Below are 72089 nucleotides of genomic sequence, written 5' to 3'. Positions count from 1 at the left end.
AGACTTTCAAGTCTCTGGTGATTGGTAGTAGTTATATTGAAAAATCATGGTTTATCCCTGGTTGATGTAAAAAAAAACTATTTATTAGATTAGTTTACTAGATTAGTTTTTTTAACAAGTCAAGTTTTGTTTTTTTTTTTTTTTTTTGATGTTATTTCCCCCCATAATACTTCAATGTCACTTGGAGTTTTATTTGGGATGGATCATAGGTTTAACTTCCTTTTATCATCTATTGATAAAGGCATGTATTTATCAAATTTCTATTATTTTTATTTAAAATGTCACATCAATACTTATAGAAAAAAATAAATTCTTAGTTTGATATTTTGTTATGCTTATAATATTTTGGTAATGTACTGCTTTATTTTTTTTCTAATTTTATCTCTTTATTAGTCCTGAAATAATATAAATATCATTTGAATTATAAATTCTTTTAAGATTACATTGATCTCACCCTTACATCCTTTGCTTTTGATAAATATTTTTATGTAAATATCTAGCCTGCTTTCAATGTCTGTTTTAATTAGTATCTTCTACATTTCCACTGGATTTAGGTCAAGTTAGGTAGTTTCTCATTTTCTAAGAAATCATGTATTATCTGTGATGAAGATTAAAGGAATTTGTGGCTGTATACAGTTCATTTTAGCATTAAACACAAACATTTTAAATAAAATGTTAAAAACCTTTGTTAACTTTAAAAACCTTTATATGCATTAGACTTTTCATATTTCTGGAAATTCTTATTAAATTTGCAGTCATAAATATGTTACTGTCCTGTTTTTCAAAGTAGATACAAACAAATTCGTATCACATACAACAAATTATGAGAAACCAATACTATTTATACTATATACCTGTCAATTCAACACCGTGTTTTAACTCATTCTATATTGTTTTGTTGTTGTTATTGTTGTTGTTTTGAGCCAGGGATTGAACTCAGAAATACTTGAACACTGAGTCACATTCTCAGCCCAATTTTGCATTTTATTTAGAGACAGGGTCTCACTGATTTGCTTAGCGCCTACCATTTGCTAAGGCAGGATTTGAGCTTGAGATTCTCCTGAGTCTCTGGAGCTGCTGGGATTACAGAGAGTGCCACCATGCTCAGTTTATATTATTTTAATACAGTTGTCATTACTGTTTTTTTGAGTTTTCTAGAATTATTTTTCATAAAAATTTTGGAACACTTAAAATAACAAAATTTAATGTGTAAATTATATCAAAATTTTCATAGATTTCTGCTGTTCTTTTATCTCTTTGATTTGGAGATTTTGTCTGTAATTCTTTTGTGTGTATGTTTTTTAATCACTCTCCTAGCATCACAATGATATTTTTAAAATTCGAATTAAAAACTTTTCAGTTGAGAGGAATTCTTCTAGTTATTGAAAAATAAGTTTCTCTCTATTGATTTTTTAAATGTTCTGATTTGAAACTCATGCTGTTCACCTTTATTCTATTTTATATATTCTATAATTCTCTCATTTTCTATCAAGATTTACATCTTATTTTGTTCAGGTTCATGCTCTAGCATAATTGTTCTTGATCTTCCTGGTTGCTTGTTTGAGATACAGTGAGCAAGCATACTTGACTTTGTTTTATGTATTGATTAAAAATTTTTAAAAAATGTTTTGGATTCAGACAAAAAATATTTTATTTAAATCTTCTTACAAAGTTATGTCTTCTCTAGTTTATTTTGTTCCCTCTTCTTAAGGATTGATTAAATCTTAATCTCTGTGGGCTTTGACCTAAATGTTAGTTTTGTTTTTTTTTCCTGAACAATCCAGTTTTTAGATTGCTTTATTACAAGTTCCAGTTCTTCCCACTTAGGTTTTGGTATCATGGCCACTGTTACACTGGGATTCAGGAAGAAACTTACCTGTTCCATGATTTAACCTGACAGATGACCCTCAGAAGTGACACATTTGGTTTAACTAATTTAAGTGATATCTGCTTTTATTCATGATGCCAGATTAATCAGGCAAAATTATTATTTCAGACTGAAGAATATCTGATGACCTAATCTTATATGATTCTGCCTCTTCTTCTTTATGACTCTTCTCCATGAAGTCTTTGACACTGTTTTTCGGTTGCCAGTTCATCCATAGAGAATAAACTAAATTAGTCTGTGTGTGTTCAGATCAATACAGAATACTGTGTCCCATTCTCAATAAGCTTCCTACAAGATCCAGAAAGATGTGGCTCAGGAATGAGCATATAATATAGAATAGGAAGTGGGTGAAAAAATCAGTACCTTCTCAAAAGCCCTCCCATGAAACTTTAGCCATTTATAATTTTTAGTTTCCTTTTGTACATTGTCATTTACTCAAGGCTTTTATTTTATTTTGTCTCAATAATAATTATCTCCCTGTGTCTCTTACTATTCACTTTGAATTTCAAAAAAGCAGTATTAATATATAGTCTATTATTAAAAAGCAGTGCATTTACCTAAGTGTCAATATTAAACATTTAATTTTATATATGCTTAAATTCTTATGAAGACTTTATTGATATAAAAATACATGTTTATAGCAGGCACAGTGGCACATACCTGTAATCCTGGTGACTAGGAAGGCTGAAACAGGAGGATTGCAATATCAAAGTCAGCCTCAGCAACTTAGGCCCCAAGCAACTTAGCAAGATCCCGTCTCAAAAGAAAAAAAAAAGGAACCAAATTTTTGTTCTGTCAATTTTTTCAATTGTTTCTTTTGTTTCAATTTCATTGATTTCAGCTCTGATTTTAATTATTTCCTATCTTCCACTGTTTTTGTTGTAGATTTGTACTCCTTTTTCTAGGGCTTTGAGATGTAATGTTAAGTCAATTATTTATTTACTTTTTCTTCTTTTAAGGGATGAACTCCATGCAATGAACTTTCCTCTTAGAACTGCCTTCATAGTGTCCCAGAGATTTCTATAAGTTGTATCTGTGTCCTCATACAGCAAACTTGAACAAAAGACATGTAAATTTTCCATATGACCCCTAACTACTTGCATCTTTCCTCACTATCAACACCCTGCTCATGAATATAGCACTATCACCCAAAGTCCACAGTTAATATTAGAGTTCACCCTAGGTGCTATATATTCTGTAGGTTTAGACAGATAAAAAATGATAAAAATGATAAAACATGGTAGTTTTATTGCCCTCAAAATTCTGAGTGCTCTGCCTCTTCATCCTTCCTTCTACTCTAACCTTTGAAAACACATGATCTTTTTACTGTCTCCATAGTTTTTTATTTCCTGAAATATCATATTGTTGGAATCTTATAGTGTAGCCTTTTTTGATTGGGTCTTTTTACAGAGTAAAATATATTTAAGGTTCCTTCATGTCTTTTAGTGGCTTCACAGTGCATTTCTTTGTATCTCAGTGAATAATATTCACTTTCATAGATATACCACCATTTATTTTATATATTGATCTACTGAAGAACATCTTGGTTGCCTCCAACTTTTGGTAATTGTGAATAAACCTTCTGTAAACATATGTATGAGTACTTTTGTGTGAGCATGACTTTCAATTAATTCAGTAAATATCAAGAATCATGATGGGTGACTGAATTGTATGGAAAGAATATATTTAGTTTTGTATGAAACTGACAAACTAACTTCCAAGGCTATGAACCATTTTGTATTGCCAATAGCAGTAAATGCAAGCTCTTTTTATTTTGTTCCACATTCTCTTCAGCATTTGGTATTTTCATTAGTTTGAATATGTGCCACTGTAATCCATGTGTAATAGTATCACCTGGTTTAATCTGCAATTCTCTAATGACATATGATGTTGAATATCTTTCGTATTCTTATTTGCTATCTGTGTATCTTCTTTGATGAGATGTGTATTCAGGTCTTTTGCCCATTTTAAAATAAAGTTCTTTGTGTTTATAATGTTAAATTTTAAGAGTTCTTATAGTTTTAAAAATGGACTTTTATTAGATAAATTTTATCATATTTTTAAAAAAGGAAAAAAGGGCTGGGAATGTGGCTCAGTGGTTAAGTGACACTGGGTTTAATTCTTTGTCCAAAATAAATAAATAAAAATAAAAATACATGTTCATTTGGAAGGCTATGTTTAATGTGAATGCTGCTTGTTCTAATAAAACAAGTATTTCATATGTTAATCATGCAAATATTTTAATTTTTTGGTACACATTTTGCTAAAGATTAAAAGAGAAAATATATCTTTTATTTTATTGAAACATGAAAATATGTTTTTGAATTATTTCATATTGATCTTATTCTAAGTATAAATAAATTTTTATTAGACATATTTAATACTTTTCCATTGCAGTGTTTAAATAGAAATTTAAACTAGTTCTTTAGATTTGTTTTCATTTTTTCATATATTAGATACTTTATATTTTATGTCACCATCTTTCTAATTTTTAAGATATTCTCATGACTTGGAAAGGGTTACTCATTTTTAGGACCCATGATTATATTGAACCACAAAATCTAAATTAATCTATAATAATCTCACAAACTCAAAGTTATCAGTTTAATTGCTCGGGTGCTGTATAAAATATAATATTTGTGCTAGTTCTATGATTAGGAAGTAAAATCATTGGGAGTCCTCTCTGTGGTCCGCATCAGATTCCAATTTAAATGTATTACTGCCACTAATGAACTATTTTATGTGGCTGCATTTATTTCTAATACACTGTTTTTTCAACCCCTTAATAAAAAAGGTCAAATTTTATTTTATTCTTTCATGGCAGAACATGAAATTCTCTTTATTCACATAGGGATATTTATTTCTTGGTAAATACTTCAGAAAAATTAATGCTAATGTATCTGTCTTTGGGATTTGAACATTTAAGCATAATTGTGACATTTTAATGGTAGAACTCTTGAAGAAAATTTCTTTATTGTACTATATCACATTCAGTCTTACTTGACAAGATGGTCATGTCATGAAACTGTCCAGTTTATTGAACTTAAGTATTCTTTCTTTCTTCTGCTGAAAAGTACATATGTTTCATTTATTAACTTTGTTTCTTGAGTTTAGTGAAAACATATTACCTCACCAGAGGAAAAAAAGGTTTCTTTCATCCAAAATTTCAGCATTGACAGGGATATTTTTCAAGCAAAAATCCCTTAAGGTAGGATAAACTCTGGAAAACTCATTATAAGATAAAAATCTTATATCCAATTGAAAAATTTATTTCCTGAAGCTTGAAATGGCTCTATAAACACATGTACAGTTACTGTATAGAAATAGAGATGGTCTGTGGATATTCTTCACTTAGACATAAAGAGGTTCTGAATTAAAGGAATTTTCACATACAGGATTTAGTATCTGAAAAGGTTCCAAGGTTCAGTAATGGTACATATTTACAAATGTTGGGGGGAAATTCAGCAGAGTGTTTAAAAATTCTTCAAAAGAGTGGTAAATCATTGACAGTGTACTATATTGATAAATTTGTGTGCAGAATTCCATTCATAGCAAGCCACCATGGGTTGGCTACATTTTGCCTCAACCAGAGGCTACTGGCAATGACCTAATGGTATGGTCAGATTCTAGGTCATCTATAATAGGACTATTTTAAACACTATCATATGGCATGTATCCTTATGAAAGAAAATGCAATGACCATATTACAAAGTGTTTAATGTCACATATGCAATTACTGTGAAACTAGACTATCAGAGAATAATGTCTGGGATATACCCATTGTAAAGTCATTATATTGTACATTGTATTATATTGACAAACCAGGGTCAAGTTTAAACTCACTATGGTTATAAAGTAACATGAAATTATTGAATACTCAGAAAAAAATTATTTATACACAAAGAGTATCTAATGATACTCACAATGTTTTACCTTTTGCCATATACATGTGTATGTATCTGAAGGTGAGTTGTGCCATATAATTCTAGGCCAGCTTACAATTTATTCAGCCTCTACCACTTCTATGATGAGATGGTTTCAATATAATCAAGTGCAGCTGGTAGATAGCATTGAAGGCATGAATGACAATCCCTGTCACATGAGCTACATGTGCTATAAACAGAATTGATGCAATATAAAAATTGAACTCTCTTCCTACTACTACCATACCCAATAAAATATTTTCTAGCTAACCATGCTAATTACAGCAAATGTGGTAGCCACCTAAAGTCCACAAATGGCTAACCTAAAAGCTTTTCAACAAAACCCATAAAAGATAAACGATCTTACTGTGCAAGTGCTTCACTACCTAGTAGAACTCATCAACACATAGAATTTAAGAATGGAAAATAATAAAGTGATAAAATAGAATTGACAACATTAAATTCAGCATTTATACACTGAAAATTTTCTCTTTTTCTTTCCCACCCTGATGCTGGCTACAACTGGGATACTAGCAAGGATAACTGATGTATGCAAATTTGTAATCTTCAATTTTCCCCACAATCATATCTCATAAACATTAAAGGATAAATTTTTTATTGACACCAATGAATCAATCCTGTTATATATCCAATTCACAGTAGAAGATGTCATCATGGCTCTTTGACAGTACAAAATACTCCTCTTTTTAAAAATTACCTCCCTATTTTCAGAGGTCATCTTGAGTGAGGGAAATACTTTTATTTCCAAAGTTAAAGCTTATCCTCCAAGAACATGATAATCTGACTCCTCCTGGAAGTCGATAACAGATTTGGTAAGATGGAGCACACTTCTGGTCTTGACCATAAATATACAAACAGGCAGCCCCAAATAACCTCCTATAATTTTTTCCATCTGTAGCAGAGAATGCTACCATTCTACTGTATATGCATTCATTAGGTGAAAGTAGTAGTGAAGAATCTTATAGTCACCCCAGCCTTTGAATTGGACTCATGAACTGATGTCATCTTGTAAGCAGTTTTCATTACTCCTGTCAGAACTAAATATGCTCAACATAATGTACAAGTTTAACAGCATTATTGATGTTATCTGATCTGGGATGAGCACAAGTGTAGAAATATCTTAAGTCTTTATTGGCAGCACTCTATCTTTTGTTTATATCAAATGTCCTCATTCTTTCAAAAACCATTAAATTCAGTGTTTGCCACGGAGCTATATCCTTTTTTTTTTCTTTTTTGAGATATTGTTTTGCTAAATTGCTGAGGCTGACCTTGAACCTGCAATTCTCCTGTTTCAGCTAACCAATTCGCAGGACTACAGGTATGTACCATGACGCCCAGATTAGTTTGCTTACTTCAAATTGAATCTACAACCTCTCCCCCTCTTTAGAAAGGATTCCCACTGAGAACTTTTAGGCTTTTATTCTTATTTGAAGCTATTCTATTTAGAAAAATAAATCATTCATTGTTATCAACAAATGCTAGATTCCTTCCAAGTCCACATAATACATATCCCTGAGGAGAATTTCCAGAGTTTGCAGATCAGAAGAACTGAAATGAGATAAATATCAGTGAATACCCATGTTACCCTTGAAAACCCTCATTATTTCCTTCAAGGAGTCCGATAATAAGAAAATTTAGCATTGCTCTCAAGTATTCAAATGAAACTTCTAGATACCCATCTCATCAGAAGAATTTCTACAAAAACAAATGGTCCTCACTTCAAGAAGAGCAAACGTTCATTCCATGTCTTGTGAATTTACCAGTGTCAAGTATACATTAGAAAAAAAATGTGTTGGTCAAGTAAAGTTAATAAAACAAAGGAAAATACTCCCTTCATAGCATTGTAGTATTCCATCAAAATAGAGAAACTAGAAAGGGCTATTCAGGACTGGAATGAATGATTTTCAAGAAAGGCATCAGTTTTATATTTTTTGCTATTCTCTAATTGTAATTTTCTGGGTTTACAGCCTTCATTTTCAGATGCAAATTTATGGGGCTAAACAAAGCAATATAAGTGATGTTCACTTGCCACAGATGAAGTTAAGCCAGTATTATGGTTTAGCTGTGGTGTCCCTGAAAAGCTCAAGTGTGAGACAATGCAAGGTTCACAGGAGAAATGATTGGGTTGTAAGATTCTTGACCCAATCAGAGATTTAATCACCTAATGGGAATTAACTGAGTGGTAACTGAAGTGGTAGGGTGTGGCTGGAGGAGAGGGGAATTGGGGCGTGGCTTTGGGTACATATTTGTATCTGGAGCTTGGTGTCTCTCTCTCCTGGTCATCATAATGTGAGCTGCTTCCCTCCACCATGTTCTCCCACCATGATGTGCAGGCTCACCTCGAGCCCTGAGGAATGGAACCAGCCTTGGACTAAGACCTCTGAAACCGTAAGCCCTCAAATAAACTTCCCCCCTCTATAGTTGTTCTGGTCAGATCCTTTAGTTACAGTAGCAAAAAAAAAAAAGCTGACTAAAACAGCCAGTCTTAGTTCCTTTTCTACAATATGAAAAATTTTACTCAAAGTCTTTATTTGATCATTTTTTCTCTTGCACAAAATGTATGAATTATCTTTACCATATTAAAATATATTTGCCATAACTCTTTTCATCAAAGAGTTGACACACAGGCTTCCCTAAGGATATTTCTTTAGGCTAACCAGACCTTGCTTTTTCCTGAATTGTCCTAAAGGTTATGTTAAGGATGGAATACCCATAGACACCTGATACAGTGGTTGCAAAGGTGTGTTCACAAAATTTTAATAATGTGAATATGATGTGATTGGGATAATATTTTAATAATGTGAAAATTGAGGGTGTAAGAAAATTGAGAAAATGGTTTTTAGACACCTACTTTGTATGATGCATTTTTACCAACACTGGAAACTGAGAGAAAAAAAATAGAAATGGAAGATTAGTTTCTTAGCAGAATACTATCTTCTATTCATGCAGAAGCACCAAAAATATAGAACAGCAGCAGAAGAAATAGAGAACTAATATGTTATCTCAGCAGATTGTCCATAAGTTACATTTTTCTACTAGCATTTAATGTGGAACATCAGCAGCTTTTTAAGTGTCCTGTAATAACTGCCAAAAAATGAGCAAAACTAAAGATAAAACAAATCAAAAACAACAAGAAAAAGTACCAGTTTAAAGTTAGGATGAAAGTTTATCGTATTATGGTGGACAATAAAGAAAAGAAAACATCACATTTTATTTATCACAACATCTTGGCTTCTAGGGATGATTTGTGGAGCACAAATGCCCACTCCTGTGTCCATGCACAACCTGAGTTGCCCAATCAATCAGTTGATCATAAACTGGTGATGCTGCTGCTTTGTAGCAGAGAAAAAATTGCTAATTTGGCAATTATGCTACTGCAAAGCAGCTGTGATCACAACCTCCTGAGCACTGAAAATACTTCCTTCCAGACTTGTGTAAAACTTTCATGTGGAAAACTTTTTAAAAAGCTAAATATGCATATTTCATAATTTACTGGGATACATTTTGCATCACACTGTTATATTCTGCAAATCAGCAAGAATAAATATCATATCCTGGGACTTTTCCCCTCATAAACCATGTTACAACAGTCAAGTACACAATATACCTTTTTATAATCAATACAGTTCATTTGAGCCTAAGTGGAAATCCTGGAGAGAAAAGGGAACAAAGTAAAAGCAGAGTTAATTGCAGACATCCATAAATGTCATCTCGCCATCCCCACAGATTTTCAACATTTTATTTTAATTCCATAGAATATTCATATTCTCAGTGAAGTTACAAAAATCCCCTAGTTTTATTTTTAATGTGGAGCATTAAAATATTGTTTATATTTGAAATATAGCTCAAGGATATTAAAAATATTGATGCAATATTATAGTTTGAGGAAACTAATTTTGGAAATAACTACTACTTATATAAATTGCCATGTGGGGAAAAACTAAGCTTAATTATAGTCAATGATAAGCAAGGACACTTATCTAAATTTTAAAGTTGAGATGTTAGTAAAAATAGTGTGGTCTTCAAAAGGAGACACTCTGCTGATTAATTGAACCATATGATTTTTTAAAATACTTCTTTAGCTTTAAAAATATTTTCCTACATAAAAACTATAGATACATTTAAAAAACATCTATAAGTGGGTTACATCTACTTTTGCATTTTTCCTGCCTCATACTACTATGAAAATAAGAAAGTCAAGCTTATCTGTATTAATAGTTGCAGCAAGGTGAATATTGAGAAAGAAAGGTCTCAGCATCAAAGTGATTGAGAATGTCAGCTGACCTCTTTTCAGAAGACCATGCATTGGGGAGTCTCTGTAAACCTATTAAGCATCAGAAAACATGATTAAGTTAAAGGATGCAAAGACTTTGAGGTGTTGCAAATGTTTAAATCACTAAATGAGCTGCCTAATGATGGCCATTTTCTAAAAACTTAGTCCAGACTCAAACAGAATCTTCTCAATTTTCCCTTTATCCTTAGTATTTATCATATACACAGACAATCATGAATAAAAACAACTCAGAAAAACTTCCCATAATATAAGTTCCAGATACATCACAAAAGCAGGACATAAATGTATCCAATCTATGCCATGTAAGTGTCCAGTGTTCTGTACCTGAATGTATTCTAAGGTCCTGTCCCCACCACTACCCTAGTCATATGGTACACAAGACACATTATTCATCATAGGAGTCTTTAAAGGCATGGATACTGCCATTTAGACCTAGAAAAAAATTCAGAGATGAAACTCTCATTGAAGTAACTTAAATAACTTTCTTTTTTTGTATTTTCTTCAAAAAGCTGTATATGCCTTTTTAAAAAATAAAAATTGTATTTTTTTAGATATACATGACAGTAAAATGTACTTTGGTATATTATATATATGTGAGACATAATTTATTTTAATTAAGATCCTATTTTAATGGTTGTATATGGTGAGGAGTAAACCAGGTTTTGTATTCAAATACAAGGCTATGAGAGTTATATGAGGTTTATTCTACTTTATTCTACTTTTTTTTCCTATTTCCATCCCCTTGCCCTTCCCTTCATTCACCTTTATCTAATCCAATGAACTTCTGTTCTCCTTCACCCACCCTTATTATGTGTTAGCACACACATATCAGAGAGAACATTTGGTCTTTTTTTGGGGGGGGGTGTGACTGGCTTTTTTCCATTAATGTGATATTCTCCAGTTCCATCCACTTACTAGCAAATTTAATAATCTCATTATTCATTATGGCTGATAATATTTCATTGTGTATATATACTACATTTTCTTTATCCATTAATCTGTTAAAGATACCTAGGTTGGTTCCATAGCTTGGTTTTTGTGAATTCAGCTGCTATAAACATTGATGTGCTGCATCACTGTGGTATGCTGACCTTTCATCCAATCAAGCATCATGCAGTTATCCAGGATTATGTCCCTTCATTGCAGCATCTTCCTCCTGCATTCTGAATCTATATTTGCAGTCCTCTCTGTATAGTAGATATGTACAATTCCTCTATATATTGAAAAGAATCCCCATGTAAAAACTCTTCTACTTACTTATTAAATTATTTATTTTATTCAAATTTATTCAAATTTTTAAATGGCCATTTCTTTATGGTGAATAAATTATTTCACTTTTAAAAAATAATTCTGCCTGGAACAAAATTCAATTCTTACATTTCTTTCTAGTACCAGTTCTTGTTCCTTATTCAGTATCCTGTACTTTAGTGAGATCCATACCTAGTACTTCAATTTAGAGACTCTTCATTTAATCTCCAGACTGTCTACTATGTACTCAGTGTATTTCAAACATAACACATTCAAAATTCAACTCATCTTCTCTCAACCTTTATCATTTAATATTCTTCTACACCCTTCATAATCATATGTGGGATTCCCAATGAAAAAATTATTTTGACCAGAAAAATACAGTTTTGTTTTTCCATAAAAGCTGTTATTATTACCTTTTTGATGAAATATTAGAATTTTCTAATTTCCATGAAAAATAATTCATCTTTATGTATATAATAGGTGCTAATTTTAGACATTTATTTTTGACACAAATCACTGCAATTTTCATTCAACTAACTTCTTCTTTGACTTTTTCAACTTTATCCCTCACCAAGTCCATTAAAGAAATAGTTGAAATTATAGTCTTAACATGCTTTATTTACTCCCCATCAACTACAGAATATGTGCAATTCTCTTTATGCTAATGGATAAGGTCCTCCATTGCATGTCTCTTTCCAACTAAGAGCACCAGATCTAGAAATTTTCGTCTTCATGTTCTACACTACAGCAATGAGGAAAACTGGCCTTGCTATTTTCAACATGGAGCCTCAACTCACCCATGCTTTCTCTGTTAGAAACATCTGTCTCTCCTCACCCTTCTCTCTGTTTGTTTTATTCTCTTTATTATCCAATTTTCAATTCCTTTAAGTTTCCTGATGTTAATTCTAGTGTTTTATTGCAGATTGATAGGGTCTTACTTTGGTACTTTCACTGTACCTATTTGTATATGTATATGGAAATTAGATTTTAATTAAATGTTTACCTAAATTTTAATTAAATTGTCCCTCTCTCTGTGTTATAAGCTACTTTCAGAAATCTCTGAGACCCACCAGTGTTGTGATTTTTTTCTTCTTCAGAGGGCATACAAAATATAATATTCAGTCTTTAGCTTTGGAAAGCATCTTTTAATTTCACTGGATACTTCTTTATAAGTTTCTTGATGATTCAGGTTCTCTGAAATGTCATAGCATTTATATATCACATATTTGAGAGCAAGAATGCTAGATACCACTTTCTAAACTTGCTAGTCAGTGTATCATCAAAATATTGAACCTATTTCATATTTTTCAGGATGTACAGATAATCCAAATACTCAAGGCCGATATTTGGAAAAATTAGCATAACCCTTAGATAAAGCAGTACATGTAGGGTTAGGGGTATAACTTAGTGGTAGACTACATATTTGGCATATATGAGATCCTGGGTTTAATTCCCAGCATAAATAAATAATTAAAATAAAGGAAGAAAAGGAAGAAGGAAAGGAAAAAGGAAGGAAGGGAGAAAGAAAGAGAAATCACAAATATACATTTCCTAAACAACATAAAAGTGAACTATTTATGTTTTCAGTTAGAAAGCAAACTAAAATATTTTTTAAATTAATGACTATATACATGTATCTGAGGTCAAATAATAAGGTCTAACAAAGTTACCTCATCCAGTATGACAGCTAAGATTACTCTTACCATTTTGTTGATCTGGACTCACTTTATGATTGCCTATTAAATTTCTTTAGGTTTTGTAAGTCAGACTAGAGAGGCATATGATGATAGGGATCACTGTATCTTATTTGATTTTTAGAATCTTAAAAATGATACTAATCTTTATATCTCTCTGGGATGCCATGTGTGTGTGTGTGTGTGTGTTTTAATTAATATCTGGAGTATGTGTGGAAGACAGACAGATTCAGGAGCTTCCACGTGTTCTTTCCTATTATGATTACTTACATTACAGGTCAGGGACCACATGGGGGAGTTGTGTGAATAACCAAACATGTCATCTCCAAATCTGTGTTTATAATCCAGGGAAAGGTTTACTATCTGTAGTAGCTTTCAGCCAAGAACTCATTTATCACCATGTTGCCAGATAACCCCATTCTAACAGTGTGAGTGGGGCATATGATGTTTTGTGTCTCTAGATATCAAGATCACATTTGGCATTCTAAAGTCCTTAAAATCTGAGTATTTCCCTCCATTTTATGTAAAATTACCCACGTAAATGATTTAGTATTTAGTTATCTCTATCTATATAAGAGACTTCTTTAAAACCTAGTTGACAAAACAAAAATCAGCATTTGTGACCTCCACATTTGTTTGCATTAATAGTGCATTTATCTACCAAAGTAGCCCATTTTACAACGGAAATTATAGAATTCATAATTTGTCAATTTAAAAGGGAAGTAAAACATAAAAGAGTTCAGGAATGTCTTAGTTGAATAGTTACTGCTCAGAGTTACTTATTAGATTGAATTTGATGTCTCTCAATACAAGGGAATTAACAGTCTGCTTTATTTCCTAAGAAAATGCTAGCATCCTTACCCCAGCAACAGTGATATAAATACCAAAGAGAACACATTTGACCTTTGACTTTCTGTGTCTGGCTTACTTCATTTAGCATGATGGTCCCCCAGTTGCATTAATTTCCTGGCAAATGCCATAATTTCATTCTTCTTTAGGGCTAAGTGAAACCCCTTTGTGTGTGCATGCCACATTTTTTTATTCATTCATCTGTTAATGGGTATCTGGATTGGTTCCATAACTTAGCTAATGTGACTTGCACTGCTGTAGACATTAATGTGAGTGCATCCCTATTGCATACTGATTTTAGATCTTTTAGATATATACAGAAGAGTAAGATAGCTGAGTCATAGGTGGTTGCATTCCTTATTATTTTTAGGAATCTCCATACTGCTTTCCAGAGCAGTTGCAATAATTTCAGTTCTGCTGAAAATGTATAAATGCACCTTCCCCCACACATCCTTGCCAACATATATTGTTATCTGTTTTCCTGATAACTAATTATATGCAGAAGCTAGACCAAACTAGAAAAGAAGAAAGAAAGAGAGAAAGAAAGAAAGGAAGGAAGGAAGGAAGGAAGGAAGGAAGGAAGGAAGGAAGGAAGGAAGGAAGGAAGAAAGGAAGGAAGGAAGGAAGGAAGGAAGGAAGGAAGGAAGGAAGGAAGGAAGGGGGCAGGGTCCTGAAAATAGCAGAGAGATCAGTAGAGTATAGGAAGGGGATTGAGGTGGAGGGAACAGGGATGAGAAAAAGGAAGAATGATAGAATGAATCTGACCTAACTTTTATAAGTACATATATGAATATACCACAATGAGTCTCACCTTTGTATATATCCACAAAACACTAATTAAAAAAAACTATAAATAAATAAAGGAAACATCTGTAGAGTTAAAACAAAAAAAAAGCAACAGGAAGAGAAAGAGGAAGGTGGGTAGGGAAAAGAAAAATACTAAGGACTGATTTATAGCAAAGTATATTTCATGCTTGTATAATTATGTCAAAATGAACCCTAATGATATGTATAAGTAAAATTGACTAATAAAATTTAAAAAAATAAAAGACAGGTGGTTCTGTTTATGATCTAGTTTTTAAAACAATGCCCCTCATTTCTACTTATTCTATTCATTAGAATTTACCCACTTCCTTTGAATCATATTGAAGCATAATAATTAGTTCCATTTTTGAAGAATACCAAAATACAGTGAATGTGTTTTAAAATCCCATTACTTCTTTTATTGACTACAAATTATTTGTTTCCCCTATCAAAAATGCACTCATTCTCAATACTCCCTTAAGTGCCTTTTGCATTCTTTTTCAAAAATTTAATTTTTATTGGTGTGTTATAATTATATATAATAATGAAATTCATTTTGCTATGTTCATACATGTACATAACATAATTTTATCAATCTCATTCCTTAGTACCTTCTCTTTCTGTCCCTTCCTCCCTCCCTTACTCTGCTTTCTCTACTGTATTGATCTCTCTCCTAGTATTACTCTTTTAGTTAATCCATTATAATTGCATATATTAGCAGAATTCATTATAGTATATTCACTCATGAACATAGCATAATTTGGTGGATTTTGTTCTCCAGTATTGCCCCAATCCCTCCTATCTTCCTCCCTCTCACTGTATCCCCTTCCTCTATTAGTTTCACTTCTATTTTCATGGGATCCTTTTCCTCATTTCTTCCTTCACTCACTAATACTGGCTTCCACATATAAAAGACAATATTGAAACTTTAACTAACCCTGGCTTATTTCATTTAGTATGATGCTCTCCAATTCCATCCATTTGTCTAGAGATTATATAATTCATTCTTGTTTGTGGCTGAATGAAACTCCATTGTGAGTAATATTCCATTGTGTATATATGTCACTTTTTTTTAATTTGTTCATCTATTGAAGGGCAGGCATCTAGGTTGGTTTCGTAGTTTAGCTATTGTGAATTGTGCTGCTGTAAACATCGACTTGGCTCTGTCCTTTTAGTATGCTGTTTTTAAGTCCTTTGGGTGTAGAAGGAGGAGAGAGATAGCTGGATCAAATGGTGGTTCCATTCCCAGATTTCTAAGGAATCTCCATAGTGCTTTCCATATTGGCTGCACCAATTTGCAGCCCTACTAACAGTGTATGAGTATACCTTTTCCCCCACATCCTAGCAAAAACTTATTGTTGTTTATATTCATAATAGCTGCCATTCTGTCTGGACTCAGCAATAAAAGAGAATAAAATCATGGATTTTGCAGGTAAATGGACGAAGTTAAAGAAGATAATGTTAAGTGAAGTTAGCCAATCCCAATAAACCAAATGCTGAATGTTTTCTCTGATATAAGGAGGCTGATCCATAGTGGGGTAGGGAGGGGAGTAAAGGAGGAATAGTCAAATCTAGATAAGGCAGAGGGGTGGAAGGGGAAGGAAGGGTGTATGATGTTAGTAATGATGGTGGCATGTAATGGACATTACTATCCAAATTACATGTATAAAGACACAAATTGGTGTGAATATACTTTTTATACAACCAGAAATATGAAAATTGTGCTCTATTTGTGTAATAAGAAATATAATGCATTCTGTTGTCATATATAATAATAAATAAATAAATAAACTTAATTGTGTATATATACCCATGTTTTTTTAATCATTCATGTGGTGATAGCTTCCTAGGCAGGTTCCATTTTGGCTATTATGAATTGCATGTCGATAAACATTGGTATGCATGTATCACTGTTATATGCTCATTTTAGGGCTTTTGGATAAATACCAAGGATTGGAAGAGTTAGGTCATATGGTGGTTCTATTCCTAATCTTATGAGATATCTCCATGTTCCATCTACTTTCTAAGATTTTTTTTTAGTTTAACTTAACTTTTTCATTTTATTAGCATATTAGTAGGTCAGTTTTGTAAAGCACATGTTTAAAGTCCAGCATTCTGCCATGTAAATCAGGTGCAACTTTAAGATAAAGCAATTTAACAATAATTTCTCAAGTATAGATCCTTGAGTATAATTCCTCTTAATAGAATGACATGTGATCTACAAGAAAATAGTTATCTCTCTTTCTAAACCTACATAAAATGATGGTACATAAGATAACTGCTATTGACATCTCCACCCCAAATAATTGGAAGACAGTAGCATAAAGAAGTTTACATGAATCTTGAAGTGTATCCTGGCACAAATGATTTTTTGATTAGGACAAAAGGCCTTCAGAATGTTTTTCCCCCCCATGGCCTTTGACTTTATTCTCTGATCCCTTTATTCTACCCTCTATATTTTCCAAGGCCATTAAATTTCACCCTTGTATTTCTCAGTATGTTTTCCACAAAAAGTTAGAGGTTTAAATGTCTTGTTTTGGGTTTGTTTATTTTTCTTCTCCACATATTTGCTGTATCTTTTCTTCCTGCCATTGAATTTTTAAGTGACTAGAATTTCTGCCTATATTATTACCCTAAAATATCTTAGTATCCTGTGACTCTTACTTGGGTTCACTAATTTAACTAAATCTACAGGTACACATTTCTTAAATATATGTCTCTTTATCTCTTGAAATTTAATAAAGTCTGTCAACATGCATATCCTTAAAGATATCCTTAAATGAGAGTATCATATTTTTCACTAGTCCCTCCTCTAATTTAATGTCTTACAATTACTTTTTCTCATGTGTCTTAGGAATGGATTTGTCTGTTACACTCTTAGCTTTATCTTTACACCATATTTTTATGACATTGTCCTGGATTTAGCCTTCATCTGAAAATGACTTCTTAATTATTGCATTATTGACATCCTGGAGAGGCTTCAAATTCTCACCCCACACAATTCCCTTAAGCAAGGCCTAAAGATAGTTAGTTACATGAGCAATCTTAAGTAAACAAGTCATCAAAGGGGAAAAATGCCCAAGCTAGTTTTTCATTCATTACAGTTGGTCCTTTGATGATGCAAGCAACCTAGAGATGGTAGCAACATTGAAACCTCCAACAGAGTAGTTTTGAAAAACTGAAGTGAGTAAAATAAATTATTTTCATGAACAGACATTTAGGCAGTTAATTTAATTGTGCAGTTTCTATTGAAGGACAAATGAACTAAGGTTAGATTAGCAGGCAGTGAAATCTGGAACATTGGCATATATTATAGTCAACACAGAGTACTAAATCTGTGTATAATATTTTAACACTCACTAGATAGTATAAGTCATTTTGAAAAGGTGCTATTGACTCAAAATATTCAAAGAGCTATACAGACTAAATTGGACCATTTTTATAGATGTAGACTTTTTTGTTACATCTTTAAACACTTATTCTAGATATAAGTTTATCTTTATTTTCCACAATGTATCATCCAGCATCACTCTCTTGAGATATATGATGGAGTTTCCTAGTATAATGTTGAAGACCAAGTAAACCACTTTACTGCCAAGGTACGAAAATAAGCACATGAACACAGGTTCCAGGTTGTATCACATACCACACCAGCCAGAAGCAGCCATGTAATACAGCAGTGGGAAAACTTGTTGAAGGCACAGGAGACACACTAGCTCAGAATAAACAATACATGAACACAGGGTGTCATTCTCTAGAAAAACAATAATAATATTTACACATGCATTCAAGTTAGTAACATATTTGATTCCATGACCCTAGTAAGAAGACTGACTGAAAAACAAAGAATAATAACAGGGAGATAGATATACGAGTTCACTCTCTGAATGAGACAAGTGGGTGTTTCCTGTTATTGCAATTGTGGGCTCTAAATTTAGAGTTGGAACTTATCATTCTGAGAAGGAGTAGACTACCACCATTGCAGAGAACAACAAGTGAGCTTTAAGCTGAGGCTATCACCTGTCCATTTTGTATTCCTTTCATACAGGACATAGATCACAAGAGTCATTATCTTGGGAGACCTGATCTGCTGTGCTGAGCAGGAGGAATTACAGATGCTCTTACGTGTCATAAGAAATATGTGGGGAACTCTGGTGATCAATATGGGTTCTCTCTGTGGAAAGAAGCTTGTAGAAAACCTTTCATAAATGGGAATGGTTTTCAAGAGCTAGAAATATCAATAATAAGACAAGCAATAAGTGTTGGCGAGGATGTGGGGAAAAAGGTACACTCATACATTGCTGGTGGGACTGCAAATTGGTGCAGCCAAATTGGAAAGCAGTATGGAGATTCCTTGGAAATCTGGGAATGGAACCACCATTTGGTCCAGCTATCCCTCTCCTCGGTCTATACCCAAAGGACTTAAAAACAGCATACTACAGGGACATAGCCACATCAATGTTTATAGCAGCACAATTCACAATAGCTAAACTGTGGAGCCAACCTAGATGCTCTTCAGTGGATGAACAGATTAAAAAAATGTGGCATATATACACAATAGAATTTTACTCAGCAATAAAAAAGAATAAAATCATGGCATTTTCAGGTAAATGGATGGCATTGGAGAAGATAATGCTAAGTGAAGTTAGCCAATCCCCCAAAAAACAAATGCCGAATGTTTTCTCTGATGTAAGGAGGCTGACTCATAGTGAGGTAGAGAGGGGGAGTATGGGAGAAATAGATGAATTTTAGATGGGAAAGAGGACTTGGAGGGAAATGGAGGGGTCAGGGGATTAATAAGGATGGTAGAATGTGATGGACATCATTATCCAAATTACAGGAATGAAGACACAAATTGGTGTCACCATACCTTATATACAACCAGAGATATGAAAAGTTGTGCTGTATATGTATAATAAGAATTGTAATGCATTCTGCTGTCATTTATTTTTAAAAAAATCAATAAAAAAGAATTTAAATAACATCATAAATAAGCTACAAAGAATAATGATAGTAGAAGCAAAATGTGAAGAGTTTCTAGTATACATAGAATAGGAATGAGATAATCAGTATGTGCTGCTATCTCAAGGCCAACTGCAAGGACAGGGACCTGAGTACAACAAATTAGCCTCCATTTTCAAAATCCTCCCTCTGGAATGGAGGCCACTACAATCCCAGGAGTGCTGCTCCCCTGAATCATGTCAATGAAGAGATCTCCTCATCATAAATAGCAGTCTGGGTCAAGTATTGCAATGTCATTCAAATTTTCCATATCCAAGTTACTAGCTGCTCAGATGGTCCCTTAAAGTACTTGGTTTTTGAGATCCAGCAACACTTATTGAAGAATTTATAATTCTCAAGAGACTTAAATTGTATGTCACACACACATACATATATATTAGAAAATGTGAAATAAAAAAGAAAATATGAAATAAAGTTTAGTCCTAAATACTTAAATATTATAATGCTCAATAATTTAAAAACACATAAATATGTTTTGCTTATATGAATATTAAAATAATTATAAAATCTTAGAGCTTTCAGTTATTTAACAAATTATTTCATTGCTAAGAGGAATGGCATATTATCATTTAAGGAATGAGAAATGGAAAATTAAAACTGAGTACATTGACTATTGCTTTTCAGATAGAAAATAGCCTATTTATTCTAATATGCAGTGTGTTAATACCACCCAAATTGTAGGATCATGATTATTTATAGAACCATTTTGAATAAAGTGAATAAAGTCCTTATTAGATATTAAAATAGCATATTAAAATTCAGCAATCTAATTTATTTTTCTGTATAATATACACATTCATAATGATCTCTTATTATCACTCTCCTTCCATTATTGCTAAAAGCATATTACATTAAGTAAAAAATATCAGCTAATCAAGTAAGTGACAAAAAGGCAGTTCACATATTAGAAAGAATAACATTGTTATAAACAGTAAATATAAATTTTTATAAGAAAATAAAATCACATTAAAATGAGAATTTATTGGTTAAAATATTCTATTGTAAATTGTTATATCAAAAGAAAGTATATGATTAATGAGATTTCTATAAATACTGTTATCTATTCAAAATACATTAATTACCTGTATACTCAGAAAAATGAGATATCCCATCTGATTCAAATGTATGATATGTCAAGGTCATTATACTGCAATGTATAACTAATTAAAACAAATTTAAAAAAAAAATTCATTAATTGATAAATAAAGATTATGTGTAGATAGTACATTTGTTAAATACTTAGTATATTTAGCTCTATAACTATGTTTTAAAATACTACCTGGAAATCTATGCATCAGAGAATTTTAATAACATTTTTTTTCATTTTACTTTGGGTAATTCTGCAACCATGTATTTGGATAGTGTCTACAACAATATTTTTTTATTCTTACCTGTCCCTAACTTGAGTTCCACATTGACCAGAATTGATTATCTTATATATAATTAAATATTTCTCAGTCATATTATATGCTTTATCATTGAAAGAATAAAACAAATATATTTAGAGACAAAACATAGAAGCAGAAATTAAAATTTAAAAATACATTATATATATTTAATTCATGTCAACTTATGCAGATGGGTATAATGGATATGAATGCAGTGTGCACATTTTCAATGTATATGTATTCCAAATAATTGAAAGGGCCTTTAAAGTCTCCCCATCATAATGATTGCCTTTCTTTAAAAATTATGTATCACAACACCATTTCCTTGGGTAATAATGTCCTTTCTATACTTTGTATACAGAAATAAAACATTCTATTCACCTGATATATGGCTTGTGTGCTTGCCAGACCCAGTCTTCCTTGAACAGTTGCTGTTTATGCAGTTGCCCCAACTCAAGTATTTGTAACATTGCTTAGGGTCTCTGGTTTGGGTAACAAAGGGGATCACCTATTCGTGCATCGCAAGACATTGTTGCCTGTCACCTCACTCCATCTCATTCCAGGTATACTGGAAACTTTCCTGAAGGCCACATGTTCTTGCTCAAATGTCACAGTTATTGTCTCTTGTGACCACTCCTTTCTTTCTGAGTCACTGATCCTTCATTCAGAAGCACCATGAATATTTCTGTGTCAAAGCTTTCATCCTCACTCCTGTGGAGATTCTGTCCTTGATGATGAACCTGTTTTCACTTGTCTTTTCAGTGCTCATTGCAATGAACTGCATCTCTCCATCATGTGCTTTTTTCATCTCTGAGACAGAATACATGTCAAGGGCAAAGAACATGACATTCTTTTTTGGCTTTTTATTAATGCCTATCACATTGCTGACACATAATAGTGCTCCATAAATATCTACTGAATAATTAAATACAATGATTTATTTGACTGCCTTGGTATTGTTTAACTATGTAACCATTTTGTACAGCCTGTAAATGGAAAATGAAAGAGGAAAGACATTCAAGAATCTTGCTAACCTTCAAAGGAACTAGAATAGTATATATTGAATTCTCTCACTGAAATAAGAGTTAAGGTAGTTGTAGCAAGTCTTAGCTAAATTCAGCATTATATAAAGAGGATCTGATCCTGGATGATATTTAAAAATTCTATCTTTAATGGAAGAAAAAAAATATTTAACATAATATTCTATGTAACACTTTGAAATTCTAAAGATACTTTTTAAACAAGTTAATAAAAATTATTTGAATAAGCTAAATAGTAAAGTTTCATATATTATGATAATATTAAATATGAAATATATTTGAGAACTCACTGAATGATACTATAGTTGTATCAAAATATTTAAAACAATATACACAGAAACAAATTAGATGATAACAGATACTGATAGTGAAGCAATAAAATAATTAAAAATTTTAGAACACCAAGATGAGTAGAAAGGCATATGTTAAGGAGTTGAAAATAAAAAATTAAATTTACTTCTTTTATTTATTCATTAAATATAAATCACATGGACTCAGTATTGGTGATAAGGCATGAAAAAGTAAAAAATAGATTTTATTCTTATAAAGATAAGTCTTTATTAAGAAAATAAACATATTACCAAAAATCACTCAATATACTATTATCAATAGTAAATGTAGATTTTGAATTGTGAATCCACTATATTCTTAAAATGAAATCTCACCTTAGAACATAGTATATAGAAATAAATATGAAAAATAACTCCCTCACATTGTATAAATTTAAATAAATTGTTCAGAGACACAAAGGTTCTTCATGTAAATGTCATAGATAGTGGCAGAGGTTTGATGTTCTTTTATTTCTTTCTAATTTATTTATTTTTCCTAATCTAATACATTCTTTAGTCCTGTGGGGGGGGAAGATGTGCAAGTTATATTAGCTTTATTAAATTCATTGATTATACTTTTATTAGTGTTTAGCTAATACCAATGCATATGTTTGTTTTAAAATATAGTCTGTTCTAAAATATATCACTTTTTAATTTAGTATATGTCTTAAGGATGCTGGAATTTCTTGCAACTATTAAGAAATATGAGTTTTAGTTTGATACTTTAGTACTTTTCAACAACATAAATGTATTATAATTGGGCAAAAGCTCACTCAATATAGTTTGAAAAATATTAGTGAATACCAATAATTCAAATGAACATACAGTCTCCTGAAACACATATACATTCACTCATTTACCCTCGAAGATATGCAAATACAGAAAGACATATTGTATCAACTTTTATGTTAAATCCACTATGGTCAGATTCATAGAAGCAGAGTGTAGAAGGGTAGGTAGCAGGGCCTGGATGAGAGGGAGATGGAAGTGATGGTAAAATAGTTCAAATTTTCAGGTATACAAAATACATAAATTTTGGATATCTGCTCCACAGCATGTTTCCCAGAGCTAAGAATATTGTACTATATAAGGAAAGTGCATTAGGAAGGTATGTATCATGTACCACATGCACATAGAGCACACAAAATATAATAACATTAATAAAGAAGGTAGGAGGAAACTTTGGGATGTGCTAGATATATTTGTGGCCTTAATGCTGGGAACTGTTTCACTGTGTATATTTATTCCCACACTTACTGGGTTAGGTATATTAAATATGTATAGATTATTATAGGTCAATCATACCTCAATAAAGTAGTTTAATAATTCACCCTGTTAGAATGCATTATTAGCATTTTTTCATTTATTTTTTGCAGGCCTATAGTTCTGTATTAAATATAATTCATGTTAGTTGATAAAATAAATCACTGCCCTCATTAAAATTTAGGCCCTAATGGTGATGAATGATGTTAATTATTTGATAACATTTTTAACAGTTTTTCTTTTACATATTTTTTTAAATTGTCAATTGGAGTCATACCATATAGAGAGTAATGGGATTTTTTTTCCTTAATATAGAATTATGGCACCAAAAGTCTTAATTATGTAATTATTACATTCTAAAATATTGCACTGCTCTTGTATGATATTGATACATAATAATTTCTTTTAACAAACACACTAGTTATTGATACTATGTAAAATAAAGCTGCAATAAGCAATTCATGACATAAACCTTGCTTGTCTTTGACTATTTCCTTAGGACAAATTTTCTTCTCCATACTTAAAAATTCTGTTTACTTATTTAGGAAAATCTTTTGTGCTTTTTAAAACTAGCTCAGTAATCTTCATGTAATTTTTACTTATCTCTCACTCTTCTTTCTTCTTAGTAGCTATTTCAAATCTTCTCTGCAATTCTAAAACTTCCTGCATATTTTATCTCCTTACTTCACCCCCCCTCCAAAAAAAAGCAGTCATAAAAGAATTCCTTCAAATTCTTACCAGTCTTACAATAACTTACATATACCAGGTCTAAAAATAAAAGGAGACTAATTTTTTTAAAATTAACAAACAACAGTATGATTTTCTTTTCTTTACTTCATTTTAAAACTTTCTTTGTTTTAAGGGTATTTGTTTCAAAACTCTGGTACTGGCTCCATAGTATGTAGTGCCAAATACATTCTGAGTTATAATATGTGACCCTAATTTGATAAAATGCAATAGCATTACCGTTATTTTTTAGCACATCAGAGTTCATAACTCTTTGGAAGAAGAATTTCAGTATAGTCTGATAGTGAAAGACAAATTACATAAGTTTGAAGAGTTAATGAAGAGGAGAAGTTGACTTTAGACCATCTTTAAGGAAGAGATTGGCCAGGAGAGGCAAGAAAGAAACTGAAGGAGGGTAATCTGGAACAATGTAAGAAGTTAAAATGAGAGATAATAAATAGACTTTTGTTCATTGAAAAGATGAATATAGAATCTTGAATATAGTAACTATTAGTCTTAGAAATGAGCTCTTCAGTAAAAGAGCCTTAAAAGGAGAAAATTCTAAAAATATAAGTGCTGATATAAAAGTAGACCTTTTATACCATTTCTTTGCTTTCAAGTTTGATGGAGCTCTATGGACAGGTCATGTATCCATTCCTGTGGCTGGTAGTGATGGGCTCTGTGATTAACAACCTCACCAACTGAAAATGTCTTGAGGGAAAATATGTTATACTAAAGGACAGGCTAATAAGCAGACAACTCAACATTTTCTACTCAATACTCATTTAATCTGTTATTGTGTGCTATAGGAGTGTTTGAAGCTTTTGCATGAGCTTTATTTGTTTTGTTAAGAATTTTTAGTCACTTCCAAATATAAGACATCACTATACCAGTCTATTTTCATGGATACTACTCAATATATTATAAATATTCTCTATTCCACTATTCTCTGTTCAGATTCCTTGAGGTAGAATAGTTCTATAGTGCCAAACTTTTATGTACTTACTTCAATACAATGATAAAATAATTCTGTCATTCATAAATTCTGGAACAAAAAGTTAATTACACTACATTGAAAACCAGAATATAGGTGGTATAAACAATGTGTGCACCTTTCACCACATGGTTTATCAAATTTTGATAATTTGATAGTTTAATATATGTGAAAGGACAGTTATAAATCCCACTCTACATTGTACTATCAAAGAGAAAACACCCACAGGCAGACCCTGAAACCTTCTTTTCTCTCATAGATGTGAAAGGTGGGAGAATTTACCTTAAAAACAGATTGATTACAACTCATAACAAATTTGTTTCAACTCTTTAATATTATTCTCATAATATCAAGTTAATAATATTGACAATGTTCCCATAGTATCATAATAATATTCTCTTAACCATCTTCTCCAAATCTTTTCCTTTATATCATGTTGGCAGTAATATTATTTTAATATCTTCCTGAATTATTACCCATCTGTGCCACTTCCACTGTTTCTTACTTTCAGGGTAACTCCAAGTATAAGCAGGGATAATCTCAGCTATGGTGTTGGGTCCTTTTTGTTAATTGATATGGTACAGATTTATGATGAAAAATATTGTATTTTTCACTCAATGAGGAATGGTTAAATGAAAGTACTTCATCTTCATGCATTAACTTACAAATGCATTTTGTATATGTGATAGCACTTAAAATCTACACTACTCGCGATTTTCAAATGTGTAAAATATTGCTATTATCTGTTGTCACTGATGGGAACATTTGAATGAGATCTATTTCATGTTGACTAACTGAAATTTTGAATTTTGACCAACATCTTCCCAATGGCCTCACTCCACTTCTGGTAATCACCATTTTACTCTGTACTTTTGTGACTTTTTCACATTCCACATGTTAGTGAGATTATGTGGTAATTGTCCTTCTGTTCCTGGTTTATTTCACTTAATGTAAATTTCCCTCAGGTTCATCTACATTGTCCCAAATGATGGGAATTCGGATTTTTAAGTCTGAATAGTATTATACTATGTATATATGTATATAGACCACATTTTCTTTATCCATTTTTCCCTTGGTGGACAATTGGATTGATTCTGTATTGCAGAAATTGCAAATAATGCTGCAATGAACATGGGTGTGCATATGTTTTTTTCGTCTACTAATTTCATTCCCTCTAAATATGTACCCAATACTGGGGTTTCTGAATCACATGATATGAAACCTTCTTCGTAAACTAGCTGGAATAATTGAGAATTTTTTTGCTGATACCCCTTAGAACTTTCTTATCACAAGTACTTGTCTTTGGAAGGACAGTTTGAAATTATAACAGTTCAGCTAGGCTGATGCCTCTTCTATTAAGTTGACCAGCTTTGATTTCATATTCAAGAATTAAAAGGTGGGTCTTCTATCCTCTTGACCTAGTAGGGATTTAATTAAATTAGGGAAATATCTATATTTTCACTGGGATGTGTGACCATCTTTTTAAACCTTTCTCAACTGTGGGAAAGTCATTTCATCACATATATTTCTCTGAACAAAACTCAGTGTCATTAAAGGTCCTAATTTTTTTTCAAGAAAAGTCTGTAACATTGTTTCTATGTGTTAGCATATGAAATTAAAATGCCTATGTTGGTTTTTCCATCGAATATGGATGGTATGTTTGTGATGTTCTAACTTTAAATATAGAATGTAAAACTCATGAAAAATTCACTTTCACAAACTCAGTAGGAGATCACCTTTAGCCCAAGGCAGGTACCAGCAAAGAAAATGAAATCCAGGTGCAATAAAAGATTCATTTGAATGCAAACTAGGAAAGGCAAATTTTACATAAAGATTTCATTGAAAACAAAGTAAACAGTAATTTTAAATATCAGAAAAAATTAGCATGTTGATGGAATTGTCACATTAATTTGTTAGCAAGTTGATTTCTATCAAACAACTTTGTTACATCTCCAAGAGTAATGAATACACTGTAGCATTCTTATATATATATATATATATATATATATATATATATATGAATATTCCTATATTTATATATTTTAAATTAAAGAATAAACAGCATATATATATGCTTAATTGGTGAAATTATTATTATTATTTTTACATTTTTTTATTGGTTGTTCACAACATTACAAAGCTCTTGACATATCATATTTCATACATTGGAATCAAGTGGGTTATGAACTCCCATTTTTACCCCAAATACAGATTGCAGAATCACATCGGTTACACATCACATTTTTACATACTGCCATATTAGTGACTGTTGTATTCTGCTACCTTTCCTATCCTCTACTATCCCCCCTCCCCTCCCCTCCCATCTTCTCTCTCTACCCCATCTACTGTAATTCATTTCCCTCCATGTTTGTTATCCCATTCCCCTCATAACCTTTTATATGTAATTTTGTATAACAATGAGGGTCTCCCTCCATTTCCATGTGATTTCCCTTTTTTTCTCCCTTTCCCTCCCACCTCATGTCTCTGTTTAACGTTAAATCTTTTCTTCCTGCTCTTCCTCCCTGTTCTGTTCTTAGTTGCTCTCATTATATCAAAGAAGACATTTGTTTTTTTAGGGATTGGCTGGCTTCACTAAGCATAATCTGCTCTAGTGCCATCCATTTCCCTGCAAATTCCGTGATTTTGTCATTTTTTAGTGCTGCGTAATACTCCATGGTGTATAAATGCCACATTTTTTTTTATCCATTCATCTATTGAAGGGCATCGGGCTTGATTCCACAGTCTAGCAATTGTGAATTGTGCTGCTATGAACATCGATGTGGCAGTATCCCTGTAGTGTGCTCTTTTAAGGTCTTCAGGAAATAGTCCGAGAAGGGCAATAGCAGGGTCAAATGGTGGTTCCATTCCCAGCTTTCCCAGGAATCTCCATACTGCTTTCCAAATTGGCCACACCCATTTGCAGTCCCACCAGCAGTGTACAAGAGTACCCTTTTCCCCACATCCTCGCCAGCACTCATTGTTGTTTGACTTCATCATGGCTGCCAATCTTACTGGGGTGAGGTGGTATCTTAGGGTGGTTTTGATTTGCATTTCCTTGACTGCTAGAGATGGTGAGCATTTTTTCATGTACTTGTTGATTGATTGTATGTCCTCCTCTGTGAAGTGTTTGTTCATGTCCTTGGCCCATTTGTTGATTGGGTTATTTGTTTTCTTATTGTCTAATTTTTTGAGTTCTTTGTATACTCTGGATATTAGGGCTCTATCTGAAGTGTGAGGAGTAAAAATTTGTTCCCAGGATGTAGGCTCCCTATTTACCTCACTTATTGTTTCTCTTGCTGAGAAAAAACTTTTCAGTTTAAGAAAGTCCATTTGTTGATTCTTGTTATTAACTCTTGTGCTATGGGTGTCCTATTAAGGAATTTTGAGCCCGACCCCACAATCTGTAGATCGGAGCCAACTTTTTCTTCTATCAGACGGAGAGTCTCTGATTTTATATCTAGCTCCTTGATCCACTTTGAGTTGACTCTTGTGCATGGCGAGAGGAAGGGATTCAGTTTCATTTTGTTGCATATGGATTTCCAGTTTTCCCAACACCATTTGTTGAAGATGCTATCCTTTCTCCATTGCAGGTTTTTAGCTCCTTTATCAAATATAAGATAGATGTAGCTTTGTGGATTAGTCTCTGTGTCCTCTATTCTGTACCATTGGTCCACCCGCCTGTTCTGGTACCAGTAACATACTGTTTTTATTACTATTGCTCTGTAATATAGTTTGAAATCTGGTATCGCTATACCACCTGATTCACACTTCCTGCTTAGAATTGTTTTTGCTATTCTGGGTCTTTTATTTTTCCATATGAATTTCACGATTGCTTTATCTATTTTTACAAGAAATGCCTTTGGGATTTTGATTGGCATTGCATTAAACCTATAGAGAACTTTTGGTAATATCGCCATTTTGATGATGTTAGTTCTGCCTATCCATGAACAAGGTATATTTTTCCATCTTCTAAGATCCTCTTCTATTTCTCTCTTTAGGGTTCTGTAGTTTTCATTGTATAGGTCTTTCACCTCTTTTGTTAGGTTGATTCCCAAGTATTTTATTTTTTTTGAGGATATTGTGAATGGAGTGTTTTTCCTCATTTCCGTTTCAGAAGTTTTGTCGCTGATATACAGAAATGCCTTTGATTTATGTGTGTTGATTTTATATCCTGCCACTTTGATGAATTCATTTATTAGTTCTAGTAGTTTTTTTGTCGACCCTTTTGGGTCTTCTAGGTATAGAATCGTGTCATCCGCAAATAGTGATAATTTAAGTTCTTCTTTTCCTATTTTTATGCCTTTAATTTCTTTCGTCTGTCTAATTGCTCTGGCCAGTGTTTCGAGAACTATGTTGAATAGAATTGGTGATAGGGGACATCCCTGTCTTGTTCCAGATTTTAGAGGGAATGCCTTCAATTTTTCTCCATTCAGAATGATGCTAGCCTGAGGCTTAGCATAGATAGCTTTTACAATGTCGAGGTAAGTTCCTGTTATCCCTAGTTTTTCTAATGTTTTGAACATAAAGGGATGCTATACTTTGTCAAATGCTTTTTCTGCGTTTATCGAAATGATCATATGGTTCTTATCTTTAAGTCTATTGATGTGGTGAATAACATTTCTTGATTTCCATATATTGAACCATCCTTGCATCCCAGGGATGAATCCTACTTGATCATGGTGCACAATTTTTTTGATGTGCCTTTGTATCCGATTCGCCAGAATTTTATTGAGGATTTTTGCATCTAGGTTCATCAGAGATATTGGTCTGTAGTTTTCTTTCTTTGAGGTGTCTTTGTCTGGTTTCGGAATCAGGGTGATGTTGGCCTCATAGAATGAATTTAGCAGAGCTCCCTCTTTTTCTATTTCCTGAAATAACTTGAAAAGTATTGGTATTAATTCTTCTTTAAGGGTTTTGTAAAACTCCGCTGTATACCCATCCGGTCCTGGGCTTTTCTTGGTTGGAAGTCTTTTGATTGCTTCTTCTATTTCATCTATTGATATTGGTCTGTTTAAGTTGTGAGTATCCTCCTGACTCAGTCTGGGCAAATCATATGACTTAAGAAATTTATCGATGTCTTCACTATCTTCTATTTTATTGGAATATAGGTTTTCAAAATAATTTCTAATTGTCTTCTGTATTTCTGAAGCGTCTGTTGTAATATTGCCTTTTTCATCCCGTATGTTAGTAATTTGAGTTCTCTCTCTTTTTCTCTTCGTTAGTATGGCTAGGGGTCTGTTGATCTTATTTATTTTTTCAAAGAACCAACTTTTTGTTTTGTTAATTTTTTCAATAGTTTCTTTTGTTTCAATTTCATTGATTTCTTCTCTGATTTTAATTAATTCTTGCCTTCTGCTACATTTGCTGTTGTTTTGCTCTTCCTTTTCTAGGGCTTTGAGATGAAGTGTGAGCTCATTTGTTTGTTGGTTTTCTTTTTTTTGAGGAATGACCTCCAGGCAATGAATTTCCCTCTTAAAACTGCTTTCATTGTGTTCCATAGATTCCGATATGTTGTGTCTGTATTTTCATTTATGTCTAAGAATTTTTTTATTTCCTCCTTTATGTCTTCTGTAACCCACTGATCATTCAGTAACGTATTGTTCATTGTCCATGTGATATAGGATTTTTCCTTCCTTCTTTTATCATTGATTTCCAGTTTCATTCCATTATTATCAGATAAGATGCATGGTATTATCTCTACTCCTTTATATTTACTGAGGGTTGCCCTATGGCATAATATATTGCCTATTTTTGAGAAGGTTCCATGTGCTGCTGAGAAAAAAGTATATCCACTTGATGATGGTTGATATATTCTATATATGTCAGTTAAGTCTAGGTTATTGATTGTGATATTGAGGTCAATAGTTTCTTTATTCAACTTTTGTTTGGAGGATCTGTCCAATGGTGAGAGAGGTGTGTTGAAGTCACCCATGATTATTGTGTTGTGGTCTATTTGATTCTTGGACTTGAGGAGAGTTTATTTTATGAACGTCGCAGCGCCATTATTTGGTGCATAAATATTGATAATTGTTATGTCTTGTTGGTGAATGGTTCCTTTTAACAGTATATAATGTCCTTCTTTATCCCTTTTGATTAACTTAGTCTTGAAGTCGATTTTATTCGATATGAGAATGGCCACCCCTGCTTGCTTACGAGGACCGTGTGCGTGGTATATTTTTTCCCAACCTTTTACCTTGAGCCTGTATATGTGTTTTCCAATCAGATGTGTCTCCTGGAGGCAGCATATTGTTGGATTTGTTTTTTTAATCCATATTACCAGCCTATGTCACTTTATTGGAGAGTTTAAGCCATTAACGTTTAGAGTTACTATTGATATATGGTTTGTACTTCCTGCCATGTTTGATTATTTATCTCATTTTTTTTCTAATTTAGTTTGTTTCTCCATGATTAGCTTTCCCCCCGTCCTCTGTCTTTACCGAGGCACTTCCCGCTGATGGTTTTGGTTATTGTTTTTTTTTTTTTTTTTTTTTTTTTTTTTTTTTTTTTTTAAAGAGAGAGTGAAAGAGGAGAGAGAGTGAGAGAGAGAGAGAATTTTTTTTTAATATTTATTTTTTTTTAGTTCTCGGCGGACACAACATCTTTGTTGGTATGTGGTGCTGAGGATCGAACCCGGGCCGCACGCATGCCAGGCGAGCGCGCTACCGCTTGAGCCACATCCCCAGCCCCTGGTTATTGTTTTTCATTTCTTCCTCTTGTAGAATTTTGCTCAAGACGCTTTGTAATGCTGGTTTTCTGGCGACAAATTCTTTTAGCTTTTGTTTATCATGAAAGATTTTTAGTTCGTTGTCGTATCTGAAGCTTAATTTTGCTGGATACAGAATTCTTGGTTGGCATCCATTGTCTTTCAGTGTTTGAAATATGTTGTTCCAGGATCTTCTCGCTTTCAGCGTCTGTGATGAAAATCCGTTGTTAACCTTATTGGTTTACCCCTAAATGTAATCTGCCTCTTTTCTCTTGTAGCTTTTAATATTTTCTCTTTGTTCTGTATATTGGATATCTTCATAATAATGTGTCTTGGCATTGGTCTACTGTGATTTTGTGTGCTTGGTGTCCTGTATGCATCTACAATTTGTATATCTGTTTCCTTTTTTATTTCTGGAAAGTTTTCTGTAATTATTTCATTCAGCAAGTAACTCATTCCCTTGGCCTGAATCTCTGTGCCTTCCTCTATCCCGATGACTCGTAAGTTTGGTTTTTTTAAGTTCTCCCAAATCTCTTGGATGTTTTTCTCGTGATTTTTTACCAGCCTATCTGAGTTGGCTAGACTCTTTTCAAGATGATATATCTTGTCTTCATTATCTGACGTTCTGGCTTCTACTTGCTCCACTCTGTTAGTGATACTCTCGATTGAGTTTTTAATTTGGTTTATCGTTTCCTTCATTTCTAGAATTATTGTTTGATTTTTTTTTATAATCTCTATCTCCTGATAAAGATGCTTAACTTCTTCTTTTATCTGTTTATGTAATTCATTTTCAATGTGATCTTTAAGGTTCCTTTCCATCTGTCTAAGGTGTTCTTTGAGTTCTTTATATGGCCATTTTTCTGATGTCTCCAGGTCCTCCTGAATATTTAGGCTGTCCTTCATTGTTTGTACTCCTTTTCTTCCTTGCTTTTTTATGCTCATGATACTTCTTGTTCTGTTTGACTGCTGAGTTACTGTTTACTCTTATAAATTTATTTGATGCTTTGGAGGAGAGGTATTAGAAGGGAAGGGAAGAAGTCACTAAAGAGAGTGAGTGTAGGCAGGTAGAATTCAAGAAAGGGGGAATAAGAAAATTGAAAAGAAATGAAAAGACAAAAGAAAAAAAGTGAAAAGAAAGAAAGAAAAAACGAAAAAATAAAAATTTAAAACCAAAAAAAATTATAATTATAATAAACAAATGGAAATTAAAGTTTAAAAAATAATAGTAATAATAATAGAATAAAAAGAATTTAAAAAAATTGAAACCATTAATAAGAAAGTTGAAGAGCAACAACATCAACAGCAAAAAGTGAAAATAAAATTAAAAAAAAATACCAATAATAATCATTAAAAAAAATAATAATAATAAATGCAGTCATAGAGCTCAATTAACTTCTCTTCCAGTAGGTGAGAACTGGGCCAGGCTTCTCTTCTTGATGGGTGGGAACCAATCACTGTTCCTCAGCTCTTCTTCCCAGACTGTGCGGGTCTCCAATCTTGAGTGCCTAGGGCCTTCTCTTGTGGTTCCTCAAGCCAGGCCCCCCTCACCTGTGAAGCTTGCCACAATACTGGCTACACACCGGGTCTGCTGCTCCTGGGAGCCCTGTTTCCATGGATGCCTGGGCACACCCTCTCTGTTTCCCTCCCTCAGACCCTAAGTTTGTAGGGCTTGGGGCTGAGGACCCCCAGCGAATTTGTTTTCCCTTAGGTAGCAACTCCCCTGGTAGCTGGTGCAAGGGACCTCTGTTGTCAGCAGAGGGATACCCTGGGTCTGACTATCGTGCTCAGTTGGCTTTTACCTCTGTGAGTTCAGGTGGGCCGACTAGTTATTTCAGCGGGATCATTAGTGCTGAGTCACTAGAAGCAGGCGAACCAGAACTAGAATGCAGCCCAATCCGGGCTCGGTGTGTTCTGAGAGGGGCAGACTGTTCGCCCGGGATCCCCTTCAGCTCAACAGTGCCTAGTGGTCCTGAGTAAACAGTATTTTGACAGTTTACTTCTCCCTATGCTCGCGCAGCTGAAGGGGTTAGAGACTTGATCTCTCTGCGTCTGCTGCCATGTTGGATCACTTAGATTTTAAATTGTCACTCATCTTATCAGCTGTTCCATTTAAACTCGGCAGCTTACTCGCGCGGTGAAGAGTCTGCTCTATGGTGCTCCGCGGGAAGCGGCGGCGGCGGCGGCGGCGGCGCAGTGGCGGCCCAGCTGTGGCCTTCAGGACCCCCGGGGAGGTGGTGCGGGCTTGGGGAGGGGAGACAGCACCTCTGGGCCGCGCGGGCAGGGTACTGGACACGCGGGAGAGCCGGCGGGGTGGGGGATAGAAATTGAGATCTAGATTTAGGGACTGAGCGTGGGAGGAGAGACGGCTGGGGAGAAGCAAAGCGGAAAGGCGGAGAGGAGAAGGAGAAGGGGCCGAGGGAGCTGGGCAGCTCGGGCTGCAGCCATACTGCTCACGCTGAAGTCGTGATGGACTCACTCCACCTTGGCTGGAGTCCTGGCGGATTCACTCCACCTAGGCCCCTTTCTTGACACGGTGCTGAGTCTTTGTCAACAGATCTCCTTTAATGATCTTTACTTCATCTTTTAAGACGCGGCAACATACGCTGCGGGCGCGGAGCACAGAGCGGCTTACTTACTTCCCACCGCCATCTTCCAGAGTTGTGAAATTATTTATGTAGAATATAATTTATATATGTATAATACAGAATATACTCACATATTAGAAAACTAGAGAAACTGCAAATGTTAAAAACAGAAGTCTAAATGAGAATTATGCTTTTCTGATACTAATGAAAATTATAAACATTTTAAGATTAAAGATATATTTGAATTGTTTTGCTTAAAGATAATATTTGTCAGAGCTTAATAATAATGAAGCTCTTTTTGTTTTAGCAGAAATTTTACACTCATTTTATGCCTCTATAACTAACATTGCACAGGATGTGTCACAAAATGTATATATAGCTCTGACTTTTCAGAGATGCTATGCTTACTTCCTTGCTTTAATGACTATTTCACTTTCAAAAGGATTTATTAACAGAAATAAGAACACTCTAAACAGATGGTTGTCAGAAAACTGCTTACTTCAATAAAATAATCGAGAGTTAACAAACATTTGTAACTTGGTGTGGCATAAAGCATCACTACATTAAGATGCCATAAGGAATCAAGCACATAGAACATTTTACAAAGATAACTCATGTTTATGTAGTTTTGATTTCAGTAATATTAAACACATAAAGTGCATGTGCAAATGACTAACCCAAAACTATAAATAACATTCACTAAACAACACTTATAATCTTCAAAGCTTACAAAAACTCTGCTAAAAAGCCTGTGAAAATACGATCAGGTGCATCCCAAATGGAGAGAGATTAATTATAGTTTTTACTCAGAAAAATAATAAGCCAAATGTCTGAATATTTATGATTGATTTCTCTGAAAACTTTTTCTCCAAACCTTCTATATCATAAAATAAACTTTGAGAATATCCAAAATGTAGCAACTGCAATAAAATGTGCCAGAAAGAATGCAATATTAATCTTTCCATACTATATTAAAATTCTGTGTAGCTTGTACTATGTCACAGCAGCATATAAAGGTAAGGCATTATGATTAAGATAAAGCAGAGCTAGACCAAATAAACCTTTAACAGGGAGCATTTTTAAAGTCAAATATTTTTGTTGGAAGTGCTGCAGAAAATTAAAGAATAAACTAAGAAAAATGACACGAAGTAATGAATGTGTTATTCCTTCTTCAGGAAATGCATGCTTTTATTTTCTGAGAGACGTGGCTATCCACACTTTATAATTCTTTGAGTTATTCTCATTTTATTCACCTAATCACCTATTTTGTCTTTGCCATGATGATTTTATATATGTATGTAAATGTGTGTGTGTGTGTGTGTGTGTATATATATATATATGCACACATATATATCACATATACATTCTCACGTTATTCTGTTTAGTTAAAATGACCAATTTAATGACTTAAAATATATCATTAGATTACTACATTAAATTGTAGGATTCTTACTAATTACTCAGAAAACAAATTGGCATACATAAATAAAAATAAAATATGTGGAGAAAAATTTTAAATAAATTTTGAAGCTTAATTGGTGAAAATAATTTTTATAATGAAAGTTTATATAAATGAATTATTTACTAAATTAAATGCCAGATTTATTTTGCTTTATAATTTATAATGCTAAGTATAGCCCAATTACAATTCCTTAAAAATAGTATCTGCTAATTAAACTGATGTGATTAAAAATAGTATTTTCTCATCCTTTGTGTTTTAAGTGAACCAGTCAAAGTAGTAATCTCAAAGAATACTTTGAAGAGCTGAATGTTTTACTGCTAATTGCTTACAATATTTTTCTTTTTGTGCATATTTTATGCCTTCCAAAATAAAGAATATATATATATATATATATATATATATATATATATATGCATATATATATGTTTAAATCATGTTAGCATATCTATCACTTCATATGATTATTTTTATTATTAGATCATTTAAAATCTGTTTTTAAGCAATTCTCAAGTACATTATCATTAACCAAGTTGTGCAATAGATCTCCAGAATTAATTCCTCTGACCTAACAGAAGTATCATACCTTTTAACCAACTTTTTTCCTAATTTACATACACATACTTCTTATAATTCTTCTCCATGCATGTGTCATAAAGGTAAACAATACCCCAAAATTAAGTTCTGAAAAATTACTACCTTTACTACTTGATGTTTTATAGTTTGCCTTCTGTGGACCAACTTGGAACTTTGCCAGAAAGAAAAAAAAAATATTCCCAAAACATGATATGCATTTTTGAATACTTTGGGCAGCCAGTATATTACCAATTGAAGACTCGACCAAGCATGGTAGCACATCCCATATTCCCTGGTACAGAATAGGCTGAGGCAGAAATTGAGAATACAAGGCCAACTTGAACAACTTAGCAAATTATTCAATTTAATTTAATAAAGTATTCAATTTGATTTTAGTTATATGTGAATTGGTTGGCACTTTCACGCTTACTTGTGCTGACATCAACGGTTTATCTAGACTGTTTTTTCTTGTTGCATTCATTACTTTTGTTTGAATACCTAGTTTTATTAACATTCTGTCCTTTTTCATAAATCTATATATTTTTGTTTTGAGTTTATTTTTATTAGTAGAATAAATAAGGAAATTTAATATGTATTATTAACTTATGATCCACCTAATAGTTGATTATAACTTTTTCTCTAATAAATTTAGTATCTTAATGTCTTAGAGTCTATATCAATTATGTTCTACTTTATATTATTGTTAATAATATTGGTAGTAGTAATTATATTTTCCTACACCTAGACATGTCCAATACTTCATTGGTTATGTTTAACATTGTGGATGGTATACTGTAAGGAGCCTGAATTATGTTATCTTCTTATTTGGAAAGTTGCATATTGTTTTGAGAGTTAGCCTTATTACTTGGTGAATCCTTTTGGTCTTTTTAGGCTTCTGTTAAGATTTTGTTAAGACAGAGATATTTCAGTTTAGTCTTAGTAATAGATTATAATCTGAGCTGTGGCCTTTACTTCCTTTGGCCTTTCACTTGAATCACCAAATGCCTGAGTATGACTCCTGGTATCTATTAGCTCTCACTTTTAGAGCACCTTCATTCTGCTAATCTGAGTCTTTTTTTTCCTGTACTTACAAAGCTAGTGTCTCAATCAACCTTAACAAAGTTCAATCCTCTTTCCAGTACTCTCTCCTGCTGATAATTTGTCCTCTGAATCTAGGGTCTTCTATGATCCTGATATCTCACATATGTTTATTCACTTATGTTCAGCTCAGCTTGGACTCTTGTTTCCAAAAGTATGGAACTTCTTGCTGATCAGTAAACTAGGGCAAACAGGTACTCGTTTTGTGTGCTTCTCCTTTGCAAAATAAAAGACAGGAACACAAGATGTGTATGCCTCTGTGCTGACTATTTCCAAATCTTTGTAAAACAAATTTTAATATATTTGACACACTTTTAAAGGTCATCACAGCAGGAGATTATGTCTAATATAAGTCTTTCCATTATGGTTGTAAGTTGTAACCCCAATGATACAGTATTTTGCTGAGTATTTTTCACTCAATAAATATAAATGCTGCTTTATTTAAAAACATGAAGCATAACTTTATTCTGATTTTAAAATTTCATTTCAAGGTCTGAATATTACTTATGCTAATGTCTTAAAGATATCCAATATTCATGAGGGAGCATATGATTATGATAGAGTTCATTTATTATATTGTAAATGATGAAATAATTCATATAATCAATCTGAGACACTACTAACAAAACTGTTCCCTAAACTTTATATAACAATGTTTCAAAGATGGCAAGGTCTGGGAAAAAAATTAGGGGGTCCTGGGGGTACCTGGGGTGCTTAACTACTGAGTCACTTCCCCAGGTTTTTTATTTTTTATTTGGAGACAGGGTCTCTCCAGTCTGCTTAGGGCCTTGCAGAGTTGCTGAGGTTGGTCTCAAACTTGCAATCCTCCTGTCTCAGCCTACTGACCCATCTTGCCTGGCTTGAAATTTTATAATAAATTCAATAATGTAAAACACTTCTCAAAAATATGTCAATATTTTATGTTTCTCACTATCAGAGAATGAAACTAAAAATAAGGGAGAAGCAATAGAAAGAAGCCAATGACACTGGATTGTACTGCCTAGTACTTTATTATTTGGTTTCTAAATATCATATTTTGAATAAAGAACAATGTGAAAGAAAAAAGAGAAGAACAGAAAACATCTATCAGGAACTTAGGTGAAGAGAGAGCTGAGCTACAAGTTTTTAGAGTACCTTGTTAAAATAAGAAGACAGGACAGGTGCAACCTGTAACCCCAGCAGTTTGGGAGGCTGAGACAGAAGGATTACAAATTCAAAGCCAGCCTCAGCAATTTAGTGAGGTCCTAGGCTATTTAGTAAGACCCTGTCTCTAAATGTGAAAAAGGGCTAAGGATGTAGCTCAGTGGTTAAATGCTCCTGAGTTCAATCCCCTGTAAGTAAATAAGTAAGTAAGTAAGTAAGTACGTAAATAAATAAATAAATAGGACAAACAGCATGGTGACACACACCTGTAATCCCACAGACAGGAGGATCTCAAGTTCAAGGTCAGCATGGGAAATTTAAAAAGACCCTGTCTCCAAGTTAAAAATTTGATAAAAAATAAAAAGGACTAGGGATGTAGCTCTGTGGTAGAGTGCCATTAGGTTCAATCCTCAGATTTAACATTGAACATGAATTTAAGAGAGAAGTTTTCAGCTGCTGGGGTTTGTCTAACTCCATCCTCTACTACTCTCAGAATCTCCTATCCTTAATCTAGTTTCTATTCAATAACCCCAAAGAAGTGGCAGAGGCTTAAAGAGCCTTGTCCCTTGTGTATCATCATGACAGGGAAATCAACACACACACACTCACACACACACACACACACACACACACACAGACACAGATATGTCTCTGTATGTACCTATGTCTATATATGTATAGAAACCAAATAATATATGTATGTGTGTACCCATATGTATCACATATATATATGTACATATACTTTAAGAAAAAATGGAACAGTTGCATTATCTCCATGGTATATCCAATATTTGTTATATAAAGTGTTTTTATTATATGTTCATGTTTTTAACTTGACTTTTTACATTTGTTTTTATCTATATTCTCTGAGAGTTGGAGCTTAATTTCCTTAAAAAAGTTGAACTAGACTAAGTTACACTCTTCTAATGGATGTAGAAATGAACACACAAATACACACACACACATGTGCACACACACACACATTCATGGAAAGGGAGAAAAAAAGAACCAGACTGAAGCTTTCTTAGTCACTTGATTAATGTCAACATCGCTAGTAAAATTCATATGGAAATCATGTCCCCACTTACATAATTTAATGAAAGGGACACTCTACACGTGTGGAACTAAAATAAAACCAGCAGACACATATTAATCCACAAGAAAGCATCAGACAAACTCAAACACAGGGAATTCTACAAAATGCTGAAGCAATATTGTTCAAAAAATTCAAGGACATGAAAAAGAGTGAGAATTAGAAAAACATATAAATTAAATATTATATGGGATATATCTACTACTCTTTTGCTGTATCCAAACTACTAATTGCAACATGATACTCGAGATTTAATACGGATTAGGAAAAAACAGGACACTGTGAGGTCTGTGGTGAAATCCAAATAAAAAACATAGTTTCATTAATGATATTGTCACATGTTAATAATTTATTAGTTTGATTAATAATCTATGATTATACAACAACCAGGAAATTTGGTAGAAGGTATTCAGGAATTCATTGCAGATCTTGGTAACTTTTCAGCAAATCTTAATTTTTTCAAAAACGTATAAAATAAAGCATATTGATTTAAAAGAAAAAATGTTCTTTGATCTTGTAAAATTCTTTATATTCTCAGATTAATGAGGAGTCAAATTGGCACTGGTGTAATTTTACTTTCATATCTCTTGAACATTGTTCTTCATTTTTCTGGGAAGTTGAACTTTTTAAATTGGATATAAGATAAAAGTTGCCAGCCTCTACCATTTGAACTTCATGTATTTTCTTTATTCTGTTATTATTACAGAGTTCCCCTAATTATCCAAAAGTTGCATTAAAATAACCATTTATAGTCATAATTCATGGATTTTAGGGAGAAACAATAGAAAAGGATGTATTGAGATTATTTCAGTGTCTTTCACTGGATATATAAAGCCAATAGAAGAAGCTCATGGCATTAATATTATGTGTATAAAGAATTGTAAGAAAATTAGAGAACCATATTTGGTCTTTAAGAGTAAAGTCAGGCTTCCATTTGTTATCCAGAGAAAAGTTTCAGAAAGCCTTTGTAATGTTGCACATTAAAGCTAACTTGAAATATTCCTCACATAAATATTAATTTAATAGATAATAAAAATATTGATTTCACTTTTTAAAAAATGTTTATTTTTTAGTTTTAGGTGGACATAATATCATTATTTTACATTTATGTGGTGCTGAGGATCTAACCCAGTGCCTTATGCATGCTAGACAAGCACTCTACCACTGAGCCACAACCCCAGCCCCTCACTTTTAATTTTGCATAATCCTTAAAGAAAGCTCTTTTATTCTTTTTTATCATTTTTGAAAATAAAAATTAAAATACATTATATCCATATGAAAGGATATGTGATCATGTTTGAATTGATAATATATATGTACAACCGACTCTTTTAGGCATAGGTATATAGAAATACACATCATATTATTATGATTGTTTCTAATTACTAAGCTGTGGACATAGGGGGATAATTATAATAACTAAATTCTACAAAAAATGTACTACACAGCCTGTGCATTTACTTCAGAATGTGAAATATTAAACACTTGTACTTCAATTCAAAACTTTTATTTAGATATAGAATCTGACATTAAAAAATAACAAACTGCTCACACATAAAAATATTGCTACCAATACAGTAGAAATGTTTGTTTTCTATTTTAATTAAAAGTTCAAAATGTATTATAAAAGGCATATTGTGATCACTCAGATGAAAAAATTTTGATAGCTAATAATTTTATTTATCTCATTTGATAGACAACCTGCATGACTCTACAGCAGAGATTCAGATTGTGAGAAATGTTTTAATACCAAGAAAATATAGATATTTAGGTCAATTCATCTAGTTGATGTTAAGGTTTACATAGTAGTTATTCCCCCCAAAACTCATGTGTGAGACAATTCAAAATGGTTTAGAGGTGAAATGATTGGGTTATAAAAGCTTTAACTGATGAATGCATTAATCCCCTGATATTCATCATTCATGAAGTTAATCGAGATGTATTTTGTCAGGACTTTTGGTTGCAGCAGTGAGAAAGCTTGCTAAAACAGATGTTATTTTGACTGATTGACACAGTCACACTTTATTTTTCCATTCTCTTAGATCATTAAATAATTCTTACTCAGAAATTTATGGCATTGAGAAAAGAAAAAAGAAAAAAAAAAAAGGAAGGAAAAAAAACAAAAAATAAATAAATAAAACAGATGTTTATTCTACCACCCATCATTTTATGAATCACAGCAGCAAATAGCTATTTTTCAATTTTTCTTTTTTCATACTGGGGATTGAATTCAGGGATAAATTACCACTGAGCCACATTCCCCGCATTTTGTGTTTTTTATTATGAGATGAGTTGTCATAATGTTGCCAAGGCAGGCCTCCAATTTGAGATTCTCCTTCCTTAGCCACTTGATTTGCTGGGAATTGAGGTATGTGTCACACCTGGTTGAATTAGGTAGTTTTCAAAGTGTATAATTGATTTGGTATACTGATTGTAATAACAGAACAATACAATTTCAGCAGTTTCATGATTCCTTATTGGTTTTGAAAGGAATATTTAACACCATTTTGTATCTGTCATCTGAAAGGCATCAGCTACATTATTTGATCCAGACGTTGTTTTTGTATTCTAGTCTGGAGTATGGTCCAGCTATCTTTTACTCAAAAGCATTTTTGTCATAGTTAAATGAACAATTCCTCATACCTTAAGTGTATCAATGTACTAATCAATGTACTAATGCAATTTTAGACATTCTCTGATTTATGGTTGCTTTAATTATGATTTTGGTGGAGCATTTTTGCATGCATGAAAATCTACTACATATAAAATTTATGTTTCTCTCAAAAATATATGTGGTATTGTCCATATAAGCACAATCAAGTAAAACTCATAAAATGTTAATAATAAAATACATTGCACACATATCCTGAATATCAAATAAATGCCTCTGCAAAAGAAATACATGGTTTCATTTGGTTTTTAGTTTACTATTTATATGGTATTTGTCCTTTAGGAATTAGTTTTAAAGACAATGTTTAAAATACAGAAATTTTTCTAATAATGTATTACCATAATTCATCAAAAATAATATGTTCATCAATGTAAGAAATATCTGCAGTTTAAATGAAGGATATAGTGCTTCTTGAATAGGTCATATGCAGAAAATTGAAACATTATATCCATAATTAAAATATTTGGAATATTACTTTAAATTTATAAAACATGATTGTTAACTTTGTTGAACTCGATTTAATGAACATTTGATTTTCTATTTTCTACAATATTTGGAGAATTTTATTCCATAAGAATTTGCACAATATTTTTTTTTATTTTATGAAGAATACATCATGTCAAGAAGTAAAATAAGTACCGATATAGTAGCAATTAGCTCTTGTCTCTGTCATATTTCAGTATGTAATACCATAATTTATTTGAAAATATAACTAAACAAATTACAATACTAAAACTAAACATTCTATTGGAATTATTTTATTTTACTCTTGATCTTTGTTTGCAAATTATTAGCTTCCTTTAAAAATCATGATTTTTATTCCATGAGATAAAACTTTACTTTCTATTAATGGTAGATATACTATTTCTTACATACAAACATAAACATCAAAGCTTTGTCAATTTCTCCTCTACTGAGGTATAATAATTCCCACCATCAATCTCAAATATATATGGATTAAGGAACAGTAGGAAAATATAATTCCTTGAGTGATAGAAATCATTTCCCATACCAAAATATAACAACACATTTCATACATTAAAATGATGCTTTTTACAATTAGGATGGATTGTTTTAAGCCTAATTTTCACATTTTTTATAATTAAACTAATAATTCATATTTTTGCATTTAAAATAAGTAATGGGAAAGAACTTCTGGGTATCAGAAGAACAAGAAAAACAGAACACCCTGTGACCTTCATATTAGATTAGATATAAAATGATGCTTAATTTATACAAAGGTAATATGTTTTCCTAAAGAATCACAGGAATTGGTCCAGGAGAGTTGGATTGCAATGTTCTCCCCCCCCAAAAAAAAATGCCCTTGATAAGAAAGTTCCTGCTTAAGTGTGCATAGTCTCTCTGACCATCATTCCTTTCTCACCCTATGAAAATTCTAATATATACTTGAGTTTCTCAAGAGAGTCTTTTGGGGTGACAGTAGGTCACATCCTCTTAAGGTACTGGTCCTTAAATGAACCTGATTTCCTTCACACCAACTCTTGGCTCTTGAATACTGGCTTTCAAGCAGTGAGCAGAACTTGGACTCAGAAATATAATTATGCTTCCTTATTTGCAAATGTGATTAAAAATATTTATCAGTACAGTTATTGCTTCAAATAAGAGAATAAAATTGTTATCTATACAATATCTATAGCACAATACATACAGAAACTGGTGCACATAAAAATATTTTTGTTTTCCTTTCTTATGGTATCTCACAAGTTTCTTATGTTTACTTTTAAAGTTTTAGCTTTAATTAACAGTATTGTAGAATTTTAATTAATTAATAACCTTTATAAGTAATACATAATGTTTAAGATGGAAAGGTTGGATAATAGCCAAAACTTACCCTATGTTGTATATTAACAGGGTTTTTAACAAGGAGCTAAAATAAAATTGTCCAAAATTACAGAACTGGAATTTTCAGAGCTTGGGTTTAAATCTATACTCAAATATCCCAGTGTGCATGCTTCTAACATTGTAATTGTCTACTGATTTCAGCAGATGAAGGTCAAAAGTTAAGTTAAATTTTGTTTTTTCTGGAGAATATGGAGAAACAATTCTTTCCCCTCCCTTTCTGTGCATTATGAACTGAATATTTACATCATTGTTTATATCACATCATAGTGCTCTGGTAAAAGAACACACTCAGTTAAAATTTGCTAATGAATGGAAGAGGTGACTGACATTCATTAGGAAAGAGTAGCAAAGTGCTACATAATTAAACAATGTCACCAGGAGACAGTTTAGGACAGAAGCTGGACTTTGCTCTTTAACACCAAGTAAAATAATACAATATCTCATTTCTATATAACAAAAAGCTGCTCACTTAGTATTTTAAAAGGTGCTCCAAGTTATTCCTCTATCTCATTTGCCTAATAACATGATATGGGGACATACATTCATAGCATTCAGTTGCCACAAGTGATATTTCATATACCAAACTGGGTAATACTCTTTTAGAGTAATGTTCATTTGAATTATCCTTCCTGATATTTCTTTGAAAAATTCAGACTCAAAAACATGCCAATGTGGAACTGGGCATGGTGGCATATGTCTCCAGTTCCAGCTGCTTGGGCAGGGGGGTTATTGGGAGGAGGGTCACTTGAGCCCAGGGGTTTCATATCAGCATTGGCAACATTGCAAGACCTTATGTCAAAGATAATTTTTTCCATCTGCTTCTGCCTTCCTGGCTTTAGTGCCAAAGAGTCACATTTAAAAGATAATCTCTACTGTTTTGGGTAGAGATTAAGTATTGTATGTGCTGAAATAGCACACTGTAACCCATTAATATGTGCAATTAATATATGTAAATTTTAAGTAAAGTTATATTTGAAAATAAAAAGAAAAAGCTTAATCTCTAAATACCATGGATATCCCATAATATGCCCAAGGTAAATTTACAAACTAAAACATAAAAGTGACCCTGGGTTTCACATATAAAAACCATATTTCACTATGATAATACAGCTCCTGGCTGGCAGAGAGTAAGTACACTGAGCTTCACTTAAAAGGTTTTGCAAAGAACATCCTGCCTGTTAATTTAAGCAATCCGATAAACTGGCCTGTCTCCTGCAAGGTGAAGGACGCTTCCGAAACCTTAATGAACATCTTTCTGAATAGCAGTTACAAGCTTAGCTGCTCACCATGGAAGACTGATTAAGTTAGGAAGGATATTACCTTTTTATCCAGTCTTTCCTCTCACATACTTTGCCACTGAGATTGAACAAGCTAGTGTCTGCAGTGCAAAGATAGCATTGCTCAAAGCATATGTGTCCTATAAATCCAGATAGAATCATTTATCCTAGAAGCTCCTTATCGAAGTTCTTGCCAATGATTATAGAGTTGTCCCATACATGCAAGGAAGTATTACAACATATTTAATTCAATGGAGAAAGTGATGGAAATTATTCTCAAATAAAATTATGTTTCAAAGGAAAGAAAGATTTTTGTATTTGAAAGCATTTCAGTGTGGATTTTTATTTCTCTTTACTTAAATCAAGATATGATTCAATTTAGAGAAATTCTATTGTCCTTACTAGATTTATTCACACTTAATTGTTTTCACATTTAGAAGTTTTTAATGTATGTATTTTAAAAATACTTAAATTGCCAAACAGGAGAATTGCAAAAATAATAAAATAATATTACAAATTAGTACATATGTCATGCCAATAGAACAATAAAGATTTAAATGACTTCGGATTTAATCACCTTTATGGGTCATGATCATCATTACCAAAGAGGTCTGAATAATCTTTTTAATGTAGTCTCTCTTCTATAAATGAATAGAACAGATTCAGCTTAATCCTTCTAATAATTGTGTAAGCCCAAGGTAGTAATAACAAAACAAGCAATGATTTTCATAAACAACCTTTTGAAATGAAACCCCATTCATATGGGAACAACTGTTGACCCAAGGTTTTCCTTTAAATAAGGAACCAATTTCACTTCAAAGAAGATGCTATCCAATATCTCATGCTAAAATTATTTTGTTTTTATAGTGTTCATGTATATTAAGGTGATCTAAAATATTTTGCTTGATTTCCAGGTTTCTATGTGTTTTCTGTATGTTTTGTTTTCACTTATACTGCTTATATCTAATAGACGGGTTTTTTCTAAGTTTCAACTTCTATTTACTTATGTAACAAATAAGAAATACCCACAATGTACTAGTCCCTGTTTATGGCCCATAGAATATATCAGATCAAATAATAAATAGAAATCCACATATTCATGGAAGTTAGCATTCTAAGGAGGAAACTGATCATTTTTTAAAAAATTCTTAAAAATACAGTAGATAAAAGAGAAACTAGTACTAAGGAAAAATGGGTCAAAAACCATAGATATGGAAAAGTTTGAAGTACACTGTAATTCGGGTAGATTAACAAAGAAATATCTCACTTGCAGCATGTACAAAGGTCCTGAGATGACAAGATGCTAAACATGTTTGAAAACCTCCCAAACACCTGAGAAATCACTCACCATTGCCTGTTTCTTTCCCTGGAAGCAAATGTTGAGAGGGAATTTGAGATACAGAGTAAAACTGAAGGATTAACACCCAGAAATTCAGGTCTGACAGAGCCTCAACCAATTTGGATGGAAACTCTGGAATTTGCCTTTCCCTGTTGGAATATATCTGCCTCTCTGAGACTTGTGGTCCTTTTTTCATCATTAGGCTGGGGTGCCTGGAGAAGGATATGCCCTGATACCTGAGGAACCTTGATGGCTTAGGCTGCCTGCTGTCCATAGTACCTCAGAAGTCAGGCAGAGTCTTTTTATGCAGGGGAATCTGAGTAGCTAGTTCTCACTTCTCCCCCACCAATCACTATCATTGTAAACTAAATATTTGCTCTGGGATTTTTTTTTCTCACATGGACAATGAGCATCAAATCTTCAGCCATTCTTATATGACTTGCTATTCTGTCTTGACTTCATCTAGAATATTGCTAAAAACAGGAGTTTTATAATTGACTCTATAATATTCTGAATTTTACAACCCCTTGGTAAACCTTTGCTAAGTTTAATAGCATAGCTATTCTTCTGTTCAGTGTTTTGTTTTTTAACCCTCTGTTACTACTAAACTTCAAGATGCTTCAGCAGTATCTCCAATTTTAAGCTGAAGAGGCTCTTTAAATCGTTAGAATCTCAATTTTGTGAGATTGTTTTTAGGATTTGCAATTTCAGCATTTGATTTTTACTTTCTACTTATATGAATATGAGGCAAATAGCTATGGGAAGTTTTAGCATTCTTTAGTGTCTTAAAAATGCTTGTATGGAGTTCCTATTACTGAGTGATTTTGCCTATTGCTTTGATTTCTTTTGTTCCAAATGTACAGTTACAGCATGTTTTATTCTTACATCTTGGTAGAGTATTTCAAGTATTCTACATACATTTTGTGATTTAATTTTATGATGTTATACTACAATTAGTAGACTCTTACTAGAAGCTTACATTACATGTGGTACTTTTATTTTTAATGATTATTGAAGAGTACACAAATCTTATTATACATCTGTCATTTTTCAGCTAGTATAAGCAATAATTGTTTTAATATATATTGAAAAAATTGAATATTACCTATAAAACAAGAGAGTGGCTGTAGGGAAATAACAACAAATATTCTTATGGGAATGAAGTAGAGCTACTTAAAAAAATACATGTTTGGGGGAAATAGTTCTAGAAGAGAATAGTTTTTTTAGAATTGATCAATAGAATCCACACTCCTTGCTCAGGTGATTGGAGATTTATTCATATGAGAGTTCTTTAGTGTGATAACTGAGTAGATTTCTATCATTAGTCAGTATTGTGTTATGTGATACATGATCTACACACAATTCACTGGAAGTGTCCTTACATTTTTTAAACTAGACAAATAGAAGATAGCCACTCCCGAAACAGAACCCCCAGACCTACAAATGATAATCCACCCAGTGTCACTCATTCCTTTATGAGGAAAGAAATCACTGTTATCTCCAAGGCCAAGAAAATAAAAAATAACAACCACTTTCTGTCTTGTCACAAAGCTCTATTTCTTCTTATTCTTAATTTTCATGCATATATTTCATCTGCTTTTGTGATACATAAAATTCACATAAGGCCTACTATTTATCTATCTATCTATCTATCTATCTATCTATTTATTATAGTTGTAGATGGACACATGCCTTTATTTTACTTGTTTATTTTTTATGTGGTGCTGAGGATTGAACCCTGTGCCTCACACATGCAAGGCAAGCACTCTGTCACTGAGCTACAGCCCCAGCCCCTAATGCTTACTATTTATTATGCACTATTCTACAAACAAAATTAAACGTTTAAAGAGTGATAGTTAAAACTCGATCATAATTAGAAATTTTGTATTTAAAATACTTAGGTTTTGCATGGTTTTGATGTTCATGGTTTGTCAATAATGTGGCATGGATACTGACTTATTTTTAATATCTACAGTGTACTCACATTTTTATATTTTTGGTACATTTAAATTATGATATTGCAGCATTATGTATAATTCTAACTAAAAGATTGAAGATGGCCTTGGAGATAAGAGAGAGAAAAATTGGGGGGGGGTCTTTTTGCTCATGAAACTTCCCTTTAAGCTAAAGAAGAAAAACTATACTCTTAGATATAAAAAATTATGCGAGGATTGAAATAGGGTGGTGGGATTGTGTGTGCATAAAAGGCCTGAGTAAGAGGAAGTTTAGATGGATGTGTTAGTGCTGTCAAGAGGAAGAAGAAAATGGTTCAGTAGATGGAACAACATGTTTTTTCAGGAGAGGTTTTAAAGGATTGAACTAGAAAACATTGAACATGTGTGATTATGTTAGCTCAAGGGGAAACAAAAGTTAATTTTACAAGGGATTGCAGGAGCAAAATAAAGGAAAGACAAAGAATTCCGATGTCAAGTATAATAGAGAAGACTATTCTTATACCCAAGCAGGTATTCTTTAATCACTATTCTTTGTTGTTCTTCACTAATGTAAATATTCACTAATCATATATTGGCTAAATATCAGTTATTCTAATGAGCTTTGCCTGATTCCACAGATCATGTTGGAATCACTATTCCTAAACATCCAGGATTGTATGGATACCTTATAAGTAAAAGGACAAGTAAGTAAATACCAACCTAAAATATAGATATTGATTATTCATTCACTCATGGAATTGTCCTCCCTCCATTAAAAATTCCATTGTCTTAATGATGAGGTGAAACATGCCTATAATCTCAGTGGTTGGAGGTGGGGGAGGGGGAGGATAAGGCAGGAGGATTACAAGTTCAAAGTCAGCCTCAGCAATTTATAGAGGCCCTAAGCAACATAGCAAGACCCTATCTCAAAATAAAGAAAATAGAAAAAAAAAATGGGCTGGGGATGTGGTTCAGTAGTTAAGAATCCTTTAGTTCGATTGATAGTGAGAAAAAATAAGTAAAAATATTAAAAACTTTGAAAAATCTCTGTCAGTTTTTAATCATCTCAAAATTTTATGATTTATCTCAATATCCATCTATTGTTAATATTTTATAAATAATAAATAATCTTTAAAATTAAAGTTACTATCTCAATTTTATTTAAACTATTAGATTGCTGTTCTGAATTAGGTTTCAATTGATTAATTCAAAATTAATATTTAATGTAAAGAATTTGAATTAATTGCATATTTTTTAGAATTATGCACAATGGCATAATATCATAAACTTAAATGGACCAAAAATATAAATGAATATATTGAAGCTTGAAATAAATAAATATTCACTCCGTATTATTGATGAACCATAGACATAAAAATCATGCAAAAGTTAAATATTTTAAATGCAAACTTACTAATTACAATCTATTTTTCAGTTTTTAAAATTAATAATTCATCATGAAAGAAGGAAGAGAATTTACAGAAAAATTACTATACCAACATTTCAAAAACATTTCAATTAGCAAACTATTTGAGAAGAGATGAAAAGATTAAAATACAGTGATTTATGATTAATATTTATGTAAAAAAATGGACTGTTTTTTATGCTGTTGAATGATATAATTTATCAAAACTACTCTTATTCTGGTCAAAGATACAAACAGAATTTCAAATTTTTTTATTAAAATCATGGAACAAAAATAAATTTTAAATTATTACACTTAAAATGTATATATGAATAACAGATTTTAATCTTTCTTATTTTCTATTAAATGTCACAGATACATTTTATTGTCCACTTGAATTCATTAATGCAATAAAAGTTAGAAATATCTCAGTTGAAATAATCGTAGTGATATACAATTTTTTTTAAAAAATCATGCAGGCATTGTGATTAAACATTCACATACACACACCTTTAACTACTAGAAATTTAAAGGATCTAATTTTCACTCTTCCAAACACTCTGTCATATTTTGATCCATACATAAACACTAGGCAGAAAAAAGCTGATTCTGTGTTGTCCTTTATACTGTGACAAAAAAATAAATGTACTATTTTAAATAATTTTGGGAAAATATTAAAAATGAAATCTTGTTTCTAATCAAGTGGTGTCAAAGTTTTCCCAAAGTATTCAAAGTTACTATGATGTTTAAAAAGAAATGGCGATGTGGTTACCTGGCTGTCATTTAGAATGAAAGGTTGGTTAGGAGGCTACTCATCTTAAATAAATAAATATTCTTTTCCCATTTTCTATTTATTTTTCTTTTTCAGGAGGGTAAACATAGATTCTTATATTCACCTATGAGATTATGATACCCAAATCCAAGTGATAACTTCAAATTATTAAGGTATTTTCTTGTCACAGTGAAAGACTAGAGTATCTCAAAGGAAAGAAAGATATATTTTTGCCGAATTCATAATAAAGAAGACCTACCTAAAAACAAATCAAAAGAATAAAATAAAAAATCTGAGGGGTGAGCAAGAACATAAATATTGATTCTTATTAAGTAACCCCCCTAATGAGGCAAATCCTAAAATCTGTCTTCATCAAAGTTTCTTTATATGTAAATTGAGATGACTAGTTATACAATATCTTTCCTGTGATGATAAAATAAGTTGAAGCATTTAAGAAAGTGCATGGAATGGTAAATTCTCAATAACTAACCCCAAATACTGTCCTAATGATTGTTATTTCTACTAATATTATCATTACCATAATAAAAGTATTCTCTTTATGTTTATCATTAAAATTTAAGGGAGACCTGCTTCTTATAGATGATTTCAGCAATGATATCTAATAAAATTTGGTTAATGAGAGATTCTGTATGATGCACTTTTTGTGCTTGGTGTTCTTATAATAAACCAAGGGATAAAATTAAACTCATTTATGTATACCACTAATCTTAATCACTATTCAGTAAAGATATCAAAAAGAATAATTAAATAAGAACTTATAAAAGTAAATTTAAAATTGTTGACATTGAGATATGTGTAAAATTATCAATTAGGAGACAATATTTTAAATATTACACCAAAACTCAAAATGATATTTTAATAAATTTCTAGTTATTATTATTATGTCACTTAAAATGCCACATTTATAATATTATTTTGTTAAATTATCTGTTTATTCTTGTTTTATGGATGATTATATGTAGACTATGACATTATTAGACTTCCTAATTGATTTTTATTTAATCAAAAGTGGAGTTGACATCTAAATGCAGGCATCTGATTTCAAACTAAGGCTATGAGTCATTAAATATTTTATGTTTATTTTAAAATTTTAAGAAACTGGAAACCATCACTATCTACATAAAAGAAAGATAAAATTTCCTACAAATAATAATGAAATAAATCTGATCGGTTGCCTCTATAAGGAATATAACATCCCTTTAAAAGTAAGTTGAAGTACTGAGGTGAATTTCAGTGACTTAAGACAATTGTATTACCATGATAACAAATCAATATCAGAATAAATTTACAAATTGTCTGAATAATTAATGGTATCTGTTTTTAGCAAACATAAAAGCCAAGTGTTCAATGACTGTTAAGATTTGTATCTGGAATATCCCCAAATGGCTCATGTATTAAAGGCTTGGTTCCCAAAGAAGCAGTGTTCAGAGGTTCAGCTTTGGGGAAGTGAATAGATCTGACCTTGACAGTGGAATAATTTACTGATGGGTTAATAATTTGATGACATTTTAGGCGATAGTGGAAACTGTAGGAGGTGAAACTTAGTTGAAGTACTGGGTACTTGGAAACATCTGGGAACTAAATCTTTATCTTACCCCTCTTTCTATTTCAGGCTACCATGCAATAAGTCTGTGGATAAAAACCACAGACTTCTGTCATAATATTCTGTCTAATATCAGACTCAAAAAATGGAATTGACTCACTAGAGATAGAAACCTCTAAAACCACGAGTCAAAAATAACTCTTTTCTCTTTTAAGTTTTTCTTCTTAGTAATTTGTCACAACAATGAAGAGCTGAATAACACAGAATTGCCCCCGTTTTGAAAATCAGTCAGTTTGCAGAAACACAGACAGTGAACCAATTTCTAAGACCCACATGAACTCACTCATGTCTCCATGGCTCTGTGAACTAAAGAAAACCCCCAAAAGAGTGCTTTCCAAAAATTCAATATTCGATAAGGTTTTTGCTTGGTTTATTGTTAGTCTACCCTGTTAGATTAGATCTTCCTTATATAATTGAGGACTATAATTTCTCCTTTACATCAGAAGGTAAATAATGTGTTTATTCTCTGTATCACTAATATTTACATCACATAGAAGATAAAGATGGAGTCCAGGAGGCTGGAGGAACCAAGACACAAAATAGACACCCTCTCATTTCTGTGGGGAAAGGTGAGAATTGGGAACTCAAAACTGGTTCTATACCTCAGTCACAGAACAGATGATCACAACATGGAAAAGGGACAAAATATGCTTAAATAATCTTTGCTGCAAAACACAACTTAGTATTTAAGAGTCCAACTGTAAAATTAGTCAAAGGGAATAAGAGAGCTGGTATTTTGCCTATGCATAATATTACCTGATGAGGGCCACAGACAAGTCAAGATGGCGCCTGGCACTTTGCCAGAGGGAGTGGTTTGTGAAGTAACGCCAGCGAGCCATTAGGATGATGAAGATTCCTTAATGACTGACTGCTGTATCCAATGATGTTAATTAAGTTAAGCTGTGTATAATTATTAAGATGATGAGGATTCTTTAATGACTGATTGCTGTAACTGGATGATGCTAAATTGAGTCAAGCTGTGTATTCAGTAATGTATATATACCTCTACTGTCCTACAATAAAGCGGCTCCCACTGTATCAATCTTCACAAGTTCCTTGTCACTCGCCCCCCGGATATTTCACCCAGTCAGGCTGCGGCAATTACCTGTGACAAACTATATAATCTATTAAGGATCCTTTTATGGCATTGGAAGTTTAGAGAATAATATATGAATAATTCAATATGTAAAGGTATATATGAATGTATTATATATATATGATATATATATATCCATGTAATTGCCAACTCATGAGCCATACATTTATTAATAAAGAAGTTTTCAATTTTGCTGATTCACTAATTCCCTTTAAATTTAAGTCATCTAATCTTAGTGAGCCACATATTGCAAGTATTTTTCTATTGTTTATTTCCTTCTTATATTATTAATGTGTATTTATCTTATATAAAAGAGTTAAAAGCTTAATATTATCATATTAATCATTTCTTTCATGATATTTGGATCTTTTTTGCTTGCTTTCTTTTTTTGGAATTGGAAGGAAAATTAAAACTCTTATTGATTTAAAACTCCTCAATGTATATTTTCTATTTTATTAAATATTGCTTTCTTACATTTAAATTCCTCTAGAATTATTTTCATAAGAATCACCTTCATGTTCCTATTATCTATTAATCACTCTTTATCTTAGCATCATTTATTACTATTTTAAATTTATCTCAATATTTCAACCCACCATTTTTACATATTAATATTTATATGCTAATTCATGCTCATTTTGTTTCTGTACCAACAAATTAAATAATTATAAATAAATGATATAAATGATATAAATTATAAATGATAATTTTAATATTTGGAGTTCTGCATGCCAGATTCTTTTCTGAAACCCATTTCTTTAGGTTGTTCTCTTTCTTCATCAATATAATTTTACATACACATAATAACCAGGCAAACCTATGACATGTATGTAATTTTGTTTGCTACACGATTAACTATCTACTATCAGTCAGCTTAAGAGATACATAAAAGTAATGTTGATATAAATTTTCATATGCTATAGTTTTGATAAATATGTCCTCAAGTCCCATTTAAAGTGGGGTCTCTATTTTGGGAGGGGGTAGTGTCTTTAAAACCTAGGGCCTAGTGGAAGACCTTAGGTAATTGGGGGCATGACTTCAGTAGGTACTACAGAACTCTGCTTTCTCTTTGCTTTCCAGTCATCATGAGGTGAATGGGATTTTTTCACATGCTCCCACTATGGTTTAATGTGCTGCCACAGCCCAAAAGCATAGGAGTAATTTGTTATGAACTAAGACCACCAAAACCATGAACCAAAAATAAACCTTTTCTTTTTTAAGTTGATTATCTCAGGCATTTTGCTACAATTCTGGAAAGGTAAACAAACAGTAAACAGTATCAATTTTGGTTCAGGAAACAGATAAAATAGATTAGTAGTAATAAGAAAAATATAAAAAATCTGGATATATTGAAAACATACGTTTGCTTATCCAGAATTAAAGTAAGTCTTGACTTCAGCAAATCTGAGCTATCATTAGATATAATCACATTGCTGATACTCATCTCATGTTCTACTAAACCCATTGACTTTAATTGGAAGAAGTTACTGAAGCTTTAATTAACATATCAAAATTCCAGGAAGGAGGTAATAAAAAAATAGACCATGGAACAACAAAATTAAGCTATTATTTAGTATTTTACCAAAAGTGTCATCTACTGCATTAGAATTATATTGGAAGACACATACAATAAGATATTTCTAATGTAGAAGTGGGAGTGATCAGTTGTTAGATAGCTAGGAAATAGATGGCTACAAAATAACAGTGTAACTAAGAATGAAAGAGAAAATAATTCTGTCTTAAACACTACTTACATTTTTGTGTAACTAGTAGAACTCATTCATCTTTTCATGAACATTTTAACAATTAATCTTATGTGCAAATAAATTGTTTTATGATATTTTAACATTAAATTAAATGACAAATATCTATGTTCATACTGCAAATGAGAGAAAAGCACATTAAAAAATTCAGAATGTTTTACCTATAAATATAAGACCAATTAGGTAAAGTATTATTTGAAATTAAGGAAAAGTTGAAACTTTTATAGATAAAGATAATTGGAGTGAAAAAAATGGATATTGAAGCTTATATATGACACTTAACTTTTCAAATTTGGTATTTTTTAAACTAAGTGTATTAAAAATAAATTATAATAGCTTATAAATTTACTAACAATGATAATTCAGCTTCTATAAATATACTTTTAATCTTTAAAAATATCACTTTTATTAAAATTGGACACCTTACAATTTATTCAGTATAATTTATAGTGACAAATACTTTCTATTCAAGTAATTATGACTTTGTGAATTTATTGAAATATGTAAAGGATAATATCTTTTGATACTGTTGACAGCAGCTCATTTTGTACATGTTTCAATTGAATGATCACAAAAATCATGCCATGTTTATCTGAAGTGAAAAGATGAGACCAGCTGGCAAGTATAAAGAATTATAATTATGAAATGATAGACTTTTAATCACTTTAACAGGACTATTTTGGGTGACAACATAAATTAATATAGGAATAAAACTGCAAAGATTGTAAAATCAGATAATTCAAAATTTAAAAAAAAAAAAACTACCCGAAGATCATCTAAACAAATATATTTTTAGCAATGAATGGAAAAAAATAATATAATTTGAATTGGCAGATCATACATGTACACATTAATGGGGTACTCTATGTCGCTTTGACATATGTCCATAATGTGGAATAATTAAATCAAGCTGATTAATGTATCAATCACCACACTTTATTTTTGTGATGAGACATTTAAAATTATTCTCCTAGTATTTTGGTATACATATTATTATTGACTATAGTCAACCTGCTGTGCAATAGATCTCAAAATTTTTCCTGTGTCCAACCAAAATATTGTGCCATTTAATCAACAACCAGCCATTCTCTCACACTCCTTCCTCCAATCCATGGTAACAATTATTATATTCCATTTTTTTGAGTTCTATTTTTAATGATTCCACAACTAAGAGGATCCTAAAGTATTTATATGACTGTGTCTTAAAATTCTTGGGAATCAACGAAAGAGGTGAAAGATCTATGTAATGAAAATTACAGAAGCCTAAAGAAAGAAATCAAAGAAGACCTTAGAAGATGGAAATAACTACTTCACTCTTGGGTAGGCAGAATTAATATTATCAAAATGACCATACTCCCAAAAGCACTATAAAGATTTAATGCAATTCTGATCAAAATCCCAATGAAATTCCTCATAGAAAAGAAAATGCAGTCATAAATTTCATCTGGAAAAATAAGAGACCCAGAATAGCTAAAGCAATCTTTAGCAGGAAGAGTAAAACAAGTGGCATCACTATACCAGAACTTAAGCTATTCTACATTCTATAGAGCAATAGTAACAAAAACAGCATGGTACTCACACTAAAATAGAATGGTAGACCAATGGTACAGAATAGAGGACACAGAAAATATCCAACATAATTACAGTTATATTAGACAAAGGTGCCAAAAACATGCATTGGAGAAAAGATAGCCTCTTCAACAAATGTTGCTGGGAAAACTGGAAATCCATTTGCAACAAAATGAAATTAAACCCCTATCTCTCACCATGCACAAATTTCAACTCAAAATGGATCAAGGACCTAGGAATAAAACCAGAGACCCTGCATCAAATAGAAGAAAAAGTAGGCTCTAATCTCCATCATGTGGGATTAGGCCCCAACTTCCTTAGTAATACTCCTTTGGCACAAGAATTAAAATCAAGAATCAATAAATGGGATGGACTCAAACTAAAAAGTTTCTTCTCAGCAAGAAAAGCAATCTGTGAGGTGACTAGAGAGCCTACATCTTGGGAACAAATCTTTATTTACCCCTCACACTCCAAATACAGCAATAATCTCTAGGGTATATAAAGAACTCAAAAATCTTTTTTTTTTTGTTATACATGGGCTTATTTATTATAAAATGATTGTAATATTTATTCTTTTAATTTATATGTCAAAAGCTAATAAATACATAAACTATAGAAAATCAATTCAGGAATTAATGAATTACTATAAGATGAATGTTCTTACAAGCAACATGCAGATTGAGTAGAGAACTTTCCAGTCAACCAAGGAGCCCCTGGTGTGCCCCATTCTCAAATATCTCAACACCAAAAACAAAACAAACAAACAAACAAAAAAACAACCCAATCAAAAAATGACTCAAGGACTTGAACAGACATTTCTCAGAAGATGATATATAGTCAACAAATATATGAAAAAATGTTCATCATCACTAGCAATTAGAAAAATGCAAATAAAAATTAGATTTCATCTCACTCTAGTCAGAAGGACAGCTATTATGAAGACAAACAATAAGTATTGGTGAGGATATGGGGAAAAAGGTACACTCATACACTGCTGCTGAGCCTGCAATATGGAAAGCAGTATGGATATTTCTTGGAAAATTGGGAATGGGACCACCATTTGACCCAGCTATCCCTCTCCTCAGTCTATCCCCAAAGGACCTAAAAACAGCATACTACAGGGACACAGCCACATTTATATTTATAGCAGCACAATTCACAATAGCTAAACTGTGGAACCAACCTAGAAACTGTTCAATAGATGAATGGATAAAAAAATGTGGCGTGTATACACAATGAAATATTACTCAGCAATAAATGAGAATAAAATTATGGCATTCACAGGTAAATGGATGAACTTAGAGAAGATAATGCTTAGTGAAGTTAGTTAATCCCATAAAACCAAATGCTGAATGTTTTCTTTTATAGAAGGAGGCTGATTCATAGTGGGAGAGGTAGCAGGAACATGGGAGGAATAAAGGAACTCTAGATAGGGAAGAGGGGTCAGAAGAAAAGGGAGGGGGAATGGGGTCAGAAATGATGGTGGAATGTGAGGGACATCATTATCCAAAGTACATGTATGAAGACACATATTGGTGTGAATATACTTTGTATACAACCAGAGATAGGAAAATTGTGCTCTATTTGTGTAATAAGAATTATAATGCTGTCATATATAAATAAAAAAATTTTAAACAAAATAATTTTAATATATTCATTTCTGATTGGTTAGTGGGAGCCTGGAGGATTCCTAAGTGTTGTACAACAAAGTATTTCTACAGTTTGGTGTGAAAATACCCTCAATGTTCTAAGAAAACATATTTTCAAACTTCATTTCAATGTTCTGAACAAATGTGAGGATCAAAAATATATGTCTTCAAAATGATTGGATTCTCAGATTTTCCACTTACTTTTAAACATTTTCTTAAATAACTTGAATCATTTTAAATAGTTTGCAACCTTATAATCTAAAACATACTGCCTTATGTATTTTATCCTGTTTACTTATTTTTAAGTAATGGGAGTAAAAGTATAGGCCCATTTACTCTATCAATAACCAAAACGATAAATATTAGCATTATGTAAGAAATATGTCAAATTATGAAATATGTAATTATTTTTATTGACATTTATTATAGCTAATAAACTCACTAAATTTTACTGAATATTTTTTCTTATTGTTACTTATAGAGTAGAAAAAGGATTATTACCTTAAAATAGATGTGACTTCTGCCTTAAGCACTACATACTCTTGTTCTTTTAAACAACAATCCAGAACATTGTGGATCTGCAAGTTGTAGTCAAGTCTTTTACAATTGAACATATTAATCTTTGCAGTCAGGAAAGACCACCTTTTCAAAATTCTCATTTGTAAACCAGTCTTGTGGGTAGATGTCAGAAGGACAGTTAGTAATACAACAGATTGGCACAGGTTCTCACTTGTTCTTTAGTTCTTAGCACTATTTTTAAAATTGTTTAATTTTTAGACAAATTTCTAAGTCCAATTGCTTCTTTGGATTCTTTTCCCCAGCATATTTAAATGCATTCACATTAACACTGTAATACTGTAATAACTCCTTTAGTATAGTATATTTATAGTTATTCATGATGATTAAATCAGTGTTCAATTCATTGCTTATAGAATACTTTTAGCATTATTTTAAAAATAATACCTAATTGATATATATGCAAATGAAGAAAACCAAGAATGCATCTCTCTCTGTCTCTTTCTCTCTCTCTCTCACACACACACACCCCTATAAAGACATTGAACAGATTGAAATTGATCACCAAGTTGCTCAGATAGCCTCAATGTTCTCATATTTATTTATAAAATAAAATAATAAAATTTGTGAGAGTACTTTGATTTTCCACTATTTAAATATATTTCATAGGAGTAACTATTCTGGTATTGTCAAAAGAAAATGAGAATTTTAAGTTTAATAAATTGGTCAGTTGATGTCAGTTTTTCCATGAATGATATAATAAAGTGAGCAATTTTAATTATTAATGGCTATGAATAAGTACTTAGTGAAATAGGCCCTCAGGACTTTGTTCTAAAAGATGCTAGAAAATGATTCACATTAGAATAGAGGTTTGATTACAAGAGAAATCAAGAATGACACATTCCAATAATGTTTAATATTATTCTACAAGAAATGTATGTATATGTGTGTGTGTATGAATACACACACACATAAACACATGTATAATAAGTAATAAATTACTTCAGTTAATCTATATCTGATTAGTGATTTTGTTTATATACCATGTACTAGATTATAGAAAAACAATCACTCTTCTGTGAAAATTTTATTTTAAATCTATAAACAATGCTTAGAAACAGAAATATTTCTCATAGTAGTACATTTTACTAATTATCTATTGTTTTAATTATATTGTTTTTTTCTAAAGTGAATAATGCAATATAATTAGTTCAAAAGCACCTATGAAAGATTTTAATAAATGGCCTGAAAGGAAATAATTTGCTATTTATTCTAAAATAATAAATCAGGAAATGCTACAACCTTTTGTTAATTGGCAAACTTTACATCATATACCAAGTTAGATCTGTACAATTGTCCTTCTACCTTAGGATAAGAATCCAAATACACATTGATTAGTGTTCAAGATGTTAGCATTGTTATAAATATTATCTATATAATCAGTTTTCTCCACAGTGGTTTTTGTTAGCAACCTATCAATCTGAAGCAAGTAACACATAAGGAACAAAAAGTATGGCAAATAATGTGAATAAAACCAATACTTAATTACTTAGTTTGGACTTCAGATACTTAAATCTGGCAAAATAATTCAAGTCACACTGGTTTCTAAAAGTCATGAAATATTAAGTAATACAATATAGTAACAAATCCATTCTTACTTTTAGGCTTTTATCAATATAATTAAAATATGTCATATAAAAGTTATTTTAGAGAAATACATTTGTAAAAATTTCATCATGTATAATTTTTTATACATTTATTTATTTTTAAAAAATCTGTATGTGGTGCTGAGGATCAAACCCAGGGCCTCACATATTCTAGGCAAGCACTCTACTGCTGAGCCACAACCCCAGCCCCATCATTATGTATAAATTTATGTAATAAAAATAGTTTAATTATTTAGCATTCTGTTTTGAATCTAGAAATGTCCCATGAGAAACTCATATTTTGAAAATATAATCCTCAATTAATGAGGGTTAGACATGGAACTGTAAGGCAACAGTGATAGCTATAATCTCATCAATGGATTAATCCACTTGAAGATTAATAACTTGAATGAACTACTGGGTGGTAACTATAGGTAACTTGGGGATGGCTGGAGGTCACTGGAGGTGTGACCTCGAGGATTTTATTCTCATTCCTGGCTCATCATTGTTTGCTCTTTCCTTTTACTTCCTGGCTACCATCCATGAGTAGCTTTCCTCTGTCACAGCCTGCCACTTTGAATGTTCCAACTCACCTCCAGCCCAAAACAATGAAGTCATCCAGGAATTTTCTGATACCTATTAAATGGAGATCCTAAAATAAACCTTTTTATCCTCTTAATTGTTCTTGTTGGGTATTTTGGTCATAGCAATAGAAAGCTGACAAACATTCTTAGTTACTTCCTTATTTCTATGATATTGTATGTTAGATACTGATATCACTTGTATTTTTTGCATTTACAAATACATCAAAACTTATGTAAGTTACAACATATTCTTAAAATGAGCCAGTACAGTGATTGGCTACAATTTCACATGTAAGTGATTCACTGAGATTAACATGCATTTATAGATCCTCATTGAACATTGTTCATGCCTTTTCAAGCAAAACCAGTACAATTTGGAGGTGCCGAACAGTGAACATTGATAGGAGGTCTACGTTACCAGGGGGATTTTAATATAATATCTATAAGATTTAAGGTATTATAATAGTTATTCAATAAATATTTCTTAATGTAATTATCATCTGAAGCTATAATAAACTCAATTTCATGAGAAAAACACAATTTTTAAGCAGTATATAATAAGAATGCTTTATATGAAAGTGGTATTTCTACATGTTTAATGTATAATATTAGAATTTTCATGGTTTAAAATTTTAATGCATGCAAAGGACTTCTCTCAAATTCAAAGGAATATTTTATTTGAGGGATTAGAATGATTTTATGAATCATATAGCTTTGTTTTTGCCATAATCATCAGACCACAAAGTCAATTTGCAATAAGTGCACTTAAATACAATATTTTTTATTTGTTTGTTCACTTGTTTACACATTTTAAGACTTGTTTTATAAATCATTTAATATATTTGTTCCCCTATTTTATCGGCATGCATATAAAAATTAATGCACTCTAATTATAATAAAAACCTTGATTGTTGGAAGTACCTATATATAATATGCCAACTGATAATATAGCAACCCTCTTCTAAATGTGCCTTAGAATGATGTGTTTCTAATATGCATCTAACTCACACATCTATTATATAGTTAAAATCTTCAAATCAAAAAACAAATGTATTACATTTTTAAGGAATCATGTTAATAAAATCACCGAAGGTGTTGATAAAGATCACAATTAATTATAAGACATTCATGCCAAAGGGAATGATTTACTGCAAACAAGCTTCAAAGGCAGTAGCCAGGTTTTTTCTTCCTCATATATATGTTATCTGGACTAGACTGAAAATGACAAATGCATTTGAGTGATAGTTTGCTATATTCATTTACTATTACTAACAATTATATGTCTCTATTTTTTCAACTTCACGAACAAAAGTATTTTAATATCTATAACTTGCTGAACATTTTCCCCAAATAGAGAATTCTTAAAATAAGAAGTCACACAGCTTAGTAAATTTAAGTGAGCTACAACATTTTTTTAAATGAAAACACTGATTATAAGTATTTGTATATTTAATTATTTTGGTGTTTGTTTTTATTGAATTACAAGTTTCATTATTCATATACCTATATCTATATATAATAAATAATTTTCTTAGACATGTAATATGATCGGTAAATATGCATGACTTTTGTTAAAAATATAATGGAATTAAGTTGTGATATATTTATTTTTATATCTTCATAACTTTTGGAGGACATAAATAATTTATTTTGAAGATGTAATCATTCACATCTTAGTATGACATTTTTTTATTGCCATCTGTGCCAGATTCTGTGTGACTGAAAATGTTAAACAGGAAGCCAACCTACAAAGAAATGGTTTGACTATAAATCAGCTGTTTGCTTCGATAAGTATGTGCAAGAAGGTACAAAAGAAATAAAGCAACTGGCTTTATTTCTGAAAGTCTGAAATAAAGTATGAAAACTTTGTACTAAGTTTTGAGGAATGATAAGAAAATCTGCAAATAAGAAAATGATGTTGCAAAGGCATAATTGGCAAAGGAAATGGAATCTGCTATGTCAGTCATCCAGTAGACATTGAGCACCTACTGGTGGGAAATTTCATCCCCCGCCCCCCCAAAAAACACCTTTTTTTAAAAGATAGTACTGATGTATCATCTGAGATGGGGGAAATGTAGTGAATGTGTTAATCATAGTAATTTATGTTGAATACTGGCTCTTTTTTATCCCTTTTAAATACAGACTTTGGTTTCCAGGCACATGCAAGTTTGTCTCACATATAAGCTTGTTTCCGTAACTGCAGTTCCAAAATCTCCCTTTCTCAAAATAACAATATAACGTGTAAATGCACTAAACATTTTCCCAGTAGGAAACAGTACATATGTATCCTGCATAATTCAAACTATTATTAAGAATCATTACTCCATAGATTTCAGCATCTCTAGCTGACACAATTTTTGTCTCTGATATACTTTCTCATGATCTGTACCTTTCAGCTACTAAATAAACAATGTACAATGGTCAAAGAAAATTAAGCAGTGATGAAAAACTGTATACATAGTTTTAATCGACTAGTATCAAAAAATAGGTCCCTAGTCAGCCTATACCACACATGAGACAAAAACACTTCCTTAGAAGTAGAGGGAAATTTTAGACCTTTAATCTGACTGATCCTAACTATGTTTGTGAGAAAATTTCCTTGTCCTGGAATCTCTATGCCTATTCCTGAGACCAGAAACTTTGTAGAAGAAAGTTAATTGGTAGAAAAAAGTTAATTTTTAGTAGTCTATTACAACTCTGTCTGCTTTACAAAGTCTTGGAAATTGTTGTGTTAGTATGACAATCACCATTTCTTTGTGATATTTCCAGGAATACATTTATCTTAATACATTTAGCTGTACTTTCATTTCAGTTTTGGGGGAGTGTTGACTAGCACCAATTTTAGAATCTTATTTATTAGGAATGTTTTTCTTGAGTAAGTCCCTGGTCCTCAAAGTTTATTTCTCTTTACCTATAGCTGTGAATGTTTAACCATGACTTACTGCTCTTATTCTAAGTGATCCTCCCTCCTACTTTTATAGAAATATAATTTAGGTCTCAGATTGTGTTCTAATTGATTTTTCTTTTGGACAGATAATATCAAAAACAGAATGCAACATTGAAACATATAAGAAGGACCAGGTGGGACACTAAATAGCAACATTTCTCTGGTTATTCTAGACTATCTTTATTATTAGGAAATTTTATGAGATTGACAGTCACCCTAATTTGGATAACTTATCTGATATACCATATGGTCTTTACAATTTATATTCATTCTCTAAAGGAAAGTAGCCTTTAACAAATAAGCCCAGAAGAATAGAACTCTGGAGTTAGTGTTCCTTGTTCAAACTTAGGCTTTACCCCTTACTTGGTGGAGTAAGTACCTTGGCAAGAAATAGCATCATTTGGTGCCCTGTTTCTGTCCAATGTCCCTCAATGTTTTACACTGCACAGGGGTTTGTGAGAAACACATAACCTGTATAAAGCACCTGGTGCACATATGGGCATGGCCAGGGTTGCACAAGTGTCACTGTGTATTATTGTCATAATCAGTCTAACAAAGACAGGGCAACTTAAGGTTTCTCATAGGAAGGGGACACCTGAGGTAAGACATAACACATGTAAACTTAATAGATAGGAGAAGCACAAATTCCTTAAGGAACACAGAATCATCAACAAACTGAAAAATCATTATAGAAAAATATGTAAAAATATTGAAACAATGGCATAGATTTGAAATGTTTACATAAGTCGGGTTGTACATAAGTTTTTCATAAGTCATATGAAAAATATTGCCCTATGTTGCCAGTGTTTCTGAATATATTTCATTCCATCATCCTTAATGAACTACCTTAATTCTTTGGTAACATTGACAATACTCTTTCATAAGCTTCCTTGTTTGATCTTCCAAATATAAACATACTCTGCTCATTACACCGTTATTGCCTAATCTGTAAAGGTGAGGATATTAGTTCAATTTTAAACACTTTCATAGTTAAATACTGTTTTTTTCTCTTCACTTCCCACTAATATAAATGCCACCTGTAATGATGTCTCTTAAATGCATACAAAATCACATAATATGTACATCAAACCGTACATGCAGTTATAGAAGATTCATTTGCATGCCCTTGAATAAAATAAAACAAAAAAGAAATTTTAAACTTTCATTGGCAAATTATAAGCTAAAATTTTTCTTAGTGGCAATGTCTAAATTATTGTTTCATCTTTGGCTTGAGAACCTAATATAACTAACTGCATGTGCTATTTATTTTCAATAAGCCAATGGTGAAAATTAGAAGTAATTTAATACCAATTATACTAAATTAGTAATCCTGATTTTAAAATTTGTAATTGAGAATACAAATTATTCTCTTAACTAGTTACAAAAACATATTTAATTATCATATTCTGAATAAAATAATGTACAATTATTATTTTGAACAATTTTGTGAGACATATCCACTTTCAGAACTAATTATTCCCTTTCTCATTTCCTATATAATTGGATTTAAAGCTAACCAATGCCTCTAAACTAAAATGTAGTCAGGACAATAGTAAAAAAAAAGTATATATATATATATATATATATATATATATATATATATATATATAAAACAAAATCTGTGAAGGGAAATATGAAAATTCAATAAATTATCATTTTCTTTGAATTGGAAATATTTAGACTTTCTTATAAAGTGAATCTTATATTTATTGCTAATAATGTTTTAATTAATGGTATCTAGGGGGAAATTTTTCACTTGGAATATATTTTATTAGGAAAGCTAGTTAAAATGTGTGTAACATAGTTAATCATGTATTTTGTACATTTAAATAGAGATAAAGAAGAATGACAGAACAGATATAAAACTGTGATTTTAATGTAGTGTATTATTGCAAGCAAAAGCTGAACACTATACACCAGATTTGATTCTGAGTGCTTTTATGTTAACTATCTTGTGACACTTATCAACCTATCATCCAGTCTACTCTCTGCATTGGGAACGTGGTGAGTTTCTTGGACTATTTCTGTGGGCTTTGTAAACATCTTGATTCCACTTGGATTCAGTTACTGAGAAGACATAACACAGTATAAAAGATTGAAGAGAATAAGGACACAGCATTTATTCCAAAGGTTTCATTAAAGCAAAGGTTGTTTTAGACTTTTTGGGTCCTATAATTCACAAACCTTCTCCAAATTTCCTTGTCTAAGCAACCCACTCTGTGATGTTGTCAGTGACTCTGTTTCCCTGGGTCCTTCACATTTGGAGTGGCAACACAGCTGCTATTACTAGTCCTGGGGAACAGAACTGTCCCTTGTAAGTTTCCTTCATATTCATACATTTAAAAAACTCTATTATATCCACTTTGTTTCATTCTAGTTTGACTACACAAACATATTTTTACAAATTAACATAGGCACATATAAAAATAACAGCTTAATTTTTCCCAATAATTACTTGATGAAAACACTTTTCAATCTCTGCTTTGCAGATGTGTGTTGAGGTAAGTAGAGTTTAAGTCATTTGGTTGGCATATGGTGAAATTAAGTTTTGAATTAGCCTGACACTAAGTACAAAGTGTCTGACAGGTATGCAACACATACACACACATCACAAAACTACAGTCATGTCAAGGCTATAGAATCATCTTAATAACTTATAAAATTTTAAAAAAATACTAAAAATGGACATTTCACTCACATTAATGCTCTATTCTCTAATAACACATGGGAAAGATAACCAAATGAGGATATGGTCTCAGAAGTGACCTACTTGGTCAAGTTTTCATAACTGATGAAGGTTTTTCCAGTGATGTGTATAAACTGACATGAATCATAACAAAGGGCATGATTACATTAGTCAGTTACTGATGACAGAAGATATCAGTGCAAAGATTTTGATTGTTGCAGAGAGAAAAGGGTGGGCTGTCTTGCCTGATGCACATAGAGCTGTGAGACTTGATCTTTAGGGCATTACTAGGTCCAGTCTGCTCTGAACACATAGATTACTCTTTATGGCAATCTGTAAGCATATAATCTCTTTTTCCAAGAGCTTAGTTTTCCTCTGGATTTATAAATAATTAAACAGGATATGACCAATTTTAAAAGAAAGACACTATGCATAACTAAAAGTTGTATTCTATACTTAAGTAATGCAAAATGCTAAGGAAATATAAATCTGATTTCTGACAACCAATAATTAAAAATAAAATTGAATTCAAAAATTCAATGTGTAATTTATTTTCTTCCTTGTGGCTAGCAATTCTGAAGGAGTCATTCTTCGTGGGTAGCCCTGCCTTTCTCTGGTCCTCTCACCATCACACTGGGTTTGACTGTGAGGGAAAAACTCCATCCCTAATTTCTCAAATTACATATCCTACCGTGGGATTTACTGAAAGTTTAACAAAACTAGCATGAAATTATAATAGAGATGATAATTTATATTTCTGTATAAGCCTCTTTAACACCTACAGTCTAGCTTCTTTAAGCCTCCTCATGCTTATACATTTGTTTCAATATATACACAACCCCAGAGAGCAAATTAAGAGTTTCCTCACCTCAGTATGAGATTGAATCTTTGAAATAGAACTGAATTATGATTTATCAAATTCTTACTCTACATTCTCCTCCTAGGTCTCATAAACCATGTTCAAAGAAACTTATTCCAAAATATATCATCTCTCTTCTAGACATTAGGAGTCCATTCAATAAGTTTCAGGTTTGTGTATATAGTTAGTAGCTGATGATTCCATTGTTCCTAATTTGTCTCAAATTGTCTCAAATTGATATGCCCAAATACAATACCTGTCTTCTGACCTTAAAATATTATCCTTCAAAGGAAACAGAGAAAGAAAACTGTCCAGAAAAAATAATTTTACCACAATTTCTAGCCACAAAAATATCAGAAGTGACTTAATAAAATTGAGAATGTGATTTATTTTTTCATCCTTCCTATTACCAAAAGGAGTAAGTCACTCTTGATGATACATCCTCCTGTATTCAAAATATCACCAAATTCAAACAATGTTCTCTATAACTTTAGAATCCATCAAATTGTTTTCTTTCTTGACACAACTCTAATTTAAATTACTATCATCCCTCAGACTACTGTAATTGCCTGATAGCTGGTTTTATTTCATCTTTTCTATACCTGCTGTAAGTTGTAATCATCTATACAACCAATTAATCTTTCCAAACAATCATTTATGTTATCTCAGTGAAAATGAATCAAAGGAAGCAGATGAGATGAAGTTCTATACAATCTAAACTCTTCTTCCTTTTTTTCCTTTTATTTTTCAAGTACCCTCATTTCCCATTTAGTTAAAAACTACTCCATTTCCTCTAGACTTTTGCTATTTTGTTTGGCAGAAATCTCTCATGTGCATTGGCTTAGTAATTAATTTATCTCTCCATCATATATCAAGTCAATCATTATCACTCTTTGCTCAAGGACACCTTTCCTGATCTCTAAATAGAAAATGTGTACCTTCAAAGATCCACTTAACCCATTTCTAATTTTATATTTGAGTTATTTAATAGCTATATGGTTTGGACATGAAATGTCTTCACAAAAAAAACCTGTGTTAATTCAGGAATGTTCAAGGTAAAATGATTGGACTGTAAAAGCTGTAACTTAACCAGTCAACCACAATTTGAAAGACCCAGCTGTGTGGTAACTGTGAGCAGGTGGGATGGTAGCTGGTGGAGGTGGGTCCTTGGAAATGTGCCCTAAAAGGGTTCATCTTCCCTGTGGCCCCTTCCGCCTTCCTATTTCTGCTTTCTATGACGTGAAGAGCTTTTCTTTTCCATGTCCTTCTGCCATAATGTGTTGCCTCATTTTGGGCCCAGAGCAATGAACTCCAGACATCTATAGAATGAGATCTCTGAAACTGTGAGGCCTAAAACGAACTTTCCTGCCTTGAAGTTGTTCTTGTCGGGTACATTGGTCAGCAATGAAAAGCTGACTAAAAAATGGCTATCTGCCTCACCAAATACACATAAATCACACGTGGAAACTAGTTATGATTTGTTTGTTCACAATAGTATCCTGTGCTTACAGCATTCCAGGCATATTTGATGTGGTATTTATATTTTTTGTATAAATAAGTAATAAATGAATTCTTAGAATTGTAAAAATATTGTCCTCCCCAGGACATCATTAATAGGTGTGTAATCTTATTCTGTAAACCAAATAAAACCTTTACATAAATGGAATAATTTATCCATTTTACTGAGCTGGATTATCAATTTCATTAATCACAATTTTTGTTATATGATGTATCTTTATCAATATCATTATTACTATTATTTTTATTCTTCCAAAAATTTCTGTATGATTTTCATTTTTTCAAATATCTGCTGATCAATAACTAAATTTCATCATCTGTTTTCTCATTCATTTATATTCTTTTCAATAAATAAAGCACATCTATCATTTCTTAATATTAAAAAAATATTTTCACTTAATAGAATTATTAAGTGAAAGCCACATATATATGAGAAATTAAGACTTACTTTACATAGATATTTCATTTATATTTGCCTAAAGAAAACATCACTTTTTGTTGTTATTAATGATGTCCTTGGGAGGACAATATTTTTACAATTCTAAGAATTTATTTATTACTTATTTATACAAAATATATAAATACCACACCAAATATGCCTGGAATGCTGTAAGCTAAGGATACTATTGTGAACAAACAAATCATTACTATCTTCCGTGTATGATTTATGTGTATTAGATGAGGCAGATAGCCATTTTTTAGTCAGCTTTTCATTTCTGACCAATGTACCTGACAAGAACAACTTCAAGGAAGGAAAGTTTGTTTAGGCCTCACAGTTTCAGAGTTATGTTTTGTTATATTTAAATAAAATATTAAAAATAAATAAATGATCATCTCAAATTTATAAAGGTTGAATAAATCTATAAGCACTAAAATAAAGATAATTTATCTAAAAATAAAATACCACATATTTTTAACTTTGTAATCCAGGAAATTATTTTCTTTCCTTCATCCATAGTCAGAAGATACAAAGAATCATATGCTTTTCATCCCATTTTTAAACAAAGTTATTACATGAAATTTAAAAATAAAATGCATACAAGTTGATATTTATAGGAAAAAAAGATTACTGCCAAGTTTGAAGTATAGATAACATTATGCCTTTAAATCTTTTAGTAAGATAGGTTCCAAAATTACATCTGTGATAAAAAGGAATGTATAATTTTTGTGTAAAACTATGCAAAATTTAATATCAATCAGGACAATGTATTGTTTTTTTAATTGAGTTTTTCAAATAAAGTATTTTATGCTTGTGTTCACAAGTAGTTTACCATTCATTAATTTACTGAATTATGGAATGGTTGAGAGCATGAGTTTCAGTTTGGAGAAAACTACTTCATGTCTCAAATAAATCATGTGATAACTGGGAGATTTTCATTAAATTACTCAACTATTCAGCACTCCAGCTTACTCACATAGAGTAGTCGAGAGGGTTAAATGATGTAATGCATGGGAAGTGCTTAGCACATATTACATGCCAAATTAGCTATCCAATGGTATTTGAAGACCCTATTATTATTATTTTAAATGTAGTTTGCTGACAGATATGATGAGTATAGAGCTTCAAATGCATTTTTTTCTTTTTACCTAAAGCAACAAAAGATTTTTGGACAATTAAATCCCAATCATTTTACAAAATTGAATTTTGGAACCAATTTGAGTAACATTTTTCACACATGTATAAAGCCTGAAATTCCATTTGGGGTCATTGAACTATGATGTGAAATCCCATTCACTATTAAAAAACATCTTCATCTCTGCTGAGGTAGTTTAATCAATGTTTTGGTGAAAAACTAGACACAAATACTTTGCATAAAATAGACGGAGATTCTATGAATTCTATAAATATATAATGCTGTTTTTGATCTCCTCTTTCTCTTACAACTTAATGTATAATTGGAGATGCTGGAAAAATAGCACTAGTAGAAAATGAAATCCAAATAATGTTGAAAGCGTAAAAGCCTACATCCCTCCAATTTAAAAACCTTAAAAGACTTTTCTCTATCACCCACATATATTTTTTAGAATATTTTCTGGAGTTAAGCAGTTTATTTTAAGCAGTCTATTAGCTACTTATTGGGAGAATAGTTGATTTTGACCAATTTTCTTCATTGAATTCTATCAGTTTCTCAGTAGGAGGTATCAAAAAGACGAATTCTTTATTTTAATTACTTTCAGAGATCTAATACACTACTGATGATTTATGAAATTTAATTTAAAATATGCAT

This window comes from Spermophilus citellus, assembly GCF_964194105.1.
Source record: "Spermophilus citellus genome assembly, chromosome: 1".
Classification (NCBI taxonomy): Eukaryota; Metazoa; Chordata; class Mammalia; order Rodentia; family Sciuridae; genus Spermophilus; species Spermophilus citellus.
The sequence above is the reverse complement of the archived record's forward strand: the minus strand, read 5'-3'. Positions refer to the sequence as shown.